The 71730-nt window shown below is 31.1% G+C and overlaps 9 protein-coding genes and 1 long non-coding RNA gene across 12 annotated transcripts; 5 read left to right on the top strand and 5 right to left on the bottom strand.

The window, feature by feature from the left end:
* Positions 1-1205: 1205 nt before the first annotated feature.
* On the bottom strand, positions 1206-1807 carry LOC133318873 (protein PBDC1-like). Its single transcript, XM_061521272.1, has one exon. The coding sequence runs from the start codon at positions 1705-1707 to the stop codon at positions 1219-1221; it is 489 nt and encodes a 162-aa protein (XP_061377256.1). The 5' UTR covers positions 1708-1807; the 3' UTR covers positions 1206-1218.
* Positions 1808-13914: 12107 nt separating this feature from the next.
* LOC116774292 (ubiquitin carboxyl-terminal hydrolase 7-like) lies at positions 13915-17674 on the top strand. 3 transcript variants are annotated; one of them, XM_032666991.2, is made up of 11 exons: positions 13915-14020; positions 14116-14184; positions 14337-14653; positions 14727-14890; positions 15174-15433; positions 15508-15682; positions 15775-15967; positions 16066-16219; positions 16367-16500; positions 17022-17118; positions 17436-17674. In XM_032666991.2, the coding sequence occupies exons 2-11, from the start codon at positions 14131-14133 to the stop codon at positions 17466-17468; spliced, it is 1581 nt and encodes a 526-aa protein (XP_032522882.1). In that variant the 5' UTR covers positions 13915-14020; positions 14116-14130; the 3' UTR covers positions 17469-17674. The 3 variants fall into 3 exon arrangements, with proteins under 3 accessions (XP_032522882.1, XP_032522873.1, XP_032522891.1); XM_032666982.2 differs by having other exon boundaries at positions 17022-17128; positions 17329-17674; XM_032667000.2 differs by having other exon boundaries at positions 17329-17460.
* A 4050-nt stretch (positions 17675-21724) lies between these two features.
* On the bottom strand, positions 21725-22708 carry LOC116774370 (actinia tenebrosa protease inhibitors-like). The gene is made up of 4 exons (XM_032667090.2): positions 22351-22708; positions 22176-22285; positions 21970-22060; positions 21725-21898 (listed from the first exon to the last, which is right to left on the bottom strand). The coding sequence occupies exons 1-4, from the start codon at positions 22485-22487 to the stop codon at positions 21781-21783; spliced, it is 456 nt and encodes a 151-aa protein (XP_032522981.1). The 5' UTR covers positions 22488-22708; the 3' UTR covers positions 21725-21780.
* A 256-nt stretch (positions 22709-22964) lies between these two features.
* On the top strand, positions 22965-30756 carry LOC116776959 (kunitz-type serine protease inhibitor 2-like). Its single transcript, XM_061521398.1, has 5 exons — positions 22965-23067; positions 23946-24183; positions 28461-28570; positions 28684-28762; positions 29173-30756. The coding sequence occupies exons 2-5, from the start codon at positions 24158-24160 to the stop codon at positions 29258-29260; spliced, it is 303 nt and encodes a 100-aa protein (XP_061377382.1). The 5' UTR covers positions 22965-23067; positions 23946-24157; the 3' UTR covers positions 29261-30756.
* Positions 30757-32965: 2209 nt separating this feature from the next.
* LOC116772741 (WD repeat domain phosphoinositide-interacting protein 3) lies at positions 32966-36878 on the top strand. Its single transcript, XM_032665018.2, has 6 exons — positions 32966-33150; positions 33248-33529; positions 33608-33759; positions 33910-34113; positions 34437-34674; positions 35720-36878. The coding sequence occupies exons 1-6, from the start codon at positions 33084-33086 to the stop codon at positions 35821-35823; spliced, it is 1047 nt and encodes a 348-aa protein (XP_032520909.1). The 5' UTR covers positions 32966-33083; the 3' UTR covers positions 35824-36878.
* A 143-nt stretch (positions 36879-37021) lies between these two features.
* Positions 37022-40399, bottom strand: LOC116772733 (translation factor GUF1 homolog, mitochondrial). Its single transcript, XM_032665006.2, has 11 exons — positions 40245-40399; positions 39994-40168; positions 39795-39917; positions 39186-39699; positions 38666-38876; positions 38292-38423; positions 38107-38222; positions 37636-37868; positions 37399-37527; positions 37250-37333; positions 37022-37179 (listed from the first exon to the last, which is right to left on the bottom strand). Exons 1-11 carry the CDS (start codon positions 40304-40306, stop codon positions 37054-37056), a joined length of 1905 nt encoding a protein of 634 aa, XP_032520897.2. The 5' UTR covers positions 40307-40399; the 3' UTR covers positions 37022-37053.
* LOC133318870 (uncharacterized) lies at positions 37973-39436 on the top strand. Its single transcript, XR_009752602.1, has 2 exons — positions 37973-38118; positions 38311-39436. It is a non-coding gene; the product is annotated as an uncharacterized LOC133318870 (long non-coding RNA).
* A 169-nt stretch (positions 40400-40568) lies between the features above and the next one.
* LOC116772820 (ER lumen protein-retaining receptor) lies at positions 40569-43693 on the top strand. The gene is made up of 5 exons (XM_032665092.2): positions 40569-40742; positions 40833-41092; positions 41240-41386; positions 41508-41613; positions 42893-43693. The coding sequence occupies exons 1-5, from the start codon at positions 40652-40654 to the stop codon at positions 42925-42927; spliced, it is 639 nt and encodes a 212-aa protein (XP_032520983.1). The 5' UTR covers positions 40569-40651; the 3' UTR covers positions 42928-43693.
* Positions 43692-46272, bottom strand: LOC116772808 (DNA polymerase subunit gamma-2, mitochondrial-like). The gene is made up of 6 exons (XM_032665082.2): positions 45886-46272; positions 45517-45660; positions 45067-45220; positions 44886-44998; positions 44310-44414; positions 43692-43884 (listed from the first exon to the last, which is right to left on the bottom strand). The coding sequence occupies exons 1-6, from the start codon at positions 46270-46272 to the stop codon at positions 43813-43815; spliced, it is 975 nt and encodes a 324-aa protein (XP_032520973.2). The 3' UTR covers positions 43692-43812.
* Positions 46265-46970, bottom strand: LOC116772831 (glutamyl-tRNA(Gln) amidotransferase subunit C, mitochondrial). Its single transcript, XM_032665104.2, has 2 exons — positions 46573-46970; positions 46265-46433 (listed from the first exon to the last, which is right to left on the bottom strand). Exons 1-2 carry the CDS (start codon positions 46872-46874, stop codon positions 46265-46267), a joined length of 471 nt encoding a protein of 156 aa, XP_032520995.2. The 5' UTR covers positions 46875-46970.
* Between the last annotated feature and the right edge of the window lie 24760 nt (positions 46971-71730).

Below are 71730 nucleotides of genomic sequence, written 5' to 3'. Positions count from 1 at the left end.
TTAATTTGAATTCCAGCTTTCCTTGCTGAAAGATATACATTTTTGGGCATGTTTTTATTTATGATGTAAAGTAAGAATATACATATTGTCGGAATAACTCAACGGTCAATCAAATTTTGAATTGTTACTTAATGTTATAGGAACATAATAAATGAGATACTTTAGGCAAATGTACAATATATTATAATAGGAGTATATATTAGTACACAATTTAATCAACATTTTTAGTTTGTGTTATTCCTAAATCAACGTCACACTAACATTCAAATAATTTAAAAACCAGCACTTATAAATTACATTTACTAATAAAATTATAGAGGCTCTTTTAATTTTGTTTACTAGGAGAAGAAATTAAACAGAATACTCATTTTTGTTACTCTTCGACTAAACTGAACGTAAAAGTTATATTTCTTATCACGAACACGCTTGTCTTAGAATGTTTAATTTTAGAAAATATCATATATTACTTACTTTCCTGTGTCCTCTGAGGAACCACTGATTTCAGTTTATTGTTTTGCACTTATATTCTCAGATATTAATTAATAAACTTTATAACTCTTTATAGGTGAAAATTTTAAGATTTATAGTAAGAAAATGTAATTAGGTTGCAATATTGACAAAGTTTAAATATTCATAATTTATATTTATTTGAATTCTCCTTAACTTGTACGTGAAGACTGCTTCTAGCAAAAAAATCTTTCTCTTTAACATAATAAATAATTTATATTGGTGTGATAAATATTTGAACGGAAAACATAATGAAAATTCTATTCAAATAAATACAAGTTATTAGTAATGAACATCATATTGAGTTGGTAAAAAAAAAAAATATATCAAAATGTATGAGAAATTGAGCACCTCATTCATTTATAGCACATTTGATTAAACATATTTTAACATATATATTGGCTTAATCTACTAACAAATGACAGGTTTTATATTTCACTAAATAACAATATTTTTTTGTGTCATACTGAATAATCATTCAGATATACATAAGAACAAGTGATACAATGAAATTTATGTTATAAATGATGTAGTAGACCCGCAACTTATATGAAAAAATGAGGAATGTAGCAAATTATTACATTGACATCCACCAGTTTTATTGTCCTAAAGCTGCCTTTAATTTTATGGGTACAAATTATGTTTCTGATTAGTTAATTTAAGCTTATATTGATTCTATTTCACAGTAGATAGTTCGAACAGGAAGCCAATTTATGCAGCGACTTCACTTTTATTGTAAATTTCCATGTGGGCCTTGGATGCACATTTGTAATGCTTTTTCACTTCATTATTCATACCTTCTCTATTTCTGGCAATTTCTATAGCATAAAACTGTACACGAGGCACTAAAATGGTATTCTGTTCCGAATAATCACCTTTAGTGTCAGCACGCATTAAAGTACCGAAACTGTAGTCCTCTACAATTGTTTTAAACTTTTCACAAAATAGACGCCACCTTGCTTTATTAACATTATTCTTGATCTCGTTTTCCTTTATGTAGGAGACACCAAGGTCAGGAAAATCTTGTCTAAAATGGGTATATATCAGATCATCATGCGGAGTCAATCTAAGCCATCTTGTGTCCACAGAACAGAGCACATTGAAATAAATATCACTATGTTCCATAGCTCTAGCAGCCCACAGATGTTCGAGGGTTTCATCGTTACCGAACTCCTCAGCAGGTCTTGTTAGTACGTCCATTATTGAAAGAAGTGAAAGGTATAATCCACGATTAAAAAGTAAGGATGGCTCTAATTGCGTCTTTGACTAATTATTTAAGAGTTAAAATAAATTAATATACACTCTTAAATATTGCATACAACTTAAGTATAACCTATTTTAGTTTGACATAGTATCTATCATGTATCATTATGTTTTAAAATATTATTTTTTAAACTACTTTCAAAACGCATATTGGTACGCAGCTTTAAAACCTACTCAAAATGGACCAAATTTCTTTAACATACAAATTTTCATAACTGGCAGCTTATTCAACAGTAATTACGAGTTTTTTGAGAAACTTTTCGCAATATTTAGGGACGACAGCAAGCTCACTCATAACTTTGGAAAACTTCTTAAAAATGAGTTTCTTCCTCATTTAACTTTTTACAGGTTCTCCTTGCTACTCAAAATGACTTTAATACAATTTCATCAAATTTCTTTTCAGCAATTTTGTTATTTACATCAGATTTCCCATTTACTTCTTAAAGTTCGTCTTTACAAGTGTCATAAGTATCAAAATGGGACAATTAGATTCCTTATATTTGTAAATACTAACACGACTCTGTCATCATATTCTGTTTCTTACGTGTCTTAGTCTTTACATCATGTATTGTTTTATACTAATATTCAGACTAAGGAGAAATCTGTTTAATATCCGCCCTGAGATGAGAACAGATTTTTATACCATCTTGTTTTATTACTAGATTTAAGTAACGATGCACTTTAAGAAAAAATTTTTTCGTCATATAAGTTTACTAAGATCTGTGACAAAAATTAATCTTTATCCACAGGTTGTAACATTGGTTGGCTGTTATAAGAGCTGTTAATGCCCTATATCTTTTTAAGATATCCTTTGTCAATCTAACGCTATTTAATTAAACATACCCTGTCTCTATATATGACCAATAAAAATTTAAAATTTATTAATAAATTCAAATAATATAAACACTAACAAATAAAAAGCAACATTAGTTATAAGGCACTTGTCTGAATTCAAGATCTCAGAGAGTAACAAATGGAAACATTAATAATTTCATGTCATACTGAACACCGAAATATTTAAACTGAGCCTCGTTACATTCTAAATTGCTCCATTAATTTTCAGTGATAGCGGTATTTATTAGAGTAAGCTTTTTCAAGGTTTATGTTTCTTTTAGTGTATCATATTCATGAATTAAATTTTATATTTGAGCTGCAGTTAGCTTGTAATTAATATTATTGCTTATGTCATTGGCTCACCACGTGCTTGTAACAAGAAATTCATCACGTTTCCGATAAATACTTCGAAGGAAGGGCAGATTGAAGGTCATTCAAAAAGTTTTACACTGATATTTACTATAGCATTCACAGCGGTCGACTATGACGAGTATTTTCTTATGAATTCAATAATTTGTTCAAGAACTGTCTGAGTTTAAGCAGCAAGTACGGTTACAGTACTCATTTAATAAAATATAGTATATTATTGAGCAAAAACTAATCAGTTCAAGTTAATATAAAATTGATATCTGGAAAGCTTTTCAATAATTAAATAATACACACAAGAAAACTGTACATAAATGAATATACTCTCGTAAAGTGGAAAGAAAATTTTACAAGGGGCGCAATCAAACCGCAGACACTGTGGGATCAGCCCTCGGTTGATACAGACAGAAAAGGTAAAAACATGAGATTAGGCAGACTGAGATTATTTTACGGAAGTAAGAGTTTAAATTTAAATTCCATACTGTAAACATGCTAGCATAAAGAACTAAAATGTTTTTAAGCGTATATAATTTCTGATAAATATTGCAATATTAAATAAAACTAAAGCTTTATTTTTAAAATAACATACTCCCGACCTTTCGGTTACTTTGGCAACAACCGCGATCACGGTGAATAGTCGCGAAAATCTCAGACATCAATTTTAACATTGTAAGTTACAGTTAAATATTTGGGTATTAATAATAAAACATTATTATTGATAAGATTAGTATATAAATAGTCTTAATACGGAGGTAATATTTAAATTATTATTTTTTCAATATCCATGGGACTGATGATGTCCTCTTCAATGTTACAGTACTAGTTTAGGAAAATTTAGTTTATTCCATATTTTTAGATTGGAAAATGTCTTTTACACTAATGTATTACTCGATGTCTTAATTAAATTGATACTTGGAATGTTTTTTATTATTTAAGAGAACTTTACTTATGTACATAGGTAAAGGTATATAAATATATATGCTAATATGTTTTGTATTGTGCTTAAAGCCTACGTCGTTAAAAAATATCAACAGCATTTAAACTTAACTGTATTGATTATTTCAAGTTTTGTACCCTTGGGCTATGTTTATTATAACTTATTGTTTTGGTATTAAGTCGTTCTTTAAATACAGAGAGTGTCTCTTAAGTAATATCGGTTTTCACGATTGAGAATTCTTACGCCTCAATTTGAGGACATCGAAACTTTTAAGACTGTCGCGAAATGAGCTAATTCAGCCGAAAGTCTTGCTGAATATCCAGTGGAGTTATAGAGGTTTAGTGTACTTCGATATCATTTCTGAATTGATTCAAATATCAACGCCAATGCATATAGTGGCCTGTTAAGGGGAATATATGAAGTGTAATTAGAGACATGTCTAGGTATAACTAACTGAAAACGAGACAAGATAATTCTAAACCACATAATGTGAAAGTTAAGTGAAATACGATCGAAGAATTTTATTGTATTGAACTTAGGAATTGAACTTAAACTGAAAATGCGTGGTAGGCCACGCGTTTTCGGTTTTAATTCCAAATCTATTACTTTTCATTCAGATCCATGGCCGAATTCTTTCTTAGAAAAAATATTCAATTTAAAGGAGGTGTCGAAAATTCTGTCTAAATGAAAAAAAACATTTTTTTTTTCATTTATGTACAAAAAATAGTATTACACATTACTCAAAGAAATCTCTAAAAGTTGCGTCAGAACTAGAGGATACCATGGTCTATACTTAGAATATGAAGACTTTCTTCTTGTATCTATGATTATTTTTGAAAACGAAAATTAACTATGAGAAGCGACATTATTTATGAGACACTCTCTGTTCTTTACCGTTTAAAATAAATTTATAAAATAAAACCTAAAAATATCACACATCATATATATATTTGTTGCTTTGTGTATTCTTCAAAAACCCAAAACGTTCCGCATCGATTCAGCTGAAATTTTGACACGAATTTACAACAAGCTTCAAGGATTATTTTAATCTATTCTTCCCGATAGTAACATACCCCCAGGAGCGCCATTAACCAGCCAAAACTCTGCAACAGCACACGACTCGCAGTTAAAAAATTTAATGAACCCGACCAAAACACCGTTCCAATTTAAAAGATTGCAATTCCCAATTAGATTGGCGTTCGCACAATGCTCAAGGCAATCTTTAGAAACGTGTGCTTTAGATTTAGATGTGGATTACTATTCAAATGGACAGTTGTATGTTCCCGTGTTGGAAAACCAGATAGCCTCTATATTTACACAAACAATGGGAAAACAAAAAATGTTGTATACCCACAAGTATTGAAAAATTAAACTTCAATAAAACATTTGCTGTCTTTTGTTGTTCACAGCGAAGCGTGGCAGGGCACAGCTATTTATCTAATTATTAAACTATAACCTCCAAAATAATGACAAGAACTTCAAAGAGATTTTTATTAAAAGGTATCAAAATAAGCCTTAACTAAGATACTTAGTCAATTTTAATATAAACCATAAAACCAAGTAAGAAAAACGATGTACGTAGAAACTGGATAAATTAAAATGAAAATAATTTATCATACATATTATTTTAGAACATTTTAATGCCTCTCTTGCCTTATATTAAGTAAAGTAATAATTTAAAAAAGTTCTGATGTATAACGAGTTTGTAAAGGGTTATTTTAAAGTGGGTTAATATTAAAGTATTAACAACATAATCCAGTGTAAAGGAAAACTAAAAATGAAAAGAATACAATTATCGAATGCTCTATAGGTTTATTCTCCAACTTAGAAAGCCAATAGTTACAACACTTCAGAACCTCCGACTGACGAAGCATTTCGTATCAAAAAGGAAAAATTCTGGAGAGAAATTGTAGGAAGATGACTAAGCAAATTTTTAAACGAGCGAAGAAAGTGTGAAGACGCGAAAGCCCGGGTTATTTGAGCGCATATTTTGTTAGAAGTTTTCGGTATTTACCTCGTTATTTGCGTTTGTAATGCTTTTTATACTGGGATGTATGATCGATCCTTTAACATTCTATCCTGTAGAATCTATCTTTTAAAAATATATGTATATATCAGATTTAATGCAAATTCGTTATTTTTACAGAGATACGTCAGCATTGCTGACGTCACTAGCGTCACTAATTTCAGTACGTTGTATGACAAGTCAAAATAAAACTTCCATTCTTCTTAATATCCTTGTATTTCTTAAACGCGGTAGTGTTCAAGTGGTAGTTTTTTGAGAAATGAACAAGTGACAAATAACTAAAGAAAAATACAATATTTTGAATAAATTAGATATTATTATAAAGTTCCAAATTTTATTTTAAAAAATATACCCCCTTATAAAATAACGTCTGAAATGTAAAAAAAAAATATTAACATTCATCTTAATTAACATAAATTTTTGACAGAAACGTAGCATCGCATTTCATGCAATTAAGAGATTAAAAGATCAGAGTCGAGTGAACTGAAGGCTTTTATGAAAACTTTTCATCGACCAACGAAAAAAGGTAATATGTGAAGTAAAGGTCTTTTTGTGTTTAAAATTTACATCTTTTTATATTACTTAATGTATACACATTAATGTATAATTTATATACTGACACATACTGTTAATTATTATTATTTATAAGAATTTAAATTATGGTGTACTTTATAATTCTCAGCTTAAGGAGAAATGGCCAGAGTCAGCCGGAGTATGATGACCATGTGGCCATCTTGAACTGGGCACAGTTACTATATTTAATTTTATAATAAAATGATTTTCCCATTCGCTTTAATTGCCTAATAAATACAACAGAATGTTAGTAAGAAGTTGTAAGAGGCAATTGGAGTGAAGATTCACCAAAAGAGGCTTTAAGCACTGTACAAGATAATAAATCTTCTATTCGTGTAGCAGCTACATAGTATACATATAATACAAATTTCAAAGAAAAATCTTAGAAAGAAGAATAATGACAATATGACCCTATGGTACCATCTAATTTATTGAGAGAAGAAAACAAGAAGATATTGGTTAGTTCGTTAAAACAATGCAAGGTTTCCGTTGACAATAAAGGATGTTAGAAGCATTTCTTACAAACACGCCGAACTGTTACAATTAAACCATCGATTCAACAAATAAGCTCAGATGGCAGGATATGACTGGTTTCAAATGTTCACCCAATGACGATCCATCGTCTTATATTTGTAAGAAACAACACCTATTCCATAAACACAATTTGAAATTACTAAAGCGGCAAAACAAATTGGAACATTATTGACCTCGGAAGAATACATCAGTCATAAAATGTGCTGCAAATAAATATTTTAAAACTCTAATAATATAGAGGCAAAAAAACAAAAACCTTTCGAAGACCATCTAACCGCAGTGATGAAGTGCCATTAGAAATGTTAGTAAATAAAAATGAAAAAAAGAAATGAAATCAAAGAGAGGTAGAGAATATTATTATGAAACTCTTCTCCGCGAGGACTCGTTTCAGGTCTGAATGTGGTACAAAGAAAAAAAGCCTGTCAAAAAATTTCACATAAGACCAAAAACTATATTACGAATAGAATTACGGAAATGGCTTTACTTTTTCTTCTTCTTCTTCTACTTTTAAGGCCATGGCCATCATAGCCGGGTGCTGTGGGAGAGATGGCCAGTCGTTATATAAAAGAAAATATATTTTTTTAAGTGATCTCATTAGAAATTTATATTTGTATTGTGTTATTATAACTTCAACTAAGATTGTTAAAAATTTAATTACAAATACAAAATTATATAAAAACATGTAAGGTTTTTTAACAGCATTTAAGAAAAACTATAGCCAACTGCCCTGGACTTGCCCTATATGTACATATATATATATATCAACATGAGTATAAATCAAGCTTACTATCAATCAATTCCTTGAAAAATTATCAAAAAGGTATCAAATAGTTCAAACAATAGACAGAAGTTTAGAAACTTTATCGTGAACCTGAAACAGTTATTTGTTATAACACTCCTCACGTTGCAAAACGAAAAACTGAATTCTCCAAAGTTATAGCGGGTCTTATTACTTATGTCTTAACGTTGCAGAAATATCATTCACACATTAAATATGTAAAAAATATAACGTTTATATTATTTTTACTGATACCATATTCAGGCATGAAAAATATACTTGATCGAAACTTATTTAGTCTATTATTGGTTAGATTAAGATTGTTTAATGGTACAATTGACGATAAATGTCTCATTATATTTACGTACAAATATACTCTCACTCGAAGAAGAAAGTGATTGCTACTTATATAAGAAAAAGACATGAGACATACTATATATACATAAATATACTTATATATATTTTTTTTTAACAGGGTTTTATTTATCAGACTATTTCTTTTCTTTCCTAACTCTTCCATTTAATCTGTTTTATGTCCTTTATTATTCTTTACCACGTACTCCCTGACACTTTATTCCTGTAAACAAGATTGCAGAATATTTCACATTATGAAGTACGAAAAATATATGTAGAATTTCGTCAACATACGTTCAACATTCAAGCTCTAACACAACTTACTCGACTGTAAAAGGCCAAGGTAATGGAAATTTCACAATGTCAAAGGTTTTGCACGTTTCAAAGGCTCTAGGAAAAAGTTAGAGAACGAGCGACACCGCTATGACGTTACTGCTTTTTAATATTTCTGATATATCATAACTATAATATTCAAGTTACTTTGTTGCTCTTTTATTTAAATATAACATTAATTAATGATTTAAATGAATATTCTCATTGCACATGTACTTACATACTACTCAAAAATAGTATGACGTTATGGTAATACTACATGTAGGTAATACTACTTGGAAGTAGGAACTAGAGATTTACGGTTATAAAATTGTTCAATGTAACTGTTTTATTAAAAAAACAAAGACACAAATAATGAAATTTGTACCATGGTTAAGAAATGAAAATCTTTTGCTCTGGAAATGTTTAAAAATTCTGATGCCGTATGTAAAAAACAAATGAGCAAAACTTTACAAAACTGTTCTAACACAAAACAGTTCTGAAGGTACGACTCCACCTGCACTTCTAATTAGCGTTTTGCTTCTCGAATAACTGAAAGTTGAAAACGAGGTTTCTGTAAACTAAAAAGAAACTTCTACAAAACTCAGTGAGGTTCTCTTCTGTTCAAAATTCTAGAAACAAAATAACAAAAGATATCATACAAATTACCTCAAATATTCTTATTTATTTTTAATATTATTGATATAGTTGTAATTTTTTATCGATCGTATTTTTGTTAATCGATAATACAAAAAATGACTGAATCTATGGGAATTAAATTTTGTTTTTATGAGCTGGTTTTATACATATGCTATGATTTGTAACCTAAAACTTCAAAATGAAATTTAATCCAGAAACAAAAGCAAAGTTCTGAATCTAGGCTGGCGTATTTCATACAGAGTTTTAGGATATGTTCCACGATACTACTAACAAAACCAGTAATCGATATTAATAATACACTTGTGAAACAAAAACTATTTACACAATGGTAACTTTGCGAAGGTCGATGCTATTTAACCTTCCCTTTGTTATTACCTGTTCTACAAGAGAACAGGTAACAATTAACAAAGCATTAAGCCTACTGGTACAATTATGCATAACTTCGGTCAAATAAACTCGTGTTTAAATAAATAATATTTAATTAAAACGATAAACCACATATACAAAATTAAATAACTATTTAATATCAACATTCTTATACACGTAAAAGTTTTTAAGCTTTAATATAATATATATTTATTGAAGGGTTGCACAAATATATATCCATTGTAAATGATAAAGGTTGTTTTGAAGGGAGTTTTGCTAGATTATTCAGACGTATGGCTTTATCATGAAAAAGTTTAAAGCTCCTGAGGGATCCATGAATATCATAGATATATTTCAAAATCCACCAGGTGAAATAACTCCGTCTGTAAATACTGAAGGTAGTTGACAATATTTTTATTGCAAGAATAATTTCTAACTGTGAAGTAGATAAGTTTCTTATATAATCTATATACCCGTAGACCTGTACGTAAAACAAAATTAAAACTGCATACACTGTCAACACAAGGATATTTTTGATATCCTGTAAATTACCTTTTTAAAAAACAATACGCATTATTATCCTTATGTTCTGTTCTATTGAAAGGACCTAGTTAAATAATTTACTCCTGAAGAATAGAAAATATCTTATTTTAGCAAATTTCAAGTTGTTTCTTTATTAATTTATTGAATCAATTAATCCTACTTCTGTTATTATTGCCGTGACTTTTGTTGTAAATTTTCCTTATTTGCTCACATAGGTGCTACTGTTATCAAAATCATAGTATGTTTCATATAAATTACTTTTGGTTGGTTATGTGCTTGCTATGTTTTTTTTTTTTGAAATCACACACCGAAAGTATTTTTATATAAAAGTTATTAATTAATTCTAACAACAATGTGCCTATAATTATTTTTAAGAAAGTTCCTTATGACAGGCGAACAGGAAAAAATCTATACACTGTGGTGATTGAGTTAGCACCAAGGAAAATGGACGTCCGATGTCGACTCTGTAACAAAATACCATAGCTCCGGAGTACCCATTTGCAGGATATTGAGTTACAAACCTCGATTGCGGAATTAAAATTTATAGATGTTCTAATATTACCGTTCCAACTAACCAAGATAAAATTCTTAATGAATGTTTGCAAAAGCAGTGAATATTTTTAAGACACTGTTATAATCAAAAAGCTATAAACGGGAATATCGTACAACTCAAACATGATCGCTATAACATTCGTTTGTAAACATCAGGTTTAAAATCAATTTTAATAAATGTTACTGAATAAGAAAAAGATTATTTAATTTAATTGTTAAAATTGTTTATTGGCTGTGAAATTGTATGCCATTCCAGTATTATTTACATCATATAAAATTCTGTTGGTGACGTATCACGAAATTTCATTTAAAAGAAACGAACAAGGTTTCCATTGGCGACGGGCTTGTTACCCCCAAACCAAACCAAACCAAACCAAGATCATAAAAAACAATTTTATATGGCTTCCAATATTATAACCTATTTATTATTAGCTTTAACTCGTTTATAGAGGAGGGTTCGCTGAAATTATAAATTCCTATTATCTTAGCTATTTTCCTCTTTTATAAACATAATTTACAAATAGGATTCTTATTGCCTTTGTTATAAATCCCATTCGGTCTCTGTTTTATCTTTTCTCATTTCAGATGTTATTGCTAGTCTCGATTAGATGCTATATTGAAGAATTCGCGGGGGAAATTATTCTAGTATTTATCAAACAAATTTATGCTTTTCTAAACTATTTTATGTCTCGCTTAGAAAAAAATTAAGTTTCGATTTATTTTTGATGTAATTGTATCAGCTAATGACATATCATCAGTATTTTTATTTCATTCAAATTATATTCGTATGAATTTATGTTCCTATTATTTTAGTTTTTAATACATGCATAAGTTAGTTTAGTATTTAAAAACATAAATATAATAAATCGAATCTAATATTATATAAATCGTAATAAAACAGTTCCTAACATAACCTCTTTACAACAGAAATGTAGATAATAAAAATATATTGATCAAAAATTGTTTAAAGCTTAAAAGTTGACTAGTTTCTATACTGGAACACAATAACTTGAATAAGTCTTAATTATTTCTCCAAACAGTTTAATAAATATAAAAGTCGTAGAATAAACATAGGAGAAGAATTATATTTTATTACAATGTAAAGCAATTTTGAAATGAAGTTTTATCGTTGTTTTTTATAACAATAAGTCTGGATTTTTCATTTTATAAATTACTCCTATGTTTTGCATTCGTTACGTTTGTGTGCCAATAAATGTTGAAAATCAATTTTAGTGCTGTATATGAATATGACCATTGCTGGAGGTCTGTAGCCAATATAATTTTTATTTTATTTCTGTTAAAAATTGTTCTGTTTAATGATTTTGTCCCCGACATTTTTGTGTTTGCGTTCGTAAATATCGATTTCATCATTTTGTTATGTTTGCTATACACCTATCCATTGCACGTAATTGATAAATATTTGTAGCAGCTTTGAACGTACATGTTTATTCATAAATAAATTTAATGAATTAACATGTATAAAAAAATTGCCTCTGACATCTTTAAATCGCAATGTTGAGAATAATTTTATATTATTTAAATGAGAATTCAAACCAACATAAATAGTTGTGGGTTAGAATGAAAGTAAACAAGTAAACTGGTCGCAACGTAAACATTATTAGACAATTGTAATGTATCTTTAAGTGAATAATATATATATATATATATATATATATAATATACATATAATCTTGCCGTAATATATATACAGCCGTCATATAATCTTGCTCGATCTACCGGCATTCTATTTCCAATAATGGGGTCGCGTCAGCATCATTTACAGTTAATCGGATCCAGGTGAACTTGTTTCAATTACTATGAAGTAAGATTTTTTCCTGTTCAGCAATTCGAGACGTTCGATATCATTTAATTACGTACTCCTGACTTATTTCCTAACTCATTTTAAACATAATCTTATAATACAATGATAACATAAACAGCCTTTGTAGCATTTTTTGTTTAATCTCGTTGGTGTTTAAAATTAATCGCAATTAGTTTCCGAATTATACCGAATAATTTCATAAAAATTGTTTAGTTAAACTGAAAAACCAGCAATTGGAAGTACAATCATTTTTCGATCGCAATACCATGATTTTCGATACCTTAAAGCAATTATTCCAAGTCATTGATTGGGACGGTATAGTATATTTCGTGAATAACCGAATTTATTATTTCCTGTCCAATTCCTATTACAATTTACGATCCACCGTATATTGGCCGATCAAACAGTTAGACATAAAATGTTTGAGTAATTCACGTCAATATTTTAACAAATAACAAATTTCCACCTTCAATAACTAACGCACTTCTATACAAACACACATCTCAATACATAAATTCATAGTAACATTTTTCCATTGAAACAACTGCATTAATTAGTCATATTACAAACATCCATTAACGCAAACTATGTAACGGTGAAATAAAGAGAGGAGACATCCCGTATTCCACTTAAATACGTATATATGAAATGAATATAAAAGAAACTAGACAGTAACAAGGCTCGCTAATTAGCCCCGTCTATATTTTTTTTTTCTATTATTTTGCTTTACATACACACGTAACTGGCTACGCTCTTTTGACTACTTTATTCTACGGGCTTTGTTCTCTTCTCCTTCGTTTAGGAACTTTTTATAGACGTGGAAAAAACTATGCATACGATGTTTCAATTTATTTTCCAGAAGTTTTTAATTAGCTTGCCAAGTTTGTATATATATATATATATATGAGTTGAAATTATACTTAAAGAATAAAATATATTTTAAGGCTCTTAATATTAAATGCCATTTTTATTAGCCATTGTCTTACTTTTTCTTATTATACTTATTAAGTATATATAACGGATATTGAAAGAAATGGTATGATATATTTTTATTTTTATTACCTGTAAGTATACGTTAAAGTATAAAGTAATACGTTTGTCTCATTGTTTATATTAAATGGAAGGCTATGTACAAAATTTAATTAAGGGTCCCAGCATCTGTCAATCTCTAACACTGAATAATGTCATCGCAAGATGGCTGGGGATTTAATTAATATCTGCTAAGCGAAGCAGGTCCGGTCATAACTGGGTTTAAAGGCTATATTGTAGTTAAACTTCTAGTAGACATCTACAAATTGATATATTAAATGTTTAACATAAACGAAGACAAGTACATGGAGTTTAAGAAATATCAAGCAAGAATATTCCATCAAATTTAACAAACAAGAAAATTTAGTCCATCTTTTCCTTTTTTATACAACAATAGCTTTCAGAGAAAGTTTTACATGATGTAAGCCTATATTTCAAATTTAGAAAGTGCTAGTGACATTTAAAAAATCAAATGATGACATATGTCATCGGCTAAAAAATTTACAAAATTAGTGAAAATTTGTGTTTATTTTTTGATATCAGCCATTATGTACCTAAAGTGAGGTAAAAAATATACAATTGTTGATAAAATTTAAGTTTCAAATAAAATTCTACTGAAATAAAAACAAGAATATATCTAACAATATATTTGTCTATAGATTTAACCGTGAAAGATGATTGAAGCCGCTAGCGTGGATAATGCGGGCAATACGCCACAAACCATCGCTGTAAGCGTGATTATAAGTAATTTAAATAGACACTATCACACTCAAATATTCTGTCGTGTAATCTTCATACTGAAAACTTTTTAACGTTAAATTAGAACTTAATTAGTTAAAGTTAAAAATTAATATATCGCTCCATATGAGATATTTTTCAGAAACCTATCGAAGATGAAGATATCGCACGACCCTCAGCAACTTTCCGATATACACTGCAGAATGTAAGTCAACTCAAAGAACAGGTTTTGTCTCCCGCATACTATGTGCGGTGTTTGCCATGGAAGATACTAGTCCTGATAAGAAACACTACCACACCCGATCGCCAACAGCAAAAGGCACTCGGCATCTTCCTACAGTGCAATGGTGAATGCGATTCACCGGGGTGGTCGTGTTATGGTTTAGGTGAATTAAAATTACTTTCTCACAAATCAGATGGGGAGCATTTATGCCGAAAACTACACCACATGTACCACAGGTAAGATTATATCTTTTTTCTATATGTAAAGATATTGTCTTCTTTTTATTATCACTCTTAAACTGTCTCACAGCAAAGAAGATGATTGGGGATTCGCTCATTTTATATCTTGGAAAGACCTTATAGATCCAGATAATGGATTTGTCAAAGACGATTCTATTACTATCGAGGCACATGTTATTGCAGACGCACCTCATGGTGTTTCTTGGGATTCTAAGAAACATACGGGCTATGTTGGTACGATTGTAGAAGTTTTTTTATATTAATAATCATGATGGAAATCATAGAGGCACTTAGCGATTTGATAACACCTTTATCTTATAAATTTATGCCAAATGTTGTCTAAAGTTTAGTGTAGTTTTTGTCTACATCTTTAAAATATAAACTAATTTTGGCAAAATACAAACATTAGAGAACGATATTGTTCCATTAACTACAAAGCTATGCCAAACATTCAACAATTACACTGTATTAACCGGGCGAAACCAATGAAATAAACACCATTCACGTACATTTTTAGGACTTAAGAATCAAGGTGCAACTTGCTACATGAACTCCCTCCTGCAGACTTTATTTTTCACGAATGTTCTTCGCAAAGCTGTCTACAAAATACCAACGGTAGGTGACGACAGTTCTCGATCAGTGGCATTCGCATTGCAACGTGTTTTCTATGACTTGCAATTCCTGGATAAACCTGTTGCTACAAAAAAACTCACTAAAAGCTTTGGTTGGGAAACGCTAGACTCATTTATGCAGCATGACGTTCAGGAATTTCTCAGGGTAAGAATAAATCAACTTTACAGAATACGATTACTATCCTATTTCAATCAATATATATTACTAAAACTCTTTAGGTGCTCCTAGACAAATTAGAAAATAAAATGAAAGGGACAGTCGTTGAAGGTACGGTGCCTAAATTGTTTGAGGGGAAAATGACGTCTTTTATTAAATGTAAAAATGTCAACTGCACAAGTACTCGCGTCGAAACATTCTATGATATACAGCTTAGTGTTAAGGGAAAGAATAATAGTAAGTTAATCAAACCTAAATAAGTGTCGTAAAAACATCCAATACAGTTATTTAGCTACGTGATTTGAAAAAAAAATATTTTTGTTCTACAGTTTATGAGTCATTTAAAGATTACATAAGTATAGAACTACTTGACGGTGAGAATAAGTACGATGCAGGAGAACATGGACTACAAGAAGCAGAGAAAGGAGTGCGCTTTGACGTGTTTCCGCCTGTGTTGCATTTGCATCTAATGAGATTCCAATATGATCCACAGAGCGACGCTTCAGTTAAATTCAATGATCGGTAAGATTTTTTACAAAGCTCATAATTTAACTTTAATTTACTGGTTTATTCGGAATTGCTTGCTCGTCTAAAACTGTAGTCATTTAAATATATTTCAGATTTGAATTCTACGAGGAAGTGAATCTAGATCAATATTTACAAGAGATTCCTCAAACACCAGCGCACTACACCTTACACGCAGTTTTAGTGCACTCTGGCGATAACCATGGTGGGCACTACGTGGTCTTTATAAACCCTAAGGGAGATGGAAAGGTAGAAAATCTAAAAACAATTTAAAAGCAATATTTGAGAATTTTCTAAGACTCTCTTCCATATTATAAAGATTAAGTTTATCTTAGTGAAACAATTTATTGCTAATTTAATATTTCCGACACTATATTATTTATAACTGCTACTCAGTGGTGCAAATTCGACGATGATGTTGTATCTCGATGCAGCAAGCAGGAAGCTATTGAGTATAATTTTGGAGGGAAGGAAGACGCCCCACATCAGGCAAGAAGGGCTACAAGTGCCTATATGCTTATTTATATACAGTGAGTTACTTTTATTGTCTTATACTTATTTGTAGGAAATAGAGTCATACCAGTTCTACTACTAAAGGTAATCAGTTTAACTACTAAATTAATTTGCTTTTGACTATATTATGCTTCCATAATATATTTTAAATTTTATGCTGCTATTTATAACACTTTTTCCAGAAAATATTTTAAAAATCGTAATATAATTGAAACGACTTTAATAATAATATTTACCAAGTTCACTATGCAGGGTTAGTTAGTATGAAAACCAATTATTGTAATAACAAGTCACCAGAACACACGCCTTGTTCAATGCTAATTGCTTTTTGAAATAGTTGGTCTGACCTGGTTGCGACACTTTCATTACAACCACGTGTGCAGGAGACTATCACTTCACTAAACCGACATTGTTATTCATAATACACTGTAATGATTTAGCCAAATTCAGCATAGTAATGAATTCGTTTATATTTTATTAAATTCTCAATGTTGAATAATTATCGTGTTATTTTAAAATTTACTTTGATATATTTCAGGACATCCCAATTAAAGTATGTGTTGCAAGATGTGACAGAGACCGACATACCAACTGATCTTTGCGACCGAATAACTGAAGAGATGAGATACGAGATGGTAAGAACATGTAAATATCACTCATATGGAGATAGATTTATTTTTCTTTTTTTGTCGCTCAGGACTACAACTTTCGGTATAGAAGGAATGGTTCCAGTCTACTTGTTTATTTTTTTATATTATTTTTTTATAACTCTTACTATTATTCCTTCTGTACTCTAGTTCTGTTCTGAGTCAAATCACATAAGCAAATTGAAACAAATATTTCAGGCGGCAGAAAAATAAGATGCAGAAAACTCAAATCTGACACATCTGTCAGTTCAGCAAAATACTATGCGAGGATTTTCAACGCTCTAAAACAATTCTTCACTTTACAGGCCATAGCCGGCTCCAAATATAAAGGGAGATAAACAATTTTTGATACGTTTTCAGCCGATGGATCAAATTGATCGGGTGTTTTATCTAGATATATTTACTTTGTGTGTATTTACTTGTAATTATTTATGTACCGATGTTAATAAAATTTGTTGCTTCTTAAAAAAAATAAACATTCATTTATACTTATTTAATATTAGAAAATATGCAGTATAATAAAGTACATTATTATATAAACGGGATTTTAAATATATTTTCCAATTTATAATGCAGTTGTACGACAAAATGCTGTTGAAACTAAATTGAAGCTGGCGATTTAAAAATGTTCTTTATCCTTTTGCCTATAAATCTTTCCGGAACACGCAATAAATTAGTCTCCAATTACTGACGTTGCAAAATGTAGAAGCGACGCTAAAAAATCTGAACGGCGTAAATTGACATAACTCGTAAATACTCCAATCTCGCGACTGAGCCAATCTGAAAGACTAACAATCGGCCCCCATTGTTGTATTTTAAGCTAAAAGGTATTTATCACAAAGAGGTTCGCCATCTTTCAAAACTTCTACCTCTCTTGTTTGATTAAACTTATGTAGGTGTCAGTGAACACATAGTTTATTTTTATTAAGTTATATGTAAAATGGTTTTGATGTTGAAAAAATCGTGTATGTTATCTATACTTATAATAAGACAGTAAAAATCTAATGTCTGTACATTGAATATTTTTCCAAAAAACTGATAGGAGGCAATTCAAGAAGAGTCATAGACACCAAAAAAACAATTTTTGGAATTTTTGTCTGTCTGTCTGTCTGGTACGTTATAACTTCAAAACTACTCAACGGATTTGAACGCGGTTCACAGTTGGATTACATATAATTAGGAGCATTATCAAAACTTTGTTTCGTCAAAATCGGTTAATGGAAAAAGAAGTTATGGTCAATTGAAAATTTACTTCGAGCGCTGCTTCAAAACTTTTAAACACTGCAACTTAATATTGATGAGTTATATATTATATATTAGTTAATAGTTAATTAGTTATATTAGTTACTAAAAAAATATGTTCTAATATATGTTAATCTTAATATTAAAACTTATGAGAGCGCGGGCGCGGTTGAAGTGTTGGACACTATGCTCGATAGATGGCGTTGATAAAATACGGTATCAACCTAGATCGCGGTGTTAAGATTCTCCGTTGTGTAATGACTACCATGCGGTTCGTAAGCTCATTGTTGTTTGTTGGTTGTGGTTGTCTATCACTTGTTTTTCTTTTGTTAGTTGGTTGTGGTTGTCTATCATTTGTTATCATCTCTTTTCTGTATGTTATTATTTTAAGTTTGATATATATATGGTTATGCAAAAAGCGACAAAGACGCGGGCGGAGCCGCGGGCAACAGCTAGTAGGAAATATTATAAATGGCCAAAATCCCTCATCGATTAAGTCAAACAGGGAATTTTTTGATTTATCACTAACCGTGCTATTATTGATATGTATTTTATAAAAGACACTAACCTTGATAAAATTTTCATTAAAAAAAACTATCGCCAACGGAAATTTATAAAAACAGAATAAAACAATACTAGATAGTTACGAGTATTTTTTTAAAAAAGGACACATATATATAAATAATGATTATTATTATCTAGCAGTTTTAAAATATTGAATACTCAGACAAATTCAGGTTGAACAGACAATTAAAAAAACCACATTATGATACATATAATCGAATAACAAATATCTTTCAACAAATATCTTGATTAAAATGATTAATATTTTCCGATGCAAGTGAAACAAAAATCTTAACATAAACTCCAATTAAAAATGCAAATTAATAGAATCAATAAAAATAGTATTTGATTAAATTTCTACTATACATCGAAACACCCACTCTTTAGTTTGAGCAACAATTAAGGCACCATAAAAAAGCCTTTGAGAATACCCTTGAATTGATTTATCACTCACATATTGCTTCTGTCAATACCGTATTAAATTACTGAATAAACACTTCACCTCTCCAAATGAAATAGTACGCTAATGTCAATAAGGAGCGGCGTTAGCTATCTGTACTATCTTTCAACTTCTGACTTATGGCTTATTCCTCATAATTCTTACACCGTATCTTGTATTAAACTAGATGCATCTTCATATTTTTTTCTCGCAACGCTCTGCAAAAACTCTCAGTACAATTTGAGTGAGGAGACCTTAGCATTTCCTTTACCGAACCGTTTTTTGGACATACGGTTGCCCGAAATCATCTCCGTGGATGAATATCCCGAGTCACCAATAAGCCGTTCCGCTTGCTTCACACGATAAACGTTTTTACTACATCGTTTATATTTAATGTGAATACTATGAGACATAGTATAGACATTTCTATGCTATATGTTTCCCACTTTCAGTGATAAAATTCCAATTGTCATAAACTTTTCTCAAAGAAATTACAAATATTTTTATAATAAAGTCCGATCAATAATTAACCCGAATATATATGACGTTACTTTATGCGATCTTTTTTTTTTATAATATGGTCTTCATCAGTGCAAAGACATGCACAGTATATTCTGCCAGTGTCGTGTAGAATGGAGAAGACACGATCCGGAATTAACTATTGAATGAAATAAAACTTAACATTCTCGACTGAAGTCATTATGCGATCTTTATAAACGATATTATTATGTGCGATTTATGGCTGTTATACAACTGACATTTATCTCATATCTTCTTTAAAAAAGAATACATGAAAATGGCTATAGCGTCCAACAAGTAAAAACGTTGACAGGCAAAGTATTCCACGATTCCAGTGTGAAAAAGTTTATAGCAAAGATAATCGTCAAGTTACCTTATTTTTTTAAGTTTTTGAGCAATTTTCACTTTTAGTGAAAGAGCCTTCTACGAAATTAGAAAAAATAGGTTTTAGTTTTTATATAATATATAGATGGCCTTTGCTCAGAGATGGGCTCTGATTGGTTGATGATGATATAGTTGGCAACTTTTGTCGATTAACCTTTCTTTTCACATTTTTCTGTCGGTACTGGATTTGCTTCGGAGTTAGGTTATTGGGCCTTTTGTCTTGTTTTATAATAGAATAATGATATCGGGCTTCTAACCAATCCTATTAAATACCAACTACACAGTTGTTATTTAATACGATGTAACAGTAGTAATGTTTATATAAAGACAATAATAGTTTTGGCTCATTTGAATTTTAAATAAATATTTTAATTAAATGTTATTGCATAAAAGTCCTAAATATTTTCAACAATTCCAACCAAAATTTTGTTAGCTTAACCCTTAGTTTCTTTTATTCATGATTATGTCGAAGGAAGTTATCTTGATCTGAGCAAGTCGCAACGCAATAAACTTAAACGAGTACAAAAAAAAAATTCTCAGTATATATTTAGTTTAAGCAAAACTCAAGTAATTTAGACTTTTTTTGATATCTGTGTTGTGTTTATTAGTATATTAAAGACTTTTTTCATTCTTAGTGTAAATATAGTAACACCTACTAATTACGTATTTACAATTCACTGAGACTTCAATCTTTTGTTTTTATATGAAGTAGGTGGCAATGAAATTTTAGGTCCGCTTAATTCCAAGTAACTATAACCTACGAATACCTTAAAGTTGCGTTGCCAAAACGAAAGTGTCGAAAAAAAAATCCTAAAATATAAGAGAGACTATTTTACGACACTAATTATTAAATATATATGCTACTTTATAACAATTAACAAAGTTAATATAAATTAATCAAAAGTCTGATAATTTTTTCTAAGGAATTCAACACTTTCAAGATTTTACGATATTTTGAATAGTAACGGCCACAAAATCTATAAAATGTATGCCTTATATCAATGTACAAATTAGTGAATCAAAATTGCTTCCTGACTTTTTTTATAAAGAGGGAAAGAACTGAAACACCACCAGCTCGAAGGCATGTCTTCGCTAATTAATCCAACTCGACTATTAATTAGGGGAGTTTTTGTCCGTCATGGATTAAGTCGGGCCTTCCCGTAATTGCCAGCCCGAAGCTTAAATATTTTTATTTTACTCCCAACTCCCAAGTAAAATAAAAAGATTTTTACGGTCCGAGGTTAAACTTTTAAAAGTTACTTTTTATATTACGACTCCTTTGCCTTACATAAATAAAAATGTAGGTCTGAACATAATTAGTCATTAAATGTCAATATTATGAAATAAATTTTAAATAATATTTTTTTTTAATTTTAAAAGGCCATAACTAGGTTCTAATCAATAAAAGCTGGATACCTAACGCCCAGGTAGAAATCGTAAAAGTGATTAGATAATAAAATGTTATTATAGCTCTTTAGTCAATTATATATTTAGTTACATTTTTACACATTTTTACACGCCCTCATACACAACGCTCTAGTTCTGAACTTGTTATCATTGCCTCCACAACCGCCATATTTAAATATTTTGCATTTTTTTTCATTTATATCGTAATAATACCTGAAATAAATAAAACAAGTTAACGTCTATAAAATATATCGATTTCTATGGTATTATAATATTCTACTTACATGTTTATTAAAGCCAGGCAAAATCCAGTTTCGGGCTGAAGATTACAGGGACTAACTCGCCGAGAACCGTCAATATTCAGGTACTTAGAATCTATAGAATATATATGTATTTATTATTTTTCTGTACAAAAAATATGTATGCAGTAAAAAGGTGTATAATTATTTTGTAGTCTCAAGTATTGTCTTAATAATATTTAATTGCCTACCCTTGCAAAACCTTTCACATTCCAAAAGAGTGTTGAAATTGTTCTGATTTCCATCACATCCACCGAAATAAAATGATCTGCATTCGTTCGATTCCATGTCGTAATAAAACCTGCAAGAAAGATAAGTGTGTAATCAAAAACTAACTATTCTTTCAATTTTATACCAGTAACTGACCTTTTCAGTTGATTTCCACAACTTCCTTTTCTAGGTTGAAGTTGGCAGAAGCTGTCCCAGCTAGCACTCGTTTCAAGAGTATCATATCCATTTAAAAAATATGTTAAAAATAAACAAAAATAATAAACCTTGCTCATATCTAACACTTCTTAATGTTATCGAGTAATAAAAGGTATTACATCGTAAAACTGTTCAGAATTCAAATATATATTTCATCGCTGGCTGCGCATTATTCAATATGTTACGGTGTATTATGTTTTTTACAGTTATTAAATAAAGTTTAACAAAAATTAAAGCTAGTATTCACAAGCGGATAGCCACAAACAAAGGTTTTAATGATCAAAATAAAAATGTGCCGAGAGCATTAATTAGTAGAAATGCTTTTATCGTCTGTCCAATGAGAATCCCGACTAGCGACCGGCGACGATTAATAATTACTTAATCTGCGCTGTGGCTGCAGGCAAATTGCCCCATCGATTTATTGCAAAACAGCCATAATTAGGTTTTCTCTTGAAACGCTAGTGGAAATGTACCTTTATATTTTAAATATCATAAAAAGGAATTTAGTTTAGTGTCCAGATATTACTAGGTATTTTAGAGATTCAGATTTTATTTCGTAATACAGCCATAGAATAATAAAAATTGTTTTATAACAAGAATTTTTTCCTGTAATTTTCTCGTAAAATATTCGATAAAGAATACAATAACGGACGTAGTGTAAGCAGACAAGATTATTTTTAACAGCGCATCACAACATTCCTATTTAAATGAAACTAATATTAGTTTCATTTAAATGAATAAAAGTCGCGAAAGTCTTAGATCTCATAACATTCCTATTAATTAAAATTAATTTTTGTATTGTAAAATAACGATAAAATTATTTTTTGTAACTGATTTACATACGGAATGTTTTAATACAATAGTTCTAATATTCTTCGACTTTTATTTAAAAAACGTTGAGCTATTTTTTAAACATTATATGTATGACAGATTTTATATATAAAACATTAAAGCTCCTGTGGACTATTTCCGAATAACTATATTTTCTTAAACGCTTGTAATTATTTTCAATATACCCATATATACAGAGCCTTTACATTTTATTGTTTGTTTTTGATTTTCGGTTTAATGGAATACTGTAAAAGAAAAGACAAAAAAAATATTAATTTTTTCCCTGGAAACAATAAGTTTTTGTTTAAAATCGAATTCCTCAAATTTTACTGAAAAATACCCAATATTTTATTATTTTAAGTATGAATATATAAAATCTAAACATCTTATCTTTTTCAATATCATACTGTATTCATTAAAATAATTATAGTATCAAATATGCTGTACAATAGAAATTCAATGGAGATCTGAAATAATGGACCATCGTATAAATCCCAAACAGAATAATACAAGGTGTATTATGAATGTCAGACCAATAAAAGCAATAAATTATACAATTTCACCAAACAAAATTAAACCCATCTTACTACATTAATAACAATAACAATAACAATGTTATAGTTACTTTTCATATTTAAAATTTTAATGCAAATAATAAAAATTTACGTAATATTTTAATTTATAGGCATATTTATAATTTATAGCCCAACGGCCTAGCATGCCCAGCCCGGGATTTACGAAGCTAAAAGTCCTATCAAGAAAAATACCGCTAGGACAGTCCGAGAGGGGGGGCGAAAGATCTGTCCACCGGTCGATGTAAACGGCGAAAACGGCGCGAATACGGATTTGAAATGCCCTACGTGCGGGAAAAATTACAAGAGACGAGCCTGGTACCTTAAACATCTAAAAATACATAATGGTGTTGAAGCACGACAATCGTCGGTAAGTTCTTCAACTTTCACTTCGGATAGAGTTAAACCTCATGAATCCCATGGAGAACCATTAACTGTCCATTGACATCCGGACACGTCTTAGCATTCCAAACATGAAACAATCGACTTGGAAAGTTCACGACGACAGTTTAGCGGACCTGTTAGAACATCCGGGCTCGAAGCAGGAATTGAACTCGCGAGTAAAAACTTTCCAAAATACTATTTACGACTACTTTAAAATCTGCGCCGGGACCCGATGGTACCCCATTTATAGTTTTTAAAAAATGTCCATCGGTTCGTAAACATCTCACATATATATACGATAAAATCTGGTCAAGGAAGCAAATCCCGGAGTGCTTCGGGAAAGCAATTTTTGTCCTCATTCCCAAAAAAGATCGAGTCACAGATCCAAAAGATACTAGACCGATAGCCTTAACAAATACTATATCCAAAATCTTTTTCTCAGTTCTACAAACGAGAATGACGCGATTCATGCTGAGCAACAGGTATTTTAGGCCAAATCACCAGAAAGGGTTTTTACCCGGAATTTCTGGATGCCTAGAACACAACACTTTGCTGTCGGAGAGTTTAAAAGATGCTAGGAAAAGCGAGAGGCAAATTACAGTTTGTTGGATAGACTTAGAAAACGCGTTCGGGTCGATACAACACGAATTGATACTATTCGCTCTGAGATGGTACAACTTTCCACCCCTAGTTAGTGATATGATCGCGTCGTATTACTCAAAATTAAAGTTTTCTATAACAACTTAAGAAAGCCATTCAAAATTTTTAGTTACAATGTAGGACTATTTCAAGGTTGCTGTTTATCTCCAATTGTATTTAATATTGTAATTAACATCTTAGTAGATAAATTAACCAGCAACGAGAAAAAATGGGGATATCGGTTCAAGTTTAATAATAAATACACGGAATCTATTTAAGCCTTCGCTGACGATCTCGCAATACTGACACGTAACCCCAAACACTGTCAAGTACTATTAGATGAAGTGGATAAATTCTGTGAGTAGACCGATGGATTGAGGACAAAACCAAGTAAATGTCACTGTCTGTGTCTCGGTAGGCGGAATACAAGATACACCTCATACGATCCGGGATTATCGTTAGGCGGTCAATGCATTTCTACGGTTACAGAAAATGCACCATTTAAATTTCTCGGTCGGAAGATTGATAATGTAGGTCGTACTCCATCTTTAGAAGGTATAGTAGATAGCTTTTTAAACGATCTCAACAAGGTAGATATCCAACAGATCAGTAACGTTAAAAAAGCTTGGATCTACGATAATTATCTAACTTCACGTTTAAATTGGCCTTTCCTCGTTTATGATTTTAATAAAACCCTTTGGTCAAAGTTAGATGCGGGCGTTATAAAGATGTTGAAGTTGTGGCTCGGGCTCGCGCTAACGGCTGATTCATCGGCTTTATTTAGGGATCGCAATAGTTTTGGGATGAGTCTAAAAAGGCCATCGGACCTCTATAAACACCTGAGAGTTTCCAAGAGATACATCCTGGGGAAATCCCAGGATGACGTCGTTGCATCGCTCCCAAAAGACAAAGATGCCCCAGAGCTAGAGTCAAGGCTACAATTCCACAAGCAGTTTATGATAGGAGCGCAAAGTAACAGAGTAGGTTTAGGATCAAGTAAGAAGGTCCAAGATACGGATATATTGAAGTCTTTTATTCGGCAAGGCGAGAATGATAAATATAAGATCCATGCAATGAGTTTAGAAATGCAGAACGAGTGGTTAGACATAGGAGATTTTTGCATCCCATTAGCACTAAAATGGCGCACCTTAATCCGTGATTAGTCGCCAGCATTGCTAAAATTTTATCTCAATGCGTTCCAGATGACTCTCCCAGATCAGAGTAATTTAGTAAGATGGGGTAAAGGTACCGAAAAGACTTGCTATATCTGTGGGTAGGCAGTTAGAATTGCTGGGCATTTGTTGGTGGGATGTAGGGTACTCCTCGATAGTAGTCAGTACTCGCGTCGTCACGATAGGGTTTAAGAAATCAAACGTGAAGCGGTTAGTCTATCGGTATTAAGAGCGCAAAAAGAAATAACCACAAACCAACGATCAATAGGTTTTGTGAGAGCAGGCACTAGGGCTACAAAATCTTACGTTAACCCTTACTCCATTCTTAAAAAGGCTTCGGATTGGACTATAATGATGGATACGAATGAGAAACAATACAAAATCTAAGACGATATTTGTGCGTCGGCCTCCAGACCAGACATATTTATGTATTCGCGAATTTTAAAGGACGTTGTTATGATAGAGCTTACGGTTCCTTGGGAAACCAACATCGCCAAAGACCATATCATCAAGGTCAACATATATTACGCGCTCACAAACGAACTCACTCGAAATAGGTTCGTCGAGAATTTATACGCGGTAGAAGTGGGAGCGAGAGGTATAACGGCTAAATCTTTCTACAACCTACTAAAAGACTTGGGCCTGTCCAGAACTCACATCAATTCGTTCTTGGAACGTACTTCGAAGGCAGCCCTAGTAGGTTCTTTTCAAATATGGTTAGGTAGGGAGAGGAGCTTGGACAGTGAAGGTGAGCGTTTAACGCGCGTTAGTTAGAGGCCCCTTAAACCTACACCTGGGTCGCAAGTCACAGGCACTGTTGAAGCTCCTCTCCCTGCAACGCGATGGACCCGGCACCCGCACGGTGAATCCATTGAATGCTAAGAGGTTTCGTCTCGTCGTCTCATTATAGCGGAAGATAGTATTCGTGCCTTTAAAACTCTGCTTATTTGGGACAAATTATGATAAAATAATTAAAAAAAAAAACGACCGAAAAATCCTTGTTTTCTATAACTTACTTTTTTCTATAATATTACAATTATTTTCGTTAGTGACAATACTTTTTATAAATATAAACTGCACTTTTTATAAATATAACTGGAAAAAATACAAAACAACGTTACATTTTTTTTAATAATAAAACCGTTTCGAATAGAACAAATAATTAAAACAATTTACCGGATCTTAACATTATATCATTACCCTTTCAAATTCTTTTATTTCATGTCAAGACTTGAAAGGAATAAATGTTATCTATAAAACAATGTGACTTACGCCTTATATCCGTTGAAGTAAACACATACTACCAAACAGATCACTCTGTGGGATTCATCACAATATGAACCAAGAACATATACGAAGATAGTAAATCTATATTCTTATAACATTAACTTCAAAAAAGACGTCTTATACATTCAGAGCGTGTGAAGTTGGAGCTGTATTTGGCCATCATTGATGAGTCAATTGATCGTTGAATGGGACGTTATTAGGCATAATCTGATTGGGGAAAAGCTTCGACCATTGATATTTCCAGCTTACCAAGTATAAATTGCAGATTCAGGATAATTCAAAATACCGTTACATTAAGACTCATCGCTCTTTTGATTATGTGCTTGTGACTAAAACTTGTGTATGTTTTCAAATATGGAATCATGTATTAGTCCGACTTAACAGAACACAGTACATACTTAGCTAGGTTCATAACCTAGCTAGGTTCATACATAAATAATGTTTGACCCAGACTTTTTTTTTTAATGATTAAAACTGATCAGATTGGTTAATTATACAATTAATAATGTATACACATTAGTCTAGTGTCTAATATGTGTTACGTAATGGCAACATATTGCACCATACAAACTATTATATCTCATTTTAAGGGACGCATATGATTTTTTGAAATTGTAAAATTATTTTACGCTCTTTGAATTATATTTATGACCATTAAAAACGTATAAAAAAATTAAAATTGCCGTAAATTAACACGAGTTCGTTGTTGCATGAAACGTCGATAAGTCACACTTTTAAATGGATTTGGACTTTTTATCAAAAATCACTCTTTTAAATTGAAAACTTGACTTTAATTTAAAATTTTGCTAACGAATACAACATAAACTGCGTGTTCACTTTTTACCAGATCAATATTCTTAAATAGTAGCACTAGCACTAAAGACCAGGATGTGGAAATATTTGTTTTCCTGTTTAACGATTTGTTTACTAAACGTAGAAGGAAATTCTGATAAAAGTAAAGTATATATTTTAAAAATATGCCATTACGGAAACAGTTTTTGTATAGTCTTAATTATAAATTGTTAATTTTAAATAAGGTATTAATTACATTCTCGTTCCCTATAGAAAAAAGTGTAGCTTTATAATAACACGGACAGGTAAACACGACTGCATATTTCCTTACATTGAATCCGTGCACATTTTTTATTATTATTTTTTTTTTTAGATTTTACTACGACACCGAGTACAAAATATGCGAAAAATTCAAATACAGTGGCTGCGGAGGAAATCCTAATAATTTTAAGTCGAAGGAAGAATGCAAAGATCATTGTCCTGGTAATTGAAAAATATAACGTGAGAGTGTTTTTTAACACAGTTTCACGAAGACAAATTACAAGAAAATAGTAATTTTATTTGAAATCAATCAACTGAATTGAATATATTTTTAGGAAAATACATAGGGCTCCAGAAACCTTTATATTGCATGAATGTCCCTGACAGAGGCGAATGTAAGAACACTAATCCCAGGTAGACTTTAACAAATTATAGTTAATATATATTAATTAAAGAAACAATATAATTATGAGTCATAAGTAAGTTATTCATGAACAAAAAATGCCATCCTTTTTGTGAACTTCATCCGTTATTGAAAAAAATCTTTTCTAAACATTATAATTTTCCTATAAAAAGATAAGATAAGAAAGAATCATCTATAAACTAAACCTATTACAAGTATTCCGTTTCTAATATACTGCGAATGCTCATGTTACCTTCTAACTATTTTAAACTTCTGAGAAAACATTCTGTACATTATGAGATATTCTTGGGATGAACTGTAATTCTTATAAAAAATTTAATCGTTTTGAGATTTCCTTCCTCAAGATTTTATGTCTCTTAATATTCTTATAAAATGATATATCACTGTCAGTTGATTTCAGATTTTACTATACTTCAGAGAGAAATATATGCAACACCTTCTGGTACAGCGAATGTGGTGGTAACGAAAACAGATTTGAAGATATTTAAGAATGCCGTATGGCGTGCAAGGTTCACGAATTTAGTTTGCAATTAAAATCCAATTAACACAAATATAATTCTATTGAATCATGAAATAGTTTAATTTAAGCCCGCATATTTGTATATTGCAAATATATAAAGCCAATCATCCCTATTTAATTGTACATAGGTAAGTAAAACATAGGAGCTATTTACTGAATGTAAAGTAAATTTTATTTCTTACTTTATTACGTCATGTCTTCTTCCGGTAACGACAAACTGGCTTTGATTAACAAATAAGATCTAACCTAAAGACTTATTTTATCATATGTCGGTAATACTATGCAGTCACGTCATGGGCTATACTATATATATGCTTTACTTATTCATGAGATGTTGGAAATTTTGGTCATTATTTAAAGTACGATGATCTTTGTAGTGACACTAGCGTTGCGAATTAACGTTAGTGTTTATCTGTCTTCATGAGATAAACGGAGCTTTACCCAATATATGGGAACTTTAATTGCTACCGTTAAAACCAAAAATACCGATAGAATTCTGAAGCTACCAAAAATTTGTCTGGAGAAGTTTATGGTTAGTATGTGATTTGACGCAGGTTCATGTAACACACTAATAATGTTCATGTAACACACTAATAAAAACATGGTCTCTTAACAACTGAAGCTAGGTGATCGCTCAATAACTATTATTAAAAAAATTGTGACCCAGAAGATTAACAACTTTTAATTTCGGATAAATTAAACTACCCCAGTTGAAAACACAAATTTATCTGTAACGTAAAAATATTGCGGGAGGAAAAGGAATATTAATTAATCCGAAACAAAATTTATCTGGATACTAGGTTGAAACTAATATGAATATACACACCTGACAACGCTTCCAAAAAAAATCCTCTGAAAATGAAATAAAATCAGCTACAAATAGAATCTAAAATAACTATGCATTGTAAAAGACTCACTTACTTATAAAAGGCTCACTAGTGCTGTAGATGTTACAATACATCAGATACAATCTAAATAAATACTGCTTTGTAACTTTTTTTTCGTAGTAATTTAGCTTACACTGGATAACATTTTCTATTTGCTTATACTGTGTTATTTGCTTTCACAAAGTCTCCGGGAATAAACCTATCAGTATGTAAGCGGAAAAATATAATAATAACTCATATATACAGATCCCTTAATCCTAAAATAATGTTAAGAACTTTTTATTAATCAGTGTTTTTAAAGAAAAATCAACACATTTTAATTATAATTTAAGTAAAATTGACATTAACAGAATTTAAAATATTTATTTAGCTTAATTTCTTTGCCAATCGAAACGACAACATAAGTAAATTTAATTCATTATATATTTTCGTTATTAATACAACGAAAATATTTTAAAATATATTAATAGTGCTTTTGAACGTTAAACTTATTAATATGTTTAAAATAATAATAACTCATATAAGCATGTTTCCAAACCCCTGTACCAGCTATGATCAAATTATTTTCCTGAATAGATGGGAGTGTACGAAGTTGAATGAGTCCCGATGCAGTAGCCACACTGAATGGTGCGTCGTTAGAGATAATCCGATTCGAGAATTGGAGCATTCTAGTACAGCATTTGGGCATTCGAGCTTTAGGTATTCAGCCTTCCGCGGTACAGCCATACTAGTCCAGGAATTTGAATGCAAATTGAAAATGCCATTAGATCAACAAATATCTGCTTTCCGATCAAACGATGCAATTTTGCGCTCGCGAGCGTTAAATGTTTATAATCGGTTGGTGTAACGCAATTTGCGTAACAATTACCTATTGCTTATTTAATATTATCGTTTTTTATTCATTTATTTTAGTTATTGGTTTCAAGTGACTTTTCATAATCGGTTTACGAAATAGTCACATCAAATATTAATGTGGCGTAACTTAATAAAAATATGCATAGTATAAAGTCATATAAGGGTTAATAATGTTCCATCTCAGAGATCAATTCTTCATTCCAAATATGAATAAGATTTCTGAAACCCTCATGATGCTCCGACGTAGATTTAATATGTTAGATCAAGACGAAAATAAGCAAGGATACGATATAGTAAGACTGAAGCTATGAACATCTTCAAATAAAAACATTCTTATTCAAAAGCATAACAACAGAGTAATTACAATTAAACAATAATACTTGAATTATTAAAATAATCAATTTTTAATCGCCATGCCTATTTTGGTTCACGCATAATTTTTATTTAATAATTTGTTTTAATGAATACCTTTTTATAATTAGTCTTCCATGGAGAACTGTAATAGTTATTTTCAACGTTATATTTCAAGGTATATTTAAAATCATTACAATGATTGTTTTCGCTGTTATCAGTCAAAAACCCAAAGAAATATTCATATATCCACAAGTAATTAATCGATAAAGCAATACTTTCTTAGTGATAAAAATATAGTAGTTTCTTTTCAGTATTATATATAAATCTTCTATTTATCTGAATACATATATTGTTTTTATCTTTATTGATTCTTAGAAACAGTAGAATACAAGCTCTATTTAATAAATACTAACAAAAAATTCTTTAACATTGTTCAGACAAAGCTTGAATAAAAATGTAACAAATAAAAATATAAAAGATCCACTAACATAAAAGTAATGAGAATGGAAATGCTTGCGAAAAAATTCAATCATTTCAAAAGCCTCACAAAGATTTCTAAAAGCGAGGGCTTAAATGAAGTTACGGCATTGTTTAGTACAGAGAAGGTTTTACTTTGGCGTACCCATAATGTATCCAAAATAATTTTAAATTATTTTAGATTTTGTTTTAAATACCTACTTATACCTATAAGCATTATCTCTCCTCTAAAAATAATTTTCAATGATTTCCATAATATGCATAGAAAATTGGAATACATACACAAAATGCAAATGTTTCGATTATGCTAAAAACGGACAGATTTAAATTAAAACATTTATCTTTGACCTACTAATGAAATATTATATTATTCCAACATTCATAAATCTATATTCCAAATAGGTATTATATGTTCATTTTCTCTTTTCTAGTAGCCTTCATAATTATGTGGTCATTTTATTTCGTTATTAGGTAAGTGCCATATAGTAAGAGAAATTTAACATGTTTCTTTTTGTTTCAGTTTTCATATACCATAGAATATTGGTAGTCAAATATTTTTTATTATTAAGATGAGTTAAAACTTCTCAACATTCTATGGATTCACCGTGCGGCCTGCGGGTGTCGGGTCCATCACGTTGCAGGGAGAGGAACTTCAACAGTGCCTGGGATTTGCGAGCCAGGTGTAGATTTAAGCGCCCCCTTCTAAGCTAACGCTTACCTCCACTGTCCAAGCTCCTCTCTCTATCGAATTATACTATTTGTTATTCCAGGAGAAAAAATATCAAATACTACTATATGTCTGTCATGATTTAAAAACAGTTTAATTGCAACATTTTTGTGAGTTTACACAAATGTGAATGTTCTAAAACGACAACGTCGGAAAGTCGTTGGATAATGTATTTTAACAAATTAAATAATTCTTTATGAATCCATTTGAAATAAATAAATATATTATTTAAAAATTTAATTTTAATATTCGATTTTAAAAATTTATATTTTTTACACTTTTTCTGTAAAGTTTAATATATTGTTTCATTATATTATCTGTCTAACACTTTCGTATATTCAACTTTTGACAGTAATTTTTTGTCAACATGTTTTGTCTATTAATGTCTATCAAGTATCAACTATGTCAATCGTCAAATAGCCGCAAAGTGAAATGATTATTTAGGCTTTGTTTGTTTTTTGTAGTAAATGTAAAGTTTTTAAAATCTAACCATGAACCTATCAGAAGAAAATAACTTTTCAAATGGCCTTCTGTACGTGGGTTTTAACCAAGATCAAGGTAAACACAACTACATTTTGGGAAAGTGAAAACATACCTACTCAGTTGTGTTTAATAGTTACTGTTATTCTGCATAACTCTGTTGTAATATTTGCAGGCTGCTTTGCTTGTGGAACAGAAAATGGATTTAGAGTTTTCAACAGCGACCCACTAAAAGAGAAGGAACGACAAAACTTCGCAGAAGGAGGACTCTCGTACGTCGAAATGCTATTTCGATGCAATTACATGGCTCTAGTCGGCGGAGGCAAGACACCTGTTTATCCTCCAAATAGAGTGATAATATGGGACGACCTTAAGAAAGATTCAGCTATATCATTAGACTTCAATAGCCCCGTCAAAGCTGTGAAACTTAGAAGAGACCGCATCGTAGTTGTTTTGGGTAAATTATACATAATTTTTACTTGTAATACAACTGCCTAAATGTATCTTCTTCTACTTATTTCACTATCAATTTCAGAAAACTTGATAAAAGTGTATACTTTCACTGCACAGCCACAAATGTTGCATGTGTTTGAAACATGTCAGAATTCGAAAGGATTGTGTGTTGTCTGTCCAAACAGCAATAACGCACTACTTGTGTATCCAAGTCGGAAAATTGGTCATGTGCAGGTAATGGATAGATAATCGAAGATTATCTAATGTTAATTCTGTTAGTGTTTAACTGTCACACACAAACAAAATATATCAGAACAAACTCGAATTAATCTTATCAATATTTCATTGTCTCTGGTAACCATAATGGTAGTCTGTTTTTAATAGCTGGTGGAATTAAATACACACGTTGGGACCAGCAACACACCAGACGGCCATCTTATATCAGCTCATGAAGCTCCGCTCAGTTGTTTGGCTCTCAATGTTGGAGGTACTAGACTGGCAACCGCATCCACCAAGGGAACACTTATTAGAGTTTTTGATACAAATACTGGTCAGAAGTTAGCTGAACTTAGGAGAGGTGCTCATCAAGTAAGGCATATCTATAAACATCACTGTTGAAATATCACATCATAACGAGATCTAAGACTTGCGAGTATTCATTTAAATAAAATGAATGTTTTCATATTATGTATTATGTGTTTCTTATTATTTTAAAGTACATAATCATCTCGTCTGCTCGTGATCACGGTTGCTGCAAAGTAACAGTAACTTTGAAATTTTGTAATTTAAAATAATAAAAAACTGGTGGCAATCCTAATACATTAGTTCTATTTATCACATCATAAATCAAATGACAAAAACTGTGCATTGAGATAACTGTATTTTTCTTATATTTGCTAATACTATTTCAGGCCACAATATATTGTATAAACTTCAACCACACCAGTACAAACCTGTGCGTGACTTCAGATCACGGTACGGTGCATGTATTTAGTCTAGAGGATGATAAATTAAACAAGCAATCAAGCCTCGCGACTGTCAACTTTCTACCAAAGTACTTTTCAAGTAACTGGAGCTTCTGTAAATTTACTATACCAAATGGTCCGCCGTGCATTTGTGCGTTTGGTGTCGATAAAAGTTCTATTATTGGTGAGTTTTATTCAATATATAATTTATATTATAAAATAGATTGTTATAATTAATTTATAGTTTGAGCTTTTGCTATATTTTTATGATATATAGACAAGTGTTTTTGAAACAAATGTGGTAGTCAGCTAAAGGCGTTACTTTTATTTACTTTCTAATATTAACTTTGTTTCTATACCTACTAAAATGGCTTTTTTGAGAGGCTTCTATAAACAACTTATATTGCCTCAACAACAATTTTGCCTCTTGTGTACTCTGTCTACCTGTGCATTATATCAAATGCAATCAACTCCTGTCTACCCCCATAGAAATGCTTAGAACACTAAAACGTAAATCATAAATTAAAATTTCCATAAAAACCTCAGACTTTTCTACTTTAAGAAAATATCTAAAGAATCTTACTCACTAACACTTGTCTAATATCACTAATATATCACTCACTCAAGCAACTAACTACTGCCTCCTTCTAACTTAAATGATACCCATGTGTAATTGCCAAGGTAGGTCCAATATTGGATCTCCAACCAACAAAATAGAAAGCCTATATAACAATATTATTAGACACTTCTCTATGCTACTTACTCTTTCCTTAAACATAAAATTAATAAAGATTTTTCATAATTTTAATATATACCTACATCTTAAAATTAAATACACATTAATTAAAAACACTTGCAAACAATATTTCACATGTATGTACTATGTGCGACAAATAAGTTAATGTTCGAAAGTAAAATCCTAGCAATATGTCAATTTCCAAGAGAATGATTGATTTATTTTGTATCCATTATCATGTTTACAAAACATTATCTTCTGCTATATGAAAGTAATGTTAGTGTCTTGATTGTTATTCTGTAAATATGTTATAAATTATCAAACAAGGAATGCGTATGACAATTATTGTTGTGTTCTACATCTGGTGTAAACTTATTTGTCAAAAAATATATTTAACCTTTTTGGTTGTGTGATAATGATATACGTGACATAATAATATGTTATAGTTCTGATAATAGACTGTTTTTAATAAAATTATTAATTTATTTTTCAGTGATATGTGCTGATGGTTCGTATTACAAATATAAGTTCAATGATAAAGGGGAATGCACACGAGATGTATATGCTCAATTCCTAGAGACATCGGAGGACAGATAAATGTGATTTGTTTTAAAGATAATAACTCTATTGTTAAATATTAGCACTGTATAGTCCTGGCCTTGTAAAAACTATATTTTATGGTTGCTTGTAATTAAAAAAAAAAAACCGGTCATTAGATTTCAACTTCTGATAATACTATTATTGATGTTAAAATTCTAAATGCATAGTGTATTTCGATAATTTACTCACTGTAAACTGAGGCTAATTTTGTGTTTATTCCTTATATAAATGAATGGTTCCAAATACAGGTGATAATGTTTCAAAGAAATATTATTCAGGAATGCAGTGCTCGATTTTGATACACATCATTTGTATGTTTATAATTGTTGTATAAAATTATCTAAAAGATTTTATAAAACTTAGAATGTATGTAGTTTGTATGCAAAATAAATTATAGATCTCAAAATCCTGAATATGGCATATAACAGATATTTTAGTGTTACATATAAATATTTTAACTATTTCCATGTCTAAATTATGTTTGTAGTGCCTTAGTTATGAAGATAGGTAAGAATCTATTTTATTGCAAGCATAATGAGGTTTATCGTATCGACCCAAACATAAGAACCAAATAAAATTTTCAAAGAAATCATTAAAGGTGATAGCGAGAAGTATACATTTTTGTGTTCCAAAATATATTGTCCACCAAAAAAAAAAAAAAAATTATATCAAATAAAAAAACTGTAACAGTTGTTAATAAGACTTAAAACTATTTGGTGTCACTAATTAACTTTAAAATTTTTGTAGTTATATAGATATTCGATTATATATTATTTCTTAATACTATTCAACCATTAAAAGTATGTTTTACATCTACCCTCAATAAAAAGTTAACAGTACATAAGACTGGTTAGGTTTTCTTTAGTATGAGGTGGACTGATTAATTACCAGGTTTGTTATAATTGAATAAATACAGCTATTTATTGACGATAATATTTAAACATTATAAATTTTTTTTACCAAATTATAATTTTTATTTATATTTTCAATTGTGATGTAATTTATATATGGCTTGTTAACATTTTCCTTTCATAATTACCAATATATATAGATTGCTTGTTTTATTCCGCTGTACTAATTGTTTTATTTTTAGACATGCAAGGACTTATAATCGTTTTTTTTTTAAATTAAATTAGTAATAAGTAAAATGTATTTTATTTAACGCTTCCGTATGTGCGCGTGTATGAAAAGAAACTTGTTTTAAATATTTTTTTTATTTGCATTTGACTACCTTTTTAATACATCTATAAAAGTGTTTCTTGGTATTTTTATGTTGGCAACACTTCGCATTTTCTTCTTTCCCTCAGACTGCTGTTTTAATAGCTTCTTTCTCCGTGTGACGTCGCCGCCATACTGAAAATATGGTTACAAATAAATATTGAAATCTAATATCATTTAATATTAGCTATTTAGAGAATCGTACCAGTTTAGCAGTGACGTCTTTTCTATACGCCTTTAAAGTCTCCCGCGATAAAACTTTACCCCCAACAACGGCTTGTATGGCAACCTTGAAAAAAATACGAAATAATAACACAATTCGTTACACTTCATTAAATAAAAAAGATACATTACCTGCACCATTTGACGGGGAATCATTTCTTTGAGTTTTGATGTCAATCTCCTTGCGTTGTATTCCAATCTGCTTGTATGCACTATTGTCGTTAACTCATCCACTAGTACCCCGTTTATTAAAACATCCATCTGTAATAATGTTTACAAAATTAGCAATACTACTAATTCTTTATCTGTAATATAAAGTTCGTTCCATATAATCTATAACGATTTTATAATTAGACAGAACTGATTTACCCTGACGAGAGCACTTGGATGGAAACCATGATCCTGGTAGTCGAAACTGGCAAAACCGGAAGTCAAACTTTTTAAAGTATCGTGGAAGTCAATGACGACTTCCGATAGCGGCAAAACGAATTGCATCATCGTCATCTTGTCGTCAACCGCGTTAGATGGCAGTGGGGTGCCGCGTCTGTCCACGCATAGTGTTGTAACAGCTCCTATATATTCTACAGGAGTTATAATTGTACCTGAAATTTTAATTTTTGTTATATTAATTTATTTTTCTAGGTCCACCGTTTGTTATATAGAGCTTTATAGCTGTTATCAAAATTGAGTTAATTAGGTAATTCATAGAAACCTATTATAAGGCTTATCATGTTTATATGTGGGTCATTAAAATAGAGATTTATCCTCAACAATGCGATGACTTAATTGTTGTCTCAGTGTTCATGAGAATTTATAAATCAATTATGTTATCAATCTCACCTATAACAAAAGGTTCATAATATTCCTCTATATTCTGTGGATCTGGTAGCTGTAATGGATTGGTAATCACTGCTTCCTCTCCTTTGAACTGTTTTATAGCCTTACTTCCTTTAACTCTGCAATAAGTTTAAACATCATAGATATGATATTTTTATTCTTTTTTGTAGTAAAATTTTAATGCCTACTTTATTTTATATGGCACAGATGGCGCTGTCAGTATAGCCTCCGCTTTATGTTCCTGTAGAAGCCTTTGTGTAAACACATCAAGATGCAAGAGACCGAGGAAGCCTACACGCCATCCCTGACCTAAAGCTGGGCTGTAAAAGTATTAATATTCTATAATAAAATATTTCTTATTAAGGTATCTAGGAGTAAATATTTACTTCAGGTAATGAAGTAGTACACCAATAACAAAAAAAAATTAACACCTAGTTTAAATTTTGCACAAATATTTATTAATGCAAAATTGAAACATAGTCATAAGCATAATAGAAAATATCAATTTTCAATTCAATTAGAGTTTAGACAACTTTCAAAACGAAATGACAATTCAACATACCTGGAATCCACAGTTACACTAACAGCGGAATCATTTAATGCCAGCTTCCTGATAGCGTCACTTAACTGTGTATGTTGTGACTGATCGGAAGGAAAGATTCCAGCATACACCATGTGTTTGACCACTGGCGCCGAGGCCACTTTAATGCCATCTGCTGATTCCATGGACAGTAATTCATCACCAACACATCCGCCTCCTTTTGGACCACAACCTAGAAAGGTTATAAATCAAATATATTTGCAAAAACATATTCTGTTACTTTACTACTACTTCTACAAATTGCTTCTTTTTTTCCATAGTGTTGTGTATTAGTTATACTTGCTCGGTATTGTTTAATAATATAATGTCAAGTATAATGTATATATTACGAGTTTAATATAGTTTTATTTGATAGCACACACAATATCGTCCATATTTTTAATCATTTCATACTGTTCTCATTTTAATTATTACATAATGAATTCTCATATGTATGTAATACAAATTCTTGGTATAAATTACTTGCTAAACTTCCACTTACCCACCATCACAACTTGCCCGGCTACAGCCTTTTTTATTGGTTCTTCATTAGGCCGCAATAATGCTAAGTATTTGAGGACATGCGGTTTGCTGTCAGATCTCCACCGCACAGTTTCACCCACTTCCACTGATCCTGATTCTATATAAGCCAAACACATAATCCCTCTAAATTTATCATGCCAGGTGTCTATTATTGAGGCTCTAAAAGGTTTCCTAACTTCTACTGTTGGTGGAGGTATTCTGGATATAACAGCCTCTATCAACTCTGGCACACCCCACCCCTTCTTGGCAGATATACTCAAAACTGTATCTGGTTCAATAGAGAATAATGATTTTAATTGAGCTTTAACATTTTCTGGGTTAGCTCGAGGCAAATCAACTTTATTCAATGTAGGTATTATAACTAGATTATTTCTCTTTGCTAATGAGTGTACAGCGACTGTTTGAGCTTGTATGCCCTCATTAGCATCAACTAAAAAGATTACACCCTGACATGCCTTTACACTGCGGACTACCTGAAATTATACATACTCAATGTAAAGACTACAATAATTAAATGTTTTAATATTAATAAAAAAAGTTTTTGTAATAAAAAAAATCTTTTAATTACCTCATTTGAGAAATCAACATGTCCTGGGGTGTCTATTAAATTTAAAAGATATTGTTCATTGTTATATGTGTAGTTTAGAGATGCTGTAACAGCCTTGACTGTAATACCTCTCTCTCTTTCCACCTATAAAAGTGATTTAACATAAATTAAGGAGTCTAATAAAAATAATTACAGACTTTAATTATAATTATAACTTTACCTGTAGTTTATCTAACACCTGTTTATTTTCATTTCCCGGTTTTATTACTCCTGTTATTTCAAGTAATCGATCTGCTAAAGTACTTTTCCCATGATCAACGTGTGCTACTATACTAAAATTTCTTATTTTACTGGCGTCTATTATCTTTGTATCATTATGAGAACTGTACGAACGTCTAAATATAATAAACAAAATTTAATAATATAATCAATCGAATTAGAACTTAGTTTCGGTTAGGTTAGTTTCCTCACCTCGGTAAATTTCTTAGATTGGAAATATATAGATTTTTCATTTCTTTTATTATTCTCACCATTATAACATAACTTTCATTTACGATATAATTGAATTATGTTATATAACTTCAAATTAAAGTCGTCAATAAACTAAATAACTAACTTCTCATATTTTAAATAATAAATGAATAGTGATTGTCAAAATCAGCTGGTAAGATCAGATTCTCTTCCATGCATATTCTGTTCGCTAAAAAGTTTTTTTATAAATTTTCAAGTGTGGATATCCAAACAAAATATTTTTTCGATGAAAACACCTGAAATATTTGTCAGGCTGTCAGTCAGCCACGTCATTTTAGCTTGAATGAGAAGATTGTTAAGTGTTAGTTTACGCGGCGCATAATTTAGGCTTTTCCAAAACATAAATCATGAATATTTTCCGTTTACTTGCGGACTTGTCCCATCTGTTAGCTATAATCATATTATTACTAAAAATATGGAAAACAAGATCATGTGCAGGTAAACCATTAATTTAAGACCGGCATGTTCTTATTATTTTCAGATACGCCACTTCATGTTTGAAGACTGTAACATTTATATCTATTTCAGGTATATCGGGCAAATCGCAAATACTATTTTCCATAGTTTACACTGCCCGATACTTGGATTTACTTACGACATACGTGTCGGCATACAATACTGTAATGAAAATAGTTTTCATCGCGGCATCATACGCCACAGTTTATCTCATGTATGTTAAATTCAAAGCCACGTACGATCACAACCACGATACATTCAGGATTGAATTCTTGCTGATTCCCTCTTTGATTCTCGCTTTACTGATTAACCGCGAGTTTACTGTGATGGAGGTTAGCTAAGTTCATTGTTCTAATTTTTATATTATCTTTAAGTCATAACAATCTTCACCAATTTAAATGCAATAATAATAAATTTTTATGTGATTATCATCACAATGGCTTCTAACTAAATAATGATAACTATTACATTATTTCTAGGTTTTGTGGACATTTTCGATTTATTTGGAGGCTGTTGCAATTTTGCCGCAATTGTTTTTGGTATCAAAAACTGGTGAGGCTGAGAGTATTACCTCTCACTACTTGTTCGCTCTAGGTTCCTACAGGGGTCTTTATCTTTTGAACTGGGTAAGCATATTTTTTATAATAAAATGCTTCTTATCTATTTTTACATTTGAAATATCCGAATGATATGTAAATGTGCTTATAATTTATTAAGATGGTTCAATAAATATGAGTGCTGTTTCAGATATATCGTTACATCTTCGAAGACCATTATGAGCTGATCGCTATAGTAGCTGGTGTCATTCAAACAGTTTTGTACTGTGATTTCTTCTATCTCTACATAACTAAAGGTAAATTATATGTATTATTATAAAAACAGTGTGTTACCATCTAAAGCAACAAATTAATTTCACATACATTAAATATATGTGATGTTTCTTGGAAGTTATACTGATTACTAAAAATTTTTGATAAGACCTTGTGATAATAATAAAAAATTATTTCATACAATGTCAAAAAAGTTATAAAGCAAAATTTCTTCTCATTGAAATCGGAGTAAGATTTTTATTAAAGTATCGAACAAATGCTATATTAACCAACATAAATTATAATTTTTAATTCTATCAAGAATTTTGAATAGGTATTGTTATGAGCATAACGTTGATAGATATTATAAATAATTTATAAACTGCATTAAATTAATGATGATACTCATTACCTCGTTAACCAGAATGAGTTTTGGCCATTCCGTAAACCAGTCTTATTAGATTTCTTACCATAAACATAGCTACTGTAACTAATTAGTGTTTATAATGTTAAACAGCCCATCCTGTGTATAAAATTCGGATGGTCGACAAAATAGCTTCATTTTAACTTGAATCGTAAAAGAAATATATTCTTAATTTAAGTCTTATCTATTCGTTTAAACTATGCTGAATTGTGGCTTTGTAAAATTGTCTGATATCTCATAGTATAAGTTGTATATTATGTATTTTTTTAAAATGTAAATTTATATGAGGGAAGGATTAAATATATTTTGTATCAAAGTGAAAATTGGGTAAAAAAATTGTAATTAGATGTACTATGGCACTTATATAATTATCTAGTATGTTTATCACTTAACCATTGTCAGAGGATCGGGTTGGTTACGAACCAGATTGCAAAGGCAGTATCACTTGGTAATGGTAGTCATTTTGTCACTAGTACTATCATTATATGGCTGTAATATATGTATATCATTTATCTTTAGCAGTCGCACCTTAAGCAAAAAGGTGTGACTTATATTTCACTTGTTAAAAATTTATTCAATTTGCAAATCTTATTATAAGATTTTCAGTATTTGATTTATTTAATTTTTGACAGGATTTAAAACTTTTCCATATAACATCTGTATCCGTACTTTGCATGCGTCACTGTATCCAAATATTTGACACTTTTATGAGTTATTTGAAAAATGAATGTCCTAAGACTATAATTTGTCCAACAAATAAAAATGTTGACATTGGCAAAACATTCCACAATTCCAGTGCGAATGAAGCCTTAGCATAAAAAAAAATATGGATGATTGCCATTTAAATAGTTGTAATGGAGGATTGATTGTTTGTACATAATATTGTTTTTTTTTTTCAGTTCTCAAAGGGAAGAAGCTTCAGTTGCCAGCTTAAATAATTTGGGTGCAATACTGACATAAGTGTCTACATTTTTATATAAGTCAACAATATTACCTAAGATCTAGACATTAAAGTGCCGTATTTGGCGGTGTGAATTAATTTCTTAACTATCATTCTAATAAATTAATCTGTACTTCTTAATCTTTTGATTTATTAGGAGACGTCAATAATTGACATATGGCTTTTGAATTTGTATGAAGGCATTAATGTTCAAGGTAAGTTTTATACTGAAACCAATTTAGTATTACTTCATCGAGTATATTTAATGTAGCCACCGTTTTGTAACTACTATACTTCACCATAGCGACTGTGTGACACAATAAAATTACATTTAGAAATATGTCTATATAGCAATTTTTTTTTATGGCAGTAACTTATACATTTGTATGGATGTATAGACAGCATGCATTGTGTATTTGTAGATAATGTACTACAATAATTCCCTGATGGTAATTTAGAATATTTATGGTAATATTAATTTTTAAAAACGGTAAAAAAAATAAAACAAAATGCAATTGGTTAACTTGTAAATGTCAAACGAATAAAATTATTCATAATAGGAATGGATGTAATTTAGATCAAACATTATCGAATAGCCTTTAAGAATTTAATGTTATTTGCATTAAGAATTAAATTTTCAAGTGAACATGTGTTTTTATCAGCAAGTATCACTGGAGTGACATTCGGTGACGTAATCTACCGTTACGCACATTATACCTAGTGTAGTTTTCTTGGACATTAATAAAGTTGGTCAAAGATATTTTTATTTCTTCATATTTATTTTCTAACTATAATTAAATAACATCAACAATGCAAACATATAATTCTACCTTAAATATTTTGACAAAACAAAAAATATTGTTGCTCAATTATAACCGTCTATTTCGTCTTTGTTTGTTTCCCACATAATAGAGCTGCGTATGAATCAAAATCATAAATATGTACTTGCTCCTGAAACAGAAAATGAATTAACAAATAGTATAAAACATAAGGAAATTGAAATTATTAAGCCACAAAACGCTTTGATTTCCAGACACAATATTCATATTAACGTGTTTGTCGTGATTATAATAATATTTACGGCTTCATAACAAGTCATTCAACTCTAAGCGATTTTCCAAAAATGATTAATATCTATGAGTTTTTAATTCCATATTATGCATGAAGATTTAGTATGGTATCATTAAATCTATCTAGAGTCTAGACCTTTACAACTCTGACAAGTATTTGAAAATGGAATGCAAACCATTGCTTATGTTATAATATTTAAAAAAAAAATCCTTGCTTCAAATGAACAATGACAAAAAGATTTTCTATTTTTAATTGTAATTAGTATATCACTGGATGATAACAATATTTTCAATAATCCTTCGTACCCTCAACATGGTGCTGCTGTTCAACAAGTGGAATATTCCATCAACTAAAGTGTTGTCGTTTAAGATGGCTGTGTACGTTACGCCCATTTCCAAATTCTCCCTTACCTGTATTATACGTGTAATATTTAATGGAAATCATGAAAAAGTTACAGTTATAGTATGTAGGGTGAAATGATATACATTTGCAATTAGTAAACTAGACTAAAATATTTGATTATTAATTTCTGAATATCACGGATATTAAATACATTTTATCATAGAAAATAATTCACGTTTGTATATCGGATATTTTTTGCAGACATTCAAGCTGGATCTAAAATGGCTTGAAGTTATATAGAGAATCATAAATCAAAAACTTTTTAAATATCAAGAAAGTCAAAGGCAATTTAATTGTTACAATTATCGTGATTGTATGATATCTGTACACAGAGTTACGAATTTCAATGAACAACACTATGTACTTCATTATATTATATAAGTAACCATTAATTTCGTTACTACATGGACAATACAACGTAAATCACAATGAAGCTGACACATGAGTAATAAGTATTAATTTGTGTACGAAACACATACCTGACTTTGCAATGATAGAGTGAAATCTGGTAGCCATGCCGATATGTCCCTTGAACTTAGTTTGTTATGAAGGAGGTTGGATAGGTCTTTCAATGTAGGAGTATTTTTTGGATCTGTCAAATAAATCTACTTATAAATCCTTTAAATTCGTCAAATGTACATATTTTATTTTAATTCATACCTTGATTGTCCAATGCAAAAGATATTTTGTACGGTGCCATACTGTTGTGCAGTTTCAAATAATACGTTGCGTTTGTGAGACCATCCATCAATAATGTTATCAATGCCATTTCCAATCCCATTGCACATACGAGAAGACATGATCTATTGGAATTCTACGAGAAATAGAAATATACATTCAATTTTGGTAACATACATACACTATTCAATGAAAAAATCAACAGAATTAGAAATAAGCTATGAAATGAAGTAGAATTTCAATATGCAATAGATTTGCATATTGAAAAATCTCGAAAAAAATAAACAAAAATTTAATTATCCAGTCCCCTGGTGTATTAAATGACATTGTTATAGCTTTAGCAACACTATTAAACATTAAAAAGTTACTCTTTCTAAAATTTATACACAAACAAATAGTCAAATATATATGAAAGGATAAAAAATGTCTCACATTTGTTACTTCTACATTATTCTGTACATGTATAGTTTCTACAACATGTGACCCCCAATTAAAATTTGCAGTGATGTTAACATCTGATCTCTCATCTCCGTTTTTCATATCGCTGATTGTAAACAAGCTTGGTGTGGTTGTAATCTATGGAAATAAAGGAAATATTATTAGTACTGTCAATTTATATATTTATATATATTCTCTTTCAAATGAACTATCTTGTCTTAATAGGTAATAAATTAACAAGAGATGTCTGTAACAAAATTGGTCTTTAATAACATCAAGTTTTAAAAGCAATAATACTGAAGATATATTTTCTATTTAATAACTACTTTGAATTATTTGACAGAAAATAATTTTAATACTCACTGAACTCCACCAATACTTCCTATATCTTTGCCATTGTATGAAATACTGCATCAGATCTTCATGGGGAAAGATGATGTTGAATTTACATTTAACATTCTCTAATAGTTTGTACTCAGCGCCATCATTTTGAAGGGTAATCTCATCTAATTTTGGGATTATTGGTTCTATGTATCCCATATGTTTTTCTTTATTTTTTTGTGAAGCATCTTTGCCAATATATACTGGGAATGTTTGATTTGTTTTCGAATTGATGGACGTTAACCAGCTAAGATAAATATTTTCCGACAATATTTTACTAGGTTTGTTTAATACTAATATTGTTTTGTCATTGAAAGTCTTGATATTGAAGTATTTATTTAAGGAGAAAAGCTTTTTGATGTCATTCATTCTTTTTAACTTTTGTATTCTCTAGTTCACTTTGAACCTCATGAAGTGGTATGTTCCCTGGTGGTGCTACAAAATAATCATCTTCGGTCACAGATGAATTTTTAAGTATGTCTGCTTGACAGTTGCCTTGAGTAATCTCATCGCTACGTAAGCTTAAATTCCTGTAAAATATTAATCAAGTGCTAACAAGAACAGAGCAAAACATATTTTTTATCTCTTTATAAATAAGTTATTTAATTTGACTTAAAAACATATTTCAAATTACATATAACCAACTTTGAAAGACTGAAAAATACGTACTCTTTTTCTAAGACTGTATAGAGAGGTTCAACATTTGTTGTGTCTATATGAAGAATTTTATCTGCAAATGCAATTGAATCTTCTAAAATCTTGACACCTTCTTCCGTATCACATTTTACTAAGGAAAGTCTTTCTAACAGTGCAATAGTGTTGGTATCAACTTTACTAATATTCGTTTGATTTCTTTCTAATGTAGGTACAGGGGTTAAAGGTATTTTGCTTGTGAGTCTTCGTATGGATACAATGTATTTGTTTTTTTGAAATAAATTAATAGCAAACCGGTATTGCATTTGCATAGTCATCGGTACAAAAAACAGAATTATTCACTTTAGCTTCTGTTCAATAACAACATTTAACTAACCTAAACTCAAACATTTATTTTAAGTTGACATATATTTCGTCGATTTAAATTTTAATTAAGGGGTATCCATATGGATTGAAAAAAATTATGTTCGTTAAAATCTACAATATAAAATTTGTATATTTCCGGTTTTTTTTAAATATTTTTTTTAGAATATAAAGAGTACAAAAAAAACTTCTGTTTCGTTTTAATATTGAATATTAAGATTCTAAACTATCTATACATGATTTGAAGTTGGTTGACAACTGACATTACGTAAATTTGACATAAGTGAGAAACTAAATTTTTTGGTTACAAAATTGTATTTAAATTGTATTTTTAAGACATTATACTAAATATTTATCAGGTAGGTAATATGTATATTACGCAAGTATTGGAATTCTCAACGAACTATTGTTGTGATCTTAATTCAACGAGCATGTTAAGGGTTTGATATCGTGTTCATTGCTCACTACGTCTATTATTTTCTTTAATTTATTTTAGGAACAACGCTGTAAATTTATTTATTTTTTGTTTTAGGAATAATGAAAAAATATGCGCGTAACCTAATATACGACAAACTACACAGAGGTGCAGTGCTGTGCTGTGTTGGCTTAACTTTATATGGATCACTTATACTTGGTGAACATGTATACACTTACTTCACAGTGGTCCGTCCTCGGATACAAGCGAATAAAGCAGCCGCTGAAAGGGAATTGCTAGCTGAGGGTGCTCCGGAATGAGTTATTTTAAAGTCTTGCTAGGTTAAGGGATGTATTTAATTAGTTTTATGTGAATAAAATATGTTTTGAGTTTATATTGGCGTTTATAATTTTGGTGGTCAATAATATTTGTCTCTCGTACTACTTTAGTTTATTTGTATCTTATACACTACTTGGCTTTCAATCTATAAGTACATGTTGGTTATTTCAAACATCAGGTGTAGTTTTGTAGGTCTCTATGTAAAGTAACTATATTGATAATAGCTGTGTTCCATCAAATCCTTTTTCTTTAAAGCATATATAAATATATAGATGCTTTAAGCACCTTAAATAATAGATCCTTAGCTTTTAATAATATTTAACTGAATTATCAATCTGCTTTGACAATAACATTTTAAAAGTGTTTCTCAAAAGTCTTGCTTGTTTTGTTTTTTGTAAAATGCCCAAAAAATAGTATTATATTAAGTATGTGAGTGATTTAAATGAATTTATTCTCTCAAACTTTGTCAACCTATTGTAATAATTTTAGTTTCACAGCTAAAAAATTTTTTGACTTTGTGGAGAATTTTATTTGTAACAGATGTCTAGTGGTTTTGTAAAACCTGTACTTTGTCACATTTACCATAAAACCTATTTAAAGTCTTATTTATAGATAGCAGTTATACGAGAGAGTTGTACTGCTACAAGTTTGATTTAACTTTACACTTACCTCTTCAAGATTCTTAAGGTATATAGTTGTGTCATCAAAAACATACCAATGCCAAAAAAAAAATCATTTCAATGGTGTAATTCTATTGTAATGGTTTCAGCGGTTATACTGACATTCAACTATGCGTGAGTCTCAGGCCAGAAAGCTTCAAACATTTTTACTTCATTAAAAATATATTCCAGAAGTATATTCGTCATGCCTTTTTTTAATGAGAACTTCAACAACCATGCTGGCTTTTAAAACTAATAAATACATTTAATGTACCTACCGTGAGTTGTGACCACGACGCTAATACACGTCGTTAAAAATATGTTTTGACAAAAATGTAGATAGGAGGTTTGTTTTGGTTGTCAGTAATATTAAAATTCCTTTAGCAGAGTTTTCACCCACATAAGCTTGGTGGTTGGAAAAATCCATTGCCATCTAGTAGCGTGATTCATCAGTAGCATCGTTTATCTAGGGTTTGTAAGTTTATGCGAACCACGGTTGTTTACAACTGTCCTTACATGAGCAACCTGCACTACTTTTATATAGTCAGTCAGTTAATCAGTGTCAGTAGTGTAGACCTTCTAAGCGGGATTCTGGGCGCAGAGAAATTAGTTGCTGTCAGAAATTATGTTTATCGTGTTATCCTCCTTGTATCCTCTGATTTAAGGAGTTTTGTCTAGAAAAAATAAGTTAAAAATTTAAATGTGCAATGCCTTAAGGTATCCCTATGGTAATATATGTTCATATGTCTATCGGGTCGTTGTGTAACAGTGATAAATTTAAGCTTAAAAATATCGCAGGCTTAACGTGTTACTGGCCTTGCTGAAGCGTTTAGTAGTCTCACGGGATCTATTCTGCATGGGCAAAAAAACATTATTTATGAACATTGAGAAAATAATAAAAATGCTAATGATATATGAAGTTTATACCATTATGCTCATACGATTATTGTGTTAGCATTCACCTACCCTCCCTTGCTCTTTCCTGAAACAACTTGTAGGTAAGTTATTTACTAAATACTTTATAGTTAAGTATATTATGTTTTTAATCCTAATGTATTTACAATGTACATTATCAAGTACCATTTTTGTTTATCTATTATCTATCTAAGGGCAAAGGGCACGGGCAATGCAAACCAGTTATGTATGCTAATATATATTCTCACTCTTACATGTAAATTATCCTTTGACAATTTTGGTTCAGTGGTTTAAATAAATATTGTGGTCAGTTTAAAAAGTGCGTCTAATGTCGTCTAAATTATTACGTATTGTATACTCTAATCTGTAGATTATAATTGTTTTTTTTTAGGATTTCTTCATAGAGTTTTTATTATTATAACAGTTTCCGAAAATTTTACGTTAAATCTTTACAACTCGAAAAAAGGTTCGACTGCAACGAATATTTGTAGTCACAACACACTCTCTTAAATTAACTCTAGGAATTAATCATCAATAAAATAAAGTTTGTTTAAATATTTAAATCTATAATGTTACAACAATATCTGATCAAAGTAAGTAACAGTGACGAACTAAATAGATATCTTGACAATAATATCTAATAATTATTCAGAAGTTTCTATTATGTATGTATTTCAGTTATTTATATAGGTACATATTACAAAAAGGTGAAGTTAAATGATTTTCGAAAGTTACAACTCAGCAACAGTTTGCTTATAAACTGCCGCTCGAGGCTGGTGAAACTTTTACACAAAGCCAATGCAACTGTTTGCGTTTCTATATATTTTTTTATTTCTGTCTGTCTGCTGTAAGTGTCGTCTCACGTCTGCCAATGCACACCAAAATCCCGTGAATTGTCATTTGTCGTTAGTCTGTTAGAAACGGAGCGTAATGAATAGGCATTGTTTATTTTAACGAAACTGATTGTACCTATGTACCTATTAAATAGCAAAAATTTGAGTTACTGAATATTAACCACTACCTCTACACTATTTACCTAATAGAATCGTAATTGACTTGAGATACATTATGCATTTTTTTTTTGTAAACAAGTAATCGTAGGAGAAGGAAATCGAAACAAGAAAAATATGGTATTCGTATTAAATTTGTTCATTAATATAATCATGCAGGTATTTGTTACGTTGATATAAGTTTAGACGATTAAAATTGTATAAATCAAATATTTAACTTTTTATTTAGGTTCCTGAATCATTTCTAAGTTGTATTTTTGTTTACATTTTTCAAAACAAATATTAAAATTGAACTTTTCGCAGCAAAATTTCCTTTAGAATAGATTTTGATTATAAAAAGGCTCTGACGAAAAAATGCGACCACGAATATTCGGTATGCAAATTTGTAGGCCATTCATAATTTTCGTTTATTTGGGAATAGTGAAGCGAAAGTCGGATTTTCATTTAATTTTGTTATAAAAATTGTTGTCTTCAATTTTATAAACTTTAGAAAGATGATTGACAGCTGGGTTTTTACTAATTATTTTATGATGCCAATATACGCATCATAACAAAAGTCATAGATTATATTAATTTTGACAGCAAAACAAATTCCGTTTCATTTCGCCATTTTAATTTTCGTATACCTTATAAAATAAGGGAAATCGAGAATAAAAAATTTTATCCCTAAAAATATTACGAACGTATAAATTTCGGTGATGTGTTTTGCGGCTCAATAGCCTTGATGTAAGTCCTTGAGATGATTTATTATAATTGCGAAATGGTGTCGCAAAATGAATTTAATATTAGTCATTATCATATGATAAAATTTTATAGAGTTTCTTTAGTACGCGTTTATATAGTTAATTACTGATTGTTTTCACAATGCTTTGAAAAGCGAATTTTAATGTGTTGTAAATATATATATTTTTTTAATTTTCTTCATAAGGAATTGTGAAGATTTGACAAAGTCAACTTACAGTAAAAAGCCCAAATGCCGTTTTGTAAGGTTAATAAGAAATAATAAGTTCATTACAAACATATTTACGGAGAAGTTGTAATGTTGAAATAGTACTAGTGTATATTTAAATTACATAGTCACATACTAGCCGTATTTCAGATGGAGTGCCTACTCCGAAATACGATATAGATTCACGTTTGTATATCATTCTGATGAATGAGCTGTGTAATTGTAAAGTTTAATTAAATTTTTTCCAGTAGTTTTTGCGTTCACTTGCAATAAAAACAATCACATGCTACCTGATACTAAATTAATCTTTCGAAGTCATAATATTTGTAAGATAATAAAAAAATCTCGGTTTCTAATAAACTAATTATATATACTAAATTACTGTACTTAAATCTATAGTAGTCCTTAATTTATTTAATGGTTAATATAAATATACCACTTTATTATTCAGATAATACAGAAATTAAATAATCAGAATAAATTTAATATAATTAATATTTAAGAACTTTAAATCCCATGTTTTCTATTTTGTACCATTTTTAAATTTAACATCAATATAAATTTACGGACAGTTAAAATTTAGTTTATTTTTGAGAGCTCTCCATGGTGCCTTCCCGATACTACGAATATTTCATTACTGGTTTTTATTATCGTATATCCATTTATTTAACACACCTTGTATATTTTATAATACTATTTTTTATTTAATTTATCTAATAATATAATTATAATTTAGTTTTGGACACATCTTTAGTAGTAATTTAGGTTTTTTTAAAATCTAAATACAGTTTAATTTTTCCTGTTTTATCTTTGTCTCTTCAAAGAGGGTAGTTGGTAAACAGTTATACAATGAGATTTCTCTCATTTAGGCTTTGTGTATTTCGTCATGTTTTCCATCCTTTTTTTGGTTAACATTCGATTTATTTGAGAATATGTATATACTCGTACCATGTTTAGAATCGCCTTTATTTCGTCGCTTCCAATTTGGATGTCCGGGCACGTTAGGCTAGTGGAAAAGCTAGAAACTTGACAACACTATTATGTATCTCAACTAAAATTTTGCAACGTTAAACTAAATTCGAAGCATTTCCAGACATCCGTTCATAAATTTACGTGGATGCTGTCAGTTAATAAAAAAAAATTTGGAAACAATTCTTATTACTATAATGATGTATAGATAAGGGTGTTGAATCCAAAAAGAACTAAAGAGTTCAGTCGTTTCATGAATAATTGCGATAAAAATAATAGTTTCACTTGTTGTCGTTCATGCAATAAAGTTTGACGAACATTCACTAGCCTAATATAGTAAAAAAGTTTAAGAAGTAGTAATTAATACCTCTTTTCTTAAGATCATAATGATGTTAAAGATACGTCATTAGGTTTCTTTAACGCAAAACCTCCCGCTGTAAAAAGTTCGTTATTTCTTAGATTATTTATTACTGTCAGAAGTGTATGGGATTATAATTTTTTTTAAATATTTACAAGGCGTTACTCACTAGATATAATCCTCGATTTAAACGAAATTAACATGATAAGATCCCAAAAATTCGAGTTTCTACATATTTTTTTAGAATTTAGTGGAAGTCTTTGTAAAAATGATAATGATTTTAAATCCGGACAAAAAAAAAACGGATATAGCAATATTTTTAAATGATAGTCTTATAGCACGACGTAAACATTAACATATTGATGTACACTTTAGAAAACAGATGCATAATTTTATTGTATACCTAAATTTTATTAATTGCGAGGAGTAGGTTGTTTCATTATTACATATTTAAATGATATTATATTAAATATATATATGATGATGATATTATTACATATAAGGGAATAAAACAAATGATACCGAATCATTAACTTTACGTAAATATGATATTAATGAGATATATATTTTAATAATCATATATACAATTAACATAATAAATCAAGTCCTCTAATTACCTAACTATAGTCTGGTAATGTTTAAGTGCAGATAAGTTGAAACAAAAAAAAATTAAGGATTTTTTATGGACCTAAAACTAATATATTATACTTATAATAAAGAAGAACAGGCCACAACATATTGTATCTGTCAAACTAGAATATCTTTAAATGTAACATAAGTTAAAAAATGAAAACATAAGATAATGATGACATATTATTTTGTTTTAATTAAGTTTCCAAAATTGAAGCCGAATCCCAACACCGTATTTTACTAAAGGTATTATAATGATTAGATTTATGAATCCTCTCATAAATAATTGAAGACCGGTCAGATTCGATCCCTAGTTATAATTCAATAAATCCTAAGCTGCAACTAAAGCTTTTGTCCGATAACAGTTCGATGTGCTTCAAAAATAAACCACGGTATGTTAGTTTGTCCTCGTTGTTGTATGCCCATTGGAACTTCGTGTTCATAAATCGGTGGGAGCTTTACCTGTTGTTGTTTCAAACATGTTTTTAAAACTAAACGTTGAAATACTGAGTAAATATATTAGGTACTCTGTTTCGTTATTAATAATGTCGATTAAAATATGATGTGTATAAGGAAGTTTTTTTATGTTTGGTAGATTTATTGATTTATTTGTGATAGCAAATAAAATGTTAATAAAAAAAAAATTAAGGTTTGTTTTATTCCAGTTCGTAAATCGTTTTTCTACATATTTGAATAGTTGATCACTTCTTCCATTCCCTTTGACTGTGACAAAATTTATTGGCAAATATTTTAGGTTGTACATTTTCAATTTTGGTTACCGTTTTTTCGCTCCAATTTTCGTTAGCACTCTAGATTTTACGACAAATAAGATTTTAAATGTTTATTCTTGACCATTTTAAAATACTACTCAGCAAGGATTAAATTAACAATTTTATTAATACAAATATTTTGTTGGCTTTAGGCATTTGCTTACTGCCAGATGTAAGCCCATGATTTAAACTGTGTCAAGAAATTATTTTATTTAAGTTATGACAATTTTCGTTAATCAAATATAATAGCTACAAGAATTAAAGTTATAGTTGAAAGTTATTGAAAAACGGATAAAGTTATAATAATTATTTATAAGATTTTCCAGTAAAAACATATCTTATTTATGGGAAAACTATACTTTAAAAAGAGTTCGTTAACCCTCTGAGCAAACTTGATTCGAATATAGTAAATTATTCGAATAAAAGTCTTACTCATTTCATATATAATTTCTTTTGTTAGAAATATACGTATTTGAATAGATATTTGAAAAGAATGAAATATATATTATTGTTAGTTTTTTTCTTATATAAAATTTATATCGTCAGCCATTAATCAGGAGTAAAGCAACATAAATATCCTTATATTAATATTGAGATATAGCAAGTAACAAACCTAACATGTTCTACATTCATGATATTAAATTTCAATGATTCCTTAACACAATCACGGATAGACGCATGTCCACATAAGCCTGAAAACTGTGATAGTTATAAGAATAATATATAATTTTCACTATTTAAAACTATTCAGATTTTAATAGAATCTAATAATCTCAAAAAACAGATAACAACTTTTTTTTGTTTTATATACTTAACTTACTAACTTACTTACAAATAAAACACTAAACCTAGCATTGGAGCGTAACATAAAACAAGGTAGGAAATATATCGTTTATTATTTACTGAACCATATTTAAGTGAATGAAACAGATTCAATAAGTCAAGACGTTATTAGTCAATATCACGAATTCGACGCCAGCTGACAAGACTTGAAAAAAATATCCATAGTACAATATAATTTATATATATTATATTTATAGTAAGCCTTACCTCAACGTTTCAATGTTTTTACCTTACAGGGAACCTGGTACATAAATGGAACAAGTTAAATAAATAAAACTGCCGCACCTCGGTTCTGTAAAAAGCATACATTATGATTTTGATTCCGGACACGTATCTCAGGACACAGTTGAAAAAGTTTAACAAACCTAAAAGTTTTATACTGAATTATAATGGGGACGTTTTTTCTATATGCCCTCTAAGTTAACTATGCAATCCGAATGTCAAATAGTAGTTTGCGAATAAAATGAATTTCCCTAATTAGATGTTAATAATTTTAATACTAATTTTTAGTTAATGATCAACAAAAAAGGATTTTAGGAGGGATATCTTTCATACATTTAATGTCAATATTGAATGGTTTAAACATATATATATATATATATATATATATATATATATATATATATGTTTACATATATAATGTCAAAGGACAAACAGAAGACAAACAGCCCATCTGATGTAAGATAGTCACTGTCGCCCATGGACAATGCAACATAAGGAATGTTGCAGTTTGCCAACCATGATTGTGGGAGAGGAAGAGAAATGTCACTGTCTGTGTCGCGGCAGCGGAATACAAGATACACCTCATACGATCCGGGATTATCGTTAGGCGGTCAACGCATTTCTACGGTTACAGAAAATGCACCATTTAAATTTCTCGGTCGGAAGATTGATAATATAGGTCGTACTCCATCTTTAGAAGGTATAGTAAATAGCTTTTTAAACGATCTCAACAAGGCAGATATCAAACAGATCAGTAACGTTAAAAAAACTTGGATCTACGATAATTATCTAACTTCACGTTTAAATTGGCCTTTCCTCATCTATGATTTTAATAAAACCCTTTTGTCAAAGTTAGATGCAGGCTTCATAAAGATGTTTAAGTTGTGGCTCGGGTTCGCGCTAACGGCTGATTCATCGGCTTTATTCAGGGATCGCATTAGTTTTGGGATGAGTCGAAAAAGGCCATCAGAGCTCTATAAACACCTGAGAGTTTCCAAGAGATATATCCTGGGAAAATCCCATGATGACGCCGTTACATCGCTCCCAAGATGCAAAGATGCCCCAGAGCTAGAGTCAAGGCTTCAATTCCACAAGCAGTTTATGATAGGAGCACAAAGTAACAGAGTAAGGTTAGGATCAAGTAAGAAAGTCCAAGATACGGATATATTGAAGTCTTTTATTCGGCAAGATGAGAATGATAAATATAAGATCCATGCAATGAGTTTAAAAATGCCGAACGAGTGGTTAGACCTAGAAGATTTTTGCTTCCCATTAGCGCTCAATGCGTTCTAGATGACTCCCAGATCAGAGTAATTTAGTAAGATGGGGAAAAGGTACCGAAAAGACTTGCTATATCTGTGGGAAGGCAGTTGGAACTGCTAGGCATTGGTTAGTGGGATGTAAGGTACTCCTGGATAGCGGTTAATATTCGCGTCGCCACGATAGGGTTCTGGAAATCATACGTGAAGCGGTTAGTCTTTCGGTAGCCAGAGCGCAAAGGGAAATAACCACAAACGAGCGATCAGTAGGTTTTGTGAGAGAGGGCAGGGCTATAAAATCAAATTTCAAGCCTTACTCCATCCTTAAAACGGTTTCGGATTGTACTATAATGATGGATACGTATGAAAAACAATACAAAATCCCCGAGGATATTTGTGCGTCGGCCTCCAGACCAGACGTATTTATGTATTCGCGAATTTTAAAGCGCGTTGTGATGATAGAGGTTACGGTTCCTTGGGATACCAACATCCCTAAAGACCATACCATCAAGGTCAACAAATATTACGAACGAACGAACTTAGTCGAAATAGGTTCGTCGTGGATTTATACGCGGTAGAAGTGAAAGCGAGAGGTATAAAGGCTAAATCTCTTTATAACCTACTAAAAGACTAGACCCAAGTCTTTAGTAGGTTGTAGTAGGTTGTACTTAAAGACTTGGGTCTTGGGTCTTGGGTCCAGAACTCACATCAATTCATTCTTGTAACGTACTTCGAAGACAGCCCTAGTAGATTCTTTTCAAATTTGGTTAGGTAGGGAGAGGAGCTTGGACTGTGGAGGTGAGCGTTTAACGCGCGTTAGTTAGAGGCACCTTAAACCTACACCTGGGTCGCAAGTCCCAGGCACTGTTGAAGCTCCTCTCCCTGCAACGCGATGGACCCGCACCCGCACGGTGAATCCATTGAATGCTAAGAGGTTTCGTCTCTCTAATTATACTAAATTTCTTAGTTATATGGGGTTTTCCAATAGGGACGCTTGAACTTTGACAGCTGATTGCGGCCATGTTGTTTGAGTGACAGCTGTCAAATGCAGTGTGGCATATTCATTCCGTCCTCCCAAACCACCATGGCAGGTTACAGTGTCGAGCAGCACGTGCAAATCATAAAATTGTTTTATGAAAATGGGTCTTCAGTTCGAGCAACGTTCCGCGCACTTCGCCCGTTTTACGGTCGCGATGATCGTCCTGCCGAGTCGACTATCCGTCGATTGGTGGACAAATTCGAGTCAACCGGGTCAGTTAACAATCAGCCGGTTCCCGTGCGTCAACGTAACGCGAGATCTGCCGAGAATATCGCCGCTGTGCGCGACAGTGTCCTCGAAAACCCGCGGCAGTCAATTCCGCGTCGCGCACAGGAACTCGGCCTTTCGCAGACGACAACTTGGCGAATTTTGCGTTGTGACTTGAGCCTGCACCCGTACAAGATCCAGCTGACCCAAGAGCTCAAGGTTAATGACCATAGACAGCGCCGTGTGTTCGCTGACTGGGCATTAGAGCAGTTGGAAGTTGACGCCGATTTTGGCAAAAAAATCATCTTCAGCGACGAGGCGCATTTTTGGATGAATGGCTATGTCAACAAGCAAAATTGCCGTATTTGGGACGAGACCAATCCACACGAGGTTCACCAAGTGGCAATGCACCCGCAGAAAGTGACTGTTTAGTGCGGATTTTGGGCCGGAGGCGTGATTGGTCCGTATTTTTTCGAAAACGATAATGGTGTGGCCGTCACCGTCAATGGTGAGCGATACCCGTCGATGATAACCAACTTCTTTTGGCCTGAAATCGAGAATATGGATCTGGACAACATGTGGTTTCAACAGGACGGCGCTACGTGCCACACAGCACACGCTACGATGGAAGTTCTGCACGAGCAATTTCTGGACATGGTCATCTCGCGCGGAGGCGACGTGAACTGGCCACCGAGATCGTGCGATTTGACCCCGCTGGACTTTTTCTTGTGGGGTTTTCTTAAGTCGCAGGTCTATGCCAACAAGCCGCAAACCACCGATGCCCTCAAAGTCAACATACGCCACGCCATCGATCAAATACAGCCCGATTTGTGCGCCAGAGTCATCGAAAATTGGACCTTTCGTGTGCGCGCCACCAACCGAAGCCGTGGCGGTCATTTGAATGATGTTATATTCCATACATAATGGGGTCGATAGACCTTTTAAATAAAAAAAAAAATTTGCAAATATCTTTCCTACATGTATTTTTTTTTGCATTTCAAAGATCAAGCGCCCTTAATGGAAAACCCATATTTAGTCACATTGTTTAATAATATGATAAATAATAAGTTATTATACGTAATTTTTCTTCATATTTATATATCATAAACAAGAAATCAATGTTTAATAAAAGACTGTCATACTAAAGGACATCCTTTTTGACTTAACTGGGTCTTAAACATTTTATAGATATAATAAAAAGAAACTCGTACTTGTAAAAAAATATAGAAACGTTACAAAAAAAAAGCGTAATTGTCCTATACAGAGCATACATAAATACTTATTTCGCTTTATTGAAAACGTCATTTAGGATTATTATAAATATTTCGAGTAAATAAATGTTCTGCGGCATTTCTGTAACACTAAATAAGCTCGTAATTCAATATTCCTACGTACCATTTTTACGTTCTGTTAAATGACACACGTTCCATTTGAATAAAACTGTATCATGTTTCAATTGTATTACAATTTAAACGGATCAAAATTTTCTGAAGGATTTTGACAATGCTCTTATAGGAATTCATCTTTATATTCACGTTTTCTTCTAATAAAACGGAATGAGAATGAACGTAACAAGAAAATGTAATTCTCGGAATATGATACGATTTCCCATGGGCCTTTTTCATGTGAAAGCAATTAAATACATTTGTCAAATTTGTATTTATTTTTATGTAATGAAATGAGGGTTTAGGATATTTATTAGAAAAGTAAATAAGTTTGCTCTTTATATATAAATGAAAAAAAATATTCCAATTCTATATTGCTTAGCAAAAATCAATGACAGTTTAATTTACGTAATTTTGTTATTTAATAATAGAGTGGAAGGCAGGAAAGTAATTTTTGAATAGTTTGGAATTTTACTAATGAAAATGTATTTCAAGAAATTCTTAGACGATCAAAAAATATCAAATGAGGCATTAGAAAATATATTCAACGAAGTTTTTGTACCTTAATGGATATTTAATGAGTTTTGGTTTCACAGTAATATTGATATTCTGTACTCGCAATTTTGTTTAGAATCATTTCACAATTTGTTTGAAATATAGTATTTTTTGTTACGCATTAGTGTGAGTAGGGAAATTTCTCAAAAAATATAAATGTATGTAATTAAATTATTTTTTTCTGAAGTCATATTTAGCGAAATTTTATGTAGGTACACGAAATCTAGTATAAAAATAAGCAATAAAACAGTAAAATTATGTTAAGGGATAGATGACATTGTTAATTAAAATTACTTGTATATCTTGTAGTTATTGAAAATAACTATTTTAAATTCCCAAATTACATGCTGCTGATAGTTTTAAATTATAAAAAAGCGTTATTACGTTCAAAGGTTTTTATGCTATCCTCAGCTTAAAGGAAAATATTACAAATCAATATTTCATAACTCAAGATTTTCTCAGAAAGTTACAATGCTTTAATTAGAAGGGTTTACTTATTACCGTTTTAATTAATGTTAATTTTCAATTAATTTTTTGTGCATACTTCTGCTATTTGACATATCACAAAAAAGATCAAGTTTTAGACGAGCGTTCTAAAACTATGAAGTTAAACCTTCTCCTTGTTTGTATATAATATTTTGTACAATAAATTAAATGTGTAAATACTATAATAATTGGCAAAATAACTTTCCAAATATCAGACGGTTAATTAGTGCAAACATATAAACCATGTGAAATTAATTTTCAGAAAACGGAACAAAGGAATCTGAAGCTCTACTAGTGAGGATTGTTAGAGCTCGTTACGGCGATTTTGAGTTCTCCCGCACCATTATTTACGACTGTTCGGTTTTGACAGATGAGATTATTTATAAAGTCCTAAGCTGACCACTGCGTCCGTTTGATAATGATTCGATACGCTTTATATTGGATAATACCTGAATTCCAACATGAAATTTATGACGTTTGCTTTCATATTTGAAGTGATAGAATTCTATTTTAAATACAAAAATGTTTTTGGTGAACTTACGTATAAGTTTCATAGATTGGTGTTTTGAGATTCTTTATTTTTTTTATGCTCTTTTCGTCATAAAATTTATACGGCGGATAGGAAAGTTATTTGTTCGAGGGGTTTTATTTTAGTCCCTCGGGATCTTTTTTTACTTTATCAGTGGCATTTTCCACTAGTATAATTTTCTTAAATTATTAGTGTAACAAAGAATTATTTATTTTTGGTATTAAACTATTATGATATCTTTGTTATAACTTTGATTTTAAGGAATTACTCGCAGTTTCGTTGGTTCTGGACGATGTTAGTGGTATTAGAAATATATAAAATTATTTCGGGGCTACATTTCTTAAAGTTTATAAGTACGTTGTCTTATATTTATATACGTTTTTTAATGTTTTAGTTAGAAGTAAAAAAATTGCAACTCAACATTTTGTCTATTTCGAATTTAAGTCTATTTTAAGAAGAATGTTTTTTAAAAGTGAACTAATTACAGGTGATTGATTAGTTTTCGAAATTAGATGTTACGATAACATTGTGTTGTTTCTTCTATAAATTTTTATTGTTATTGTTTTGAAAACAAATAAAAAAACTTTGTTAATTTAATAAAATTATTAATCTGTATCAATCATGAAATACAGACATTTATAATAAAGACACATACTGAAAGTTATACAAAGATATATATGTATAAAATTAAATTAAAAAATGTAAAAGCAAGTATTGTGTACTTGTTATATTTACCTACGAATCTTGGTTTTAAATTTATCGACTTAAAAAATGAAAAAAGTAGTTATAATAATATATATATATATATTTAAAGTACAAAGTAATAAAATTATTAATAAAACTTAATAACTGGTTATATTATATTAGAAAACATTTGTATATACATAATTTTTTTATATATAAGTTTTTATAAATAAAACCAGAAGTAAATTACACTTATACGGTCAGCCTTCATATTCTTTTTGAACAATTTTCATACTTTTCAATTTGTAATTAAAAACGCGGAACAAGCTCTACGTTGAAACTTTTGCTGAATTTTTTTTCATGGTTTTTTAAGTTGCCGTATAATCAACAACGGAATAAATTACTCTTCCATTAGAATATGAGGGAAAAAGAATTGTTTTCTTCTGGAAAATAGCTACAAATAGATGTATTCATTACTTTTTCATTCGATCTTAATTAAAACCTGGAATGCTATGGACTTTTATCGTTAGTATTTTTATAAATACAGCTCAAACTAGCTCGGATTAGTTAGTAATAAATTTTTAATCAACGTAATGGATTGAACGTTTCTCATTTCGACTTTAGGTTTTAAAGTAAATTTGGAATAGTCACATCAAATTTAGCGCTCATTAAGTGATTTTTATTATTTTAAATATTTTTTTGTCCTAGATTTGATAGACAATAATAAATGTGCATGTACTCGTCTTCATAAAATTACTTGTAATTTAAGAAGTAGCTAGTTATATTTAAATAGGAGAGCAGATATTATTCTTACTTATATATTCTCTTCTTATATGTATATGTGTGTGTAATATTGTTTCCATAATAAAGTATAAAAAGGCTGTTAGCCCGTTAAGTATAATGTAAATAAGTTATTCATTTTACTAGTTCTATGCTTTTATAACTACATTAAGAAAAAGTGAAGAATTAGTTTTACACTATTATATGATATTGAAGTTTGAAATATATTTTTACAATCCCTATAAAGAGTTGTAATAAAAATTCACATAGAAGTGTTTTTGTGGTAAGTATTAGCGAGAGTAAAAAAAAAATAAAGAGACCTATTACAGTTTCTTATTATGTCCATTGACGGGGAAGATTCAACCATTACAGAGGAAATTGCGAGTCAGTACGAATAAAGTCGGTTTTATGCTAATATTTTTTAAGAAAAGGAAAAACAGATCGATTATTAAAAGTTCACATGGTAACAAAGAGGTGCTTACTTTCAACTTCTATGTAAATATTTGGAAGTATATATTAGTGTAATTAAGGAATTAAAATATATAGGACCATTCTAATGGTTATTCATTCTAACATCTTTGTTCATTCTAACATCTATGTTACACCGGCGAGCATGAATAAGGTTACCGTCTAAGAACTGAATAAAACTTATCATGACATTAGAGGTTATAAATAATATTATTTAAAAATAAAAAAGGAAAAAAAAACTAAAAATATTGTAATGAATTCTGTATGGCTCTCGATGCTAATGTTTGAATCGAATTTAATATATTATGAAGTACTTAACATTTTATAGAACTATAATTAATGTGATGAAAATGTTTCGATAATACTATTCACTTGTAAAAAATGCAAAAGTGAAACGCGCACTCAATAGCTTATTTTGCTGGAAATTCGAAATAGTTAAGCCTTACCGTCGTTACACCAAACCCGCTATACTCGTATACTCGTTTTTAAATCCATAATCGGGTGTCTGGAATTGTTATATTTAGGCGTTTAAATATAATACACATAAATTAAATAATAAAAAATAAGAGGAAATAGCGCTGACTAAATACTTAGGATGAAATAAATTTCGTGACTCTTGTTAATAATTTTTATGGTGTAGGAAACAACGAAATTCTATGAGAATGATGATTTTTTATAAGTAGGCAATAAAATAAATAGCCTTAATAGAAATGTATAGCCTTAATTTCAAAGCACGCTGAACATTTTTCAAATATATTTTCATCGTTATTAATGTATGAATATATGAAATAGACTTAACATATATTCATTATTAACATTCATTTGTATTTAATTCATTTAAAAAACAATTTTACTGAATGTTTGTCTAACATCAATCCAAAAGTCTTGCACTTGTTTCACTTGTACTTTTATTCGTATTTTTTTTGTTGTTAGAATAAATTTTGTAGAAATAAAAAGCAATCGAGATTATACATGACAAACTATAACATATATAGTTAATTTTTATTGAAAGAGCAATGGGGAGCCATGATTTTTTTTTAATTCATTGAGCACATTCTATAAATATTAAGAATTTGCAGGCGAACCTTTGCGAACTAAGGATATTATCCAAATATACTAAATCATCTTTAAGAAATCTACTACCTTATAAATAATCATATTGTTTAATGTATAATTTATTGTGTAAAACATTTGAACATAGCCAATCTGATTTTAAACAAAGTCAACTGCGATTAGTGTACAGCAGCCATAAATTATTGTAAAGATAAAAGGATTTGAAATATTAAGCTAAGTCTTCGCACTAATATTTTCTTTCTATTTCCAATAAATCTATTAACTTATTTTATGGAATAGATTTTTTTCGAAATGTCGCTTTTCGATATGTTTCATGCATAAAAGATTGTGCATCGGAACAAAGAAAGTTATTAATTACTTTGAATGTGTCCCCTGTTTTATAAAATTTTATGAAATTAAACCTGGAAATACCCTAATTGAAATGCAAATGGAGAAGCTTGTTAGTGTATTTGATTACACAAAGACACCATAGAGGGGATTGGTATAACGATGGCGTTGTATCGTTATATCACATCTGTAAATTTATTTTTGATAATAAAGGCATAGATAATAACAGAATAGACAAATATAAATATAAGAATTAGCGTAGTCTACGACAGAATTAATTGATGATTTAAAACCCGATTGGAAACTTTTTGGTTGTGGTAGATAGAAATGAAATAAAAACGTAAAAATACGTGAAGGTACATAGTAACTATTTTTAAGCTATTTATTACGCGCTTAATTTAAACGAATTTTTTGGAACATTTGACTTTTTGTAACTTATTTTCCTGTCACTAGAATGTAGGACTCATAGTATATATATAATGTTCATGTAAACTACCCGAATATTATATTACGCATGACGTAAATAGCTTTAGTGTAATTAGCTACTGCATAAATAAACACCACACACAAGTTTACTTATAGCAACACTTGGTTTAAGAGGTCACATCCAACTGTCGCAAGTTTGGTATTTTATAAATAAGGCACACTCGACTGTCTTCATCTCTCTATGATTTCCTCCCTCCCGAAATACCCCGCCCCATTGACTTCAAGTCCTTACTCTCTATTGTTACTAATCCTTTTGTTTATATTCTTTTATTAACCAAAATAACATCAAGACGTAGACTGTGTATCTTTTAATCAACTAATCATTTGTATATATAACGTGCGTCATTTCTTGTTTGTTTTAGATAAATTAACATTTTACCTATCGGTGGACGATCTCAGCACTATCATAGTTCTTAGTCTCTAGTCGCAACCTTGTTCATTCACAAATCCCTCTTTCAATAGTTCAGTATAATATCGGCTCATGACATTGGCGAAATCTATAAGTAAACGCCACTAACCAAACAGAAGAAGAAGAAATTAAGTACAATCTTAAACATGAAAAGTAACATTTGGTAGCTCTGTATAAAACTGCCTTTATATACCTATATAAACTGTAAACAAAAATTTTACTCCCTAATGTTTGTTTATAAAGAATATAAATTTAAAATTTATTATTTCTAAAATGTCAAAATAATATTCCTATTTCTATATTGAATTTAATCGAATTATCGTTAGTAAACGTTGTTGAGGCGGAAATTAAATTATTTATTAATTAATTGTATTGAAGTTAATTGAGTACAAATATTAAATTAAAACGATATTGAAAACACATTTTATTACAGAACATTATAAAATCAAGATCAATTTCTGCTTTAACATTTTCACTTATATTATTTTAAAATATTACGTATGTTATGTAACATAATGAAACCAATAAAAAATTATTTTATGAATATAAAATTATCTAACATGTATGCAATTTATATTTGAATCGTGTTTACAAGAAATAATATTAATAGCATTTTTAAGATAGGCTATACTTAGTAGTAAGTGGGTTATTATTTATTGGTATTATGCAAAATTCTTTGTTTTATAGTAAAAAATGTGTCAACTACATTATATATGTAGTATGTCATCGAAAATTTAATAAAATCGGAAAACAAACTAAATTTTCAGTGTAAAGTAAAATGGAGTATTTTTTTTTATATTTCAGATGGCAGTGAAATGTTAAACCAGTCTTTTATTTATGATATTTAAATGATTAAAAAAATATTTCATAAATAGATATACAACTTATATTTACACAACTTAAATTACCTGGCAATATAACGATGTTTGGATAAAGAGAATAGTAGAGAACTGAAAAAATACAAATTGCTTTGCAAAGGCTTCGTGACTTATAAATTTGGTATTCACCGCTCCGTTATTTACAAATGGCCGGTTTCTGACGAGATAATTTGTTAATCCCTAAGCTGCGAGCACTGCGTTTGTACGATAACGATTCAATATGATTTAGAAAATAAACCGCACTCTACGACCTCGCGGTGCTCTATATGTGATACGTTTGCTCACCACTGTTTACCGACTGGAATATTGTAGCGAAATACCGATAAAATCCTTTGTCATGAATAGTGCCGCCTCTCACGTTGTTATAAATAATAATGTTTATAAACACATCTCAATTTATCGAATAAAAACATGTTTAAAAATAGAATAGACACGGTTTTACTCAGTTTCAGGGTTGCCAGTAGTTATCTTGTTATATAAAGAGAATTTTTATTGATATGAATTTTTTGTGCAGGTAAATATATCTGATTGCTTATTGATATTTGTAGTTTTTATATAATGTACTAAGTGTTTTTCCTGGAGTGTTTCAAATTTCACTGAACGAACGTTTCAAATGGCTGGCGCTTTTTCTGAACCTGCATAAAAAAAGAATTTACATGACCTTCAAACTGAACAGTAAACTGGCCAAAACCAATCACACTGTTTAGTTCAGTTACATTTTCTATTATTGAAACATTTTAACCGAATATATTGTAAAACTTAATACTATCTTTAACAAATAAAGTGTCCATGAATATCAATTAAGCCCCTAGAAAAGATATATACATATATATACACATATTATAAAATAAAATACCCCGCCGCGTCTGTCTGTCTGTTTGTTCGCAATAAACAGAAAAATTACTGCACCAATTGTCAAACGATTTTCACCACTCGATAGCATGATTCTCGAGAAAGGTTTTAATATATAATTATTTTTTTAATATTTTATTTATTTAATATATATAATTTGTTAAGGTTTTGTATTGATTTGTGTGTACATTAATGATATTTGTTGAAGATGTCGGGAAAAAATGAGCCGTCTGTCAACTTTTAATGAAAACGATGCCAAAACCCTTTGAGATATAACAAAACAATGTATGGTGGAATTGTATATTTTATATAGGTCTACGGAAAAGTCCGCGATGGCATGTCTATCGCTTAAGGATAAAATACTATATCCATTTTACAACTTTTTAAAATTGGCATTAAAGCGTTTATTGGAAAGTTATTTACATAAATACGGTACTAGGTCTTATCAAAATAAATCACTTTGTTTTCAAGCCCACATCAGTATCTGTAAATTACTTTTTAAATTATTTAAATCGGGCGTACCATTTTTAATTTATCATTATATAAGTTAAATAATTCTCAAAATTAAATAGATTATTTTATATTTTTTGTAAAGAGCCCGTGCGAAGCAGGGGTTGGTACCTTTTTTTTTTTTTTTCGGGGAGAAATCCTCTTACAGACTGGTCACTGCCCTGGCTCGACAGTGAGTTTTGTGTGGGGGTCGCCCAGCGCCTGATGGTATTGGCACTGGGAATACCCACTAAAACTCCCCGGCTTCCCTTCCTGCCCGTATTTAGGGTGATTTGGGACCTGCTGTAGCAATTCACCAATTCACCCCCGGGCCGCCCGGCTACTGTGCCGGATTACCGCGCCGATGGGGGAACCCCCGGGAAAGCCGAGATAATCCCCAAACGTGGTGACCAGGTGCAATGCCTGCGTCAGTGCCATTTGACGCAGGCTGGTCGAACCTCCAGGTCGTCGAAGAAAGGCGTTTACGGGTTCACCCGTCTCCTCCGACCCGTACGTCTACGCCGGATGGAAGCGGCTAGAGCATTTACCTCCCGCTCCCTCTCCGCGGTAGGGGCTGGTACCTAGTATATTTATATAACAATGAATAATCACAGTGGAGCGGTAATATAATCACAACTCTACTAATTATTTGTGAGGAATCTTCAGATATCTTCTCTGTAATTACGTAGTTTGATTACACAATAATTTCTATTGCTATAACAAGCTTATTTGCACTTAGAATATTAATGCCTACAAAATAAACAAATTTTAACTCGACGTACGTTAATTTTAGTGAATAGTGTGTATTTTATGAAATCTATAAACATGTGTATAAAATGAAACTAGTATTTTTCGGATTTACTACGCGGATTTTATTATTTAAAAACTACATAATCCCGACGTTTCGGTTACTTTGCAGCAACCGTGATCACGGGCAGACGAGGTGTGAATGTCTGTCAGTTGGTCCTTGTTATTTATCATCTACCGCCATCGATTTCTTAATTTTCTGGCGTACCGCTCTGGATGTCGGCAGAATGCGCTCACGGTGTCTTGAGGTCCTGCGGTGTGGTTTCGGACATGGGATTTTATATTTTTAAGAACGGGGTCCCAGGTGTTTGATAGATTCCAGCCATCTTCTCTATTGAAATTGGGATGTTTTTTAATTTCAATAGCCTCGCGAATTAATCTCGGTATATACTTGTCTTCCCGAGCGAGGATTTGAGGTTTATCAAAACGAATGTAGTGGCCTGGTTTGTCCATTGTGTGTTCACACACTGCTGACTTCGACGCGCGCCTGTTTTTGATGTCTGAGATGTGTTCCTTAACCCTTGTACCGATGCTCCTCTTCGTCTGTCCAATGTATGACAAGCCACAGTCACAGTCGAGTTTGTATACACCCGCTTGTTGTAAAGGAATGTTACTCTTGATTGGTCTCAAGAATTGGCTCACTTTCTTATGTGGTTTGTAAATAGTTTTAATGGAAACCTTCTTCAAGATGTTGCCTATTCTGTCAGTAACTCCCTTCACATATGGTAGTATCGCAGGTTGTCGTTCAACTGTGGGTGGCTTCAGGTGGTTCTTGCGATGCTGGCGAGGCACGGGCAGGTTGTTGATGGTGAGAGCATGTTTTACATGCTGCAGCTCGGCCTCTAGGTGGTCAGCATCACAAAGGTGTTGGGCTCTCTGTAACAAAGATTTGCCAACGGTAGCTAACTGTATAGGGTGGTGGTGCGAGTTACCGTTGAGGTACCTGTCCGTGTGTGTGGGTTTCCTATAAACAGTATGTCCCAAAGTATTGTCAGGATTCCTAATGACAAGTATATCAAGGAAAGCTAAAGAATTATTTGCCTCCAATTCTATAGTAAACTGAATCTTACTATTGATAGAATTAAGATGGTTCAGAAAAGCAGATGTTTTATTTTTATTTAATATTGTGAAGGTGTCATCTACATACCGTTTATATATTAAAGGTCTTATAGGAGGAGAGCAAAGGGCTCGCACCTCGAAGTCTTCCATGAATATGTCAGCGACAACGGGGGAAACCGGCGAACCCATTGCAACTCCATCTACTTGTATGTAGAATTCATCCTTCCACATGAGGTAGCCAGATGTTAGGCAATGCTTTAATAGTTCTGCATATTCTATAGGCATATTGTTATCCTTTAACTTACCTCTTACAATCTCAATGCAGTCAAGAACAGGTATACTAGTGAAACGTCGAAACGTCGGGATTATGTAGTTTTTAAATAATAAAATCCGCGTAGTAAATCCGAAAAATACTAGTTTCATTTAAATGAATACTCGCGAAAATCTTAGATCTCATTATGTGAACCAGTACGGACTGGATATCGCAAATAGAATACGCCGGTTGGAGTACCTCAAGACGAAGAAAGCCAAACTATTACCATCCTTGAATTTCCTCAAGAGATGCCGGGATCACGACATCATACCAACATGTGTCAAAATATCACCAAAAAAAGACATCAAACATAGCGGCAGGATACTCCATCAGGCAAGTAAACGGTTACTTTGTCATCTTATTAGACAACATCGGTCGGATGCACGGCAGTTAGATTTTGAAATTGATGTTCTGAGTTACGAAATCGAACAATGTTTGTCAAAGACAGATTGGCAAAAATGTTTTGATATTATTAATAAACGTGAACAATTCACGTATAATCAATTGAAAAATAATAAAATTAATAAATTTAAAAAATTAACGGAAAAAATTAAAAGTTGTAATAGTAATGGCAATAATTATAATATTAATTTAAGTCGGGCAACACAAACATCGGTAACTGTTGTCAATCTGTCAAAACAAACTTTAGATAAAGAAACCGTTGAGATCCTTAAAAAAGGATTGAATTTTGCACCAGTGCCATCAAAATTACCGTTCGAAGACATTATCTGTAACGTTGAGGAATGTCTTCATAAAAATCATGTCACGAGAGAAGAGTCTGAAGCAATCCGGCAGGATGTTTCGTATGTTCTGCGCCGGAGCAAATTGCCTCGACAAAATCTCTCGTCAGGAATCGGTTGCACTCAAACAACTTCGCAACAATGAAGACCTGACTGTCCTCCGTGCAGATAAAGGGAACGCGACCGTAATAATGGATACGAGAGATTATGATAATAAAATAATCGAAATACTTTCAGATAATTCTATTTATAAAAAAGTTAACAAAGACCCGACAACTAAAGTTTTAACAGAAACAAAATTTTTAATAAACAAATACAGTTCAAAACTTAATCTTGATATCAAATCACTCGTACCATCGTGTGCAAAACCTCCAAAATTGTATGGGTTGCCTAAAATCCATAAACAAGATGTTCCATTACGCCCAATAGTAAGCCAGATTGACTCACCAACTTATAAACTGGCTAAATTTCTTTCAAAGATATTATCACCACTCCGGGGCCACACAAAGTCATTTGTTAAGGATTCCTACCAATTTGTCAAAGATTTAAAACACCTAAAATTAAGCGACAATGACAGTATGGTCAGTTTCGATGTACAGTCATTATTCACTAGTATACCTGTTCTTGACTGCATTGAGATTGTAAGAGGTAAGTTAAAGGATAACAATATGCCTATAGAATATGCAGAACTATTAAAGCATTGCCTAACATCTGGCTACCTCATGTGGAAGGATGAATTCTACATACAAGTAGATGGAGTTGCAATGGGTTCGCCGGTTTCCCCCGTTGTCGCTGACATATTCATGGAAGACTTCGAGGTGCGAGCCCTTTGCTCTCCTCCTATAAGACCTTTAATATATAAACGGTATGTAGATGACACCTTCACAATATTAAATAAAAATAAAACATCTGCTTTTCTGAACCATCTTAATTCTATCAATAGTAAGATTCAGTTTACTATAGAATTGGAGGCAAATAATTCTTTAGCTTTCCTTGATATACTTGTCATTAGGAATCCTGACAATACTTTGGGACATACTGTTTATAGGAAACCCACACACACGGACAGGTACCTCAACGGTAACTCGCACCACCACCCTATACAGTTAGCTACCGTTGGCAAATCTTTGTTACAGAGAGCCCAACACCTTTGTGATGCTGACCACCTAGAGGCCGAGCTGCAGCATGTAAAACATGCTCTCACCATCAACAACCTGCCCGTGCCTCGCCAGCATCGCAAGAACCACCTGAAGCCACCCACAGTTGAACGACAACCTGCGATACTACCATATGTGAAGGGAGTTACTGACAGAATAGGCAACATCTTGAAGAAGGTTTCCATTAAAACTATTTACAAACCACATAAGAAAGTGAGCCAATTCTTGAGACCAATCAAGAGTAACATTCCTTTACAACAAGCGGGTGTATACAAACTCGACTGTGACTGTGGCTTGTCATACATTGGACAGACGAAGAGGAGCATCGGTACAAGGGTTAAGGAACACATCTCAGACATCAAAAACAGGCGCGCGTCGAAGTCAGCAGTGTGTGAACACACAATGGACAAACCAGGCCACTACATTCGTTTTGATAAACCTCAAATCCTCGCTCGGGAAGACAAGTATATACCGAGATTAATTCGCGAGGCTATTGAAATTAAAAAACATCCCAATTTCAATAGAGAAGATGGCTGGAATCTATCAAACACCTGGGACCCCGTTCTTAAAAATATAAAATCCCATGTCCGAAACCACACCGCAGGACCTCAAGACACCGTGAGCGCATTCTGCCGACATCCAGAGCGGTACGCCAGAAAATTAAGAAATCGATGGCGGTAGATGATAAATAACAAGGACCAACTGACAGACATTCACACCTCGTCTGCCCGTGATCACGGTTGCTGCA

Source organism: Danaus plexippus, chromosome 8 (genome assembly GCF_018135715.1).
Source record: "Danaus plexippus chromosome 8, MEX_DaPlex, whole genome shotgun sequence".
In the NCBI taxonomy this organism is placed as follows: Eukaryota; Metazoa; Arthropoda; class Insecta; order Lepidoptera; family Nymphalidae; genus Danaus; species Danaus plexippus.
The sequence above is the reverse complement of the archived record's forward strand: the minus strand, read 5'-3'. Positions and strand labels throughout refer to the sequence as shown.

Bases quoted from the DNA above. Each gene is read 5' to 3' on its own strand.
- LOC133318873 (XM_061521272.1), bottom strand. From the start codon at position 1,707: ATGGACGTACTAACAAGACCTGCTGAGGAGTTCGGTAACGATGAAACC.
- LOC116774292 (XM_032666982.2), top strand. From the start codon at position 14,131: ATGATTGAAGCCGCTAGCGTGGATAATGCGGGCAATACGCCACAAACC. The intron at 14,891-15,173 runs GTACGATTGTAG...GTACATTTTTAG, and splicing joins GAAACATACGGGCTATGTTG to GACTTAAGAATCAAGGTGCA. The intron at 16,220-16,366 runs GTAGAAAATCTA...ACTGCTACTCAG, and splicing joins ACCCTAAGGGAGATGGAAAG to TGGTGCAAATTCGACGATGA.
- LOC116774370 (XM_032667090.2), bottom strand. From the start codon at position 22,487: ATGAGCAAGGTTTATTATTTTTGTTTATTTTTAACATATTTTTTAAAT. The intron at 22,286-22,350 runs GTCAGTTACTGG...TCTTTCTTGCAG, and splicing joins TGTGGAAATCAACTGAAAAG to GTTTTATTACGACATGGAAT. The intron at 22,061-22,175 runs GTAGGCAATTAA...TATATTCTATAG, and splicing joins ATGTGAAAGGTTTTGCAAGG to ATTCTAAGTACCTGAATATT.
- LOC116776959 (XM_061521398.1), top strand. From the start codon at position 24,158: ATGGTGTTGAAGCACGACAATCGTCG. The intron at 28,571-28,683 runs GTAATTGAAAAA...ATATATTTTTAG, and splicing joins ATGCAAAGATCATTGTCCTG to GAAAATACATAGGGCTCCAG. The intron at 28,763-29,172 runs GTAGACTTTAAC...AGTTGATTTCAG, and splicing joins TGTAAGAACACTAATCCCAG to ATTTTACTATACTTCAGAGA.
- LOC116772741 (XM_032665018.2), top strand. From the start codon at position 33,084: ATGAACCTATCAGAAGAAAATAACTTTTCAAATGGCCTTCTGTACGTG. The intron at 33,151-33,247 runs GTAAACACAACT...TAATATTTGCAG, and splicing joins GGGTTTTAACCAAGATCAAG to GCTGCTTTGCTTGTGGAACA. The intron at 34,675-35,719 runs GTGAGTTTTATT...TTTATTTTTCAG, and splicing joins CGATAAAAGTTCTATTATTG to TGATATGTGCTGATGGTTCG.
- LOC116772733 (XM_032665006.2), bottom strand. From the start codon at position 40,306: ATGGTGAGAATAATAAAAGAAATGAAAAATCTATATATTTCCAATCTA. The intron at 38,424-38,665 runs GTATGTTGAATT...ATACTTTTACAG, and splicing joins AGTGTAACTGTGGATTCCAG to CCCAGCTTTAGGTCAGGGAT. The intron at 37,528-37,635 runs GTAAATCAGTTC...ACATTATTACAG, and splicing joins ATCCAAGTGCTCTCGTCAGG to ATGGATGTTTTAATAAACGG.
- LOC116772820 (XM_032665092.2), top strand. From the start codon at position 40,652: ATGAATATTTTCCGTTTACTTGCGGACTTGTCCCATCTGTTAGCTATA. The intron at 40,743-40,832 runs GTAAACCATTAA...TATCTATTTCAG, and splicing joins GAAAACAAGATCATGTGCAG to GTATATCGGGCAAATCGCAA. The intron at 41,387-41,507 runs GTAAGCATATTT...GTGCTGTTTCAG, and splicing joins GTCTTTATCTTTTGAACTGG to ATATATCGTTACATCTTCGA.
- LOC116772808 (XM_032665082.2), bottom strand. From the start codon at position 46,272: ATGAATGACATCAAAAAGCTTTTCTCCTTAAATAAATACTTCAATATC. The intron at 44,999-45,066 runs GTATGAATTAAA...TTTATTTGACAG, and splicing joins TTTTGCATTGGACAATCAAG to ATCCAAAAAATACTCCTACA. The intron at 44,415-44,885 runs GTATGTGTTTCG...CGTATAATACAG, and splicing joins CTCTATCATTGCAAAGTCAG to GTAAGGGAGAATTTGGAAAT.
- LOC116772831 (XM_032665104.2), bottom strand. From the start codon at position 46,874: ATGACTATGCAAATGCAATACCGGTTTGCTATTAATTTATTTCAAAAA. The intron at 46,434-46,572 runs GTACGTATTTTT...AATATTTTACAG, and splicing joins TATACAGTCTTAGAAAAAGA to GAATTTAAGCTTACGTAGCG.